Below are 70,543 nucleotides of genomic sequence, written 5' to 3' on the forward strand. Positions count from 1 at the left end.
TCCACCGGGTCAGGGTTTGCCCATTATTACAGGCTTTCATGACCAGCTCCCGGTGTGTTGACTAGCTAGTGGGGAAAGGCTCCTAGCTATCGAACCCGCAGCCGGTACGCTGTTCACATCTTCTCTCCCTCTGCCAAGGCTGCTTTTTAAATTACAGAAGCGGGGAAGGTTTCCTGCAAAGCATAAGCTAGACTTTGTATTTTCTGGTGCTCAAACAAGATTTCAGAATCAAATACATGTAGCCCTAGTTTCACCAAACTGAGCTTCAGAAACAAACAGCGGCTCTAACCGGCATCGGGCCGTTTATCTCGCACAAAGCGAGGACGTGTTTGTTTGGCTTAAGCATATACTCTGTCGAAGAGCAGAAAGGAACGATATCTTGTTATCACTCTTAGAAAGCCTTCCCTGTTTGCACAGCGCAGTGATACCGAGGCACCGGGCGCTGAGTCAACAAGGCAACATGGAGCTGTTAGACCCCTCACAATGGATAGTTCAACTCCTGCGCTGCCTGAGATCTGGAAGGTTTTTCCTGGAGCAAACTCCATTGAAACATTACTCTAAAAGTGGGGTGTGTGGGGGGTTGTGTGTGTTTATATTGCTCATTCCCTGTGCACTTCTCTTTATGAAGCACAAGAACGTGCCCCGAGGAGCTTAAAAAATGAACCCAAGAGAGACGACAAAGAGACATAGAAGGATGGAGAAGTCGGAATCCGCAAGGAAAAGGATATGCTTTTGTTCCCATGAATGATTGTTTGTTTGTTTAAGATTATGTATATACCCCACCTTTTCTCCTGAAATCAGGGCACCAAGACAGCTTAGAATATTGCAACAGCGTGAAAAGTAAAATAAACAACATCAACACCAACAGAGTAGCCGACCCGATCACCAAAGCTTAGAGCAAACTTAGTCGAAGGCTCTCTGAAATAGGATCTTTGCAGGATCTGTAAGATCAGGAGGGTACTCTCCTTACCTCCTATGGACTGACGGGACCGAAAAAGCCCCGTATATGAACGTAGAACAACCAAGAAGCACTGGTGCACGTGGTCCTAGCCCAGGCGAGATGGCCCTTTGGATGTGCCACGAAGGGCTCCAAAGGTAAGAGCCAGGCCCCTGACCCTAGGGGGCAAGATGTGGGAGTTAATGAGGTTTTATTGTACAGACTGTTTTAATTTAAAGTTGTGAAGCTGCCACAATGGAAAGGCAGGGTTGAAATATTTATAAATAAATAATGCTGGAAACAAACAGGCAACCGATGGAGTTGCTTTAGGATCAGGGTTATGTGATCAAATGTGTACACACTCTAATCGAAACATGAACCGCTGCATTTTGCGGGAACTGGAATGTCCAGGTTGTGTTTTAAGGGCAGCCCTACTTAGAATATGTTGCGGTAGTCTAACTTGAGGTTTCGGTGGCATGGATCGGCGAGAGATCGGCCAAATCTAGAAATGGGGAGGGGGTGTTTAATAAAAAGAAAGCACTCCTGGCAGTTGCCCTAACCTACTTCCGTCATAGCAGGTCAGGATCCAGGCGCACCCCGTAACCTTTAACACGTTAAATGAGTGCTAAACTCACCCCACCTAGGCTTGGCAGGGCAATCTTCGAACACAAGCGACAACATTACCCCTGCTTTGTGTAGATCCAGTGTGTGTGTTGTGTCTCAGCCGCTTGCCCATTTCACTTGAGCATGGACACGTGTTTAGCAGGGGATGGAGACTTAAGGAATTGGGCCGTGAGCTTTGTAGGAGGGGTGGGTTTTGAGGAGTACGGCTCCAAAGGGAGCGAATGGTGATGCTTAACAGTGAAATCCTGTGATGAACGGCTCCTGCCAAAGCACACTGTTTTTGAAGGGCTTAGACTGGAGTCGCTCTGCTTAGCCTTGCCCTGCAAGGACGCCTTTTGATCTGGAGTGAACCAGGTGTGAAAACATATCCGCATGGGACAGGTGGCGGGTGGCAGAGAAGCCAAAATCCATGCTGAGGACTCTTGCTATTTTCCCATTTTAGCAACACATTTCATATTTTTTTTTTGTTCAGGAGATCAGCCATTTTACACACGAGTTCCTTAAAGACTTTGGGGGTGTAGGCTGTCCATAACTGGGCAGTCACGTTGCTTTTAAATTTGTCAGGCTGCTACCAGGCAGGGGTGTGAAAACATGCCTTTGCCACAGCAGGAAGCAGCAGGAGAATGGGCAGGAACGTGGCCTTCACGCCCCATACCAGTGGCACTAGATTGCATATCTGTTGCAATCTCTGCCTCTTGGCCCTCCCCCCCAAAAAAACCTTTTCCCTTGCCATACTGTAGTGTTACTCGGTAAAGAAACAAGAAAAGCCCTTGAAAAGGCTGGGAAGATGGGGGTGGAGAACGTGGAGCTTAGGTCTGCCATTTTGAAGGAAGCTCTGCCCCATCTTCTCTGTATTTTGGGGAGGGGGGGATGAAGTTTGCGTCTTCTCCAGAGTAAAGGGGGGAAATCAGGAGTCAGACCAGCCATGCTCAGATTGCACGCAACGTCATTTGAACTCTCCCTTTCATTGCAGGAGCTTCCAGGTGTCATCTGGAAGGAAATCCCCATGCGGAAACGGCTTAGGTCTGTTTCTGGTGCTTGTTTTCTGAAAGGAAGGAAGGCTAGAATCCTAGAGCTTAGGGAGAGCTTGGGTTCAAGGGCCACAATCTGTTCCAAATTATATTCTGATTTATCCTTCGGCGATATCTCCGTTAACATACTCAGCGCAAAGAGACTTCCTCCATCTGCAAGGCACCTGGATCAATGTATGCAGGTAAGTCCCCTGTGAAAGGATCTGAGGCTGAGGAGGCGTTAACCGTTTTAAGAAAAAAGACAAATGCAGATAGCTGACTATAACTGGATTAATGGCTGTATAATGAAGCCTCATAATGATTGTTTGCATGCATAAATGCTTAGAAATTTCCTGTAATCATGGTAATAAAAGTGCACAGTGGGAGCTCTGGTTTGCATTCCCTTTAAAAATAATATCTTCGTCGAGGTATTCACTTGAGTGTTGACCAGCAGCATAAAGCAGCCATTTCTATTTCAAGTTTTCTAATGCACAAGCAGAGGAGGAAGATACGTTTGATAATATGCTTGTCAAAGTAACCTGTGAGAATAACAGTATAATTAGGTAATCCGAAGGCCATGAGCAAGGTTACTTGGAAGACGTACAAAACTTGAGCAGTTTTGTGGAACTGCATTCACTGTGTTTTGTTCTGATATATATCCTTCAAGAATGAAAGCAGGGGGAAAGTGATGCTGTCGCCAGCAGAAACCAGCTGTGCACAGCAGTGATTGGCTGACGTCTGTAACATCACCAATCCGCTTCCCCACCCTTTCTGTAATGATGTTTGATTTATGTCGGACACCACATAAACCTTTAATTGCAGAATCATACAAGCATCGCTTTAAGCCATTAAATTAAAAGGCAGGCGCTCCACTTGAAGCACGAGGTGGTGGTGGGGGGAGACACGCAAGATTAAATCGGAATTCCAATTGAAAGGGGAAGTTGGCCTCACCCCATCAAAGGGGGGGGGGAAAGGGCTGGAGTTTTTCTCCTGTATTTAACTATATGTCTCTCTGCATGATAAATGTCAGCCAGAACTTATTTCAGCCTTGAATCCTATGCAACGATAGGGTGCCTTTGGGCATATGCAGAATGCTTTCCTCCTCTTCACGGAGTAATCCCAACCAATCCTTACACAACCGGTTCAGCAAGAAGACCTTCCAGGTCAGGCAAAGGGTTCTTACGACATCCAACTGTGCCTGAGGTCACAAACGGAGGAGACATGGCAGATCACATCAGATCTCCAGACATTTTAATTTTCACTTACAGGAAGAGGGCCGCTCGCCTGATTGGGAAAGGTGGTTGCTACGTTTAATCCTGCCCTTCACACACGTAGTTTTCCCGGATCAAAATTTGGTGGCTGTTCATCCCCTTTTATTCCCACGTCCATCTGAAATAACGCCTAAGTTTGCAGATTTACTTGGGAATAAGTCCCTCTGAAAACAGTGGGATTTACCTGTGAAAAAGCATGAGTTGAATGAGGTTGCCTGAGCATATAACTGCATATGCATCCTAATTCCAGTGACGTTGGTGGGTTTACAATGATGTAACTGTGCTGAATTCACAGTCAAGCTCAAAACCAGCTGATGACAACCAAATTCCATTCTATTTGGCTCTGACCAAGTGAGTTTATACCCTGGAAAACGTTTGTTGGCTTCGGTTTTATTTATTTACGGTACATCATTTATAGTCCGCCTTTCCCACTGAAGATGCAAATTGGATTACGCCGTGTGAGTCAATGCAGTCAATAGGACGAGACATTGAATAAGCAACGTCGTAGGATTAGGATGTGGAAATCAAAACCAAGTAAAAAGTTGAAACAAAGCGTAGGTACGGTATTAACATGCATATTAAACCACGTAGAAATGACAAAACCAGAGAATACGTACAGCGACAGATAGTACATACTATATGGGGTAGTATAGTCCAGTCTCTTTCCTTTTATTAAAGCATTTTCCCTGAACAATTTTGTTATAATAAAGGCCTACTTTAAGGCGCTACTGAACTCGAATTTTCAGGTGGCTTCCACCTGAAACTGTCGAGAACACTGACAGCCATTTAAAATAGATTGAGCAACAAAAGCACAAACCCAATTCAGACACGACATGAAGCCATCACTTATTTTAATTAGCGAGTTTGTGGAATGTAGATTTGGCTTGCCGGTTCGAATCCCTCCGAATAAAGTTTACTCTGGGATTAAACCTGGTTAGTTTTCCGGCGGTGCATCTGAAGATGCCGGCAACCAGCTTTGCTGGAATAAAACACTGGGGACTAGAGCCCTGCTTTTCAGATTGCCACGGCTCTGGTCCACTGGAAGTCAATGTCGCTGCGAACAGTATTTTCACTCGCACTGATAATGCACGTTCATTCCGCTTTGCATCTGGATCTTACTGTGCGAAACAAAAATCCACTTGCAAACGATCGCTAAAGTGCACTGAAAGGAGACTGAAAGTGTATTATTCAGTGTGTGCGAAAGCACCTCGGGCAAGCTTTACAGGGCGACTGAAAGCTCCCTTTTTTATTTTTGTAGACTAGAATTGCCCCTGCCGTGAAAGGGTGTGTGTGCTGCACACCCACCCACACTCAATTACCCCCCTCCCCAATTTTTGCAACTGTAACCCAAGGGAGGAGTGAGCAAGTAGGGGAGGAGGCTGGCAGAGGGAGCCTGTTTGTGTATCCCCCCACCCTCGCTTCCTGCCACCTGGCTGGTTATGCATGACTCTTGAGGTGTGTTGTGTGTGTGTGTGTGTGTGTGTGTGCTGCACACCCCATTCTATTACCACCACCCCCATTTTTGCAATTGCAACCCAAGGAGTTTGTGAATCCCCCTTCACGTTATGCACCACGTGTTGTGTATGCGTGTGCTGCACACACCCCATCCCCCCCCAATGTTTGCAATTGCAACCCAAGGAGTTTATGAATCCCCATTATGCCCCACGTGTTGTGTATGCGTGTGCTGCACACCCTACCCTATCCCTCCCCAACAATTTTTGCAATCGCAAGTTTGTGGGGGAAAAACACCCTCGTTATGCACTACGTGTTGTGTACGTGTGCAAAACACCCCACTCTATCCCCCCAATGTTTGCAATCGCAACCCAGAGTTTGTGAATCCCCCCCTTGTTATGCACCACGTGTTGTGTATGCGTGTGCTGCACACCCCACCCTATCCCTCGCCCACAATGTTTGCAATTGCAAGGAGTTTGTGGGGGGGGGGAAACCCTCGTTATGCACCACGTGTTGTGTATGAGCGTGCTGCACACCGCACCCTACCCCGCCCCCCCCAACAATTTTTGCAATTGCAACCCAAGGAGTTTGTGGGAAACCCCTCCTCGTTATGCACCACGTGTCGCGCATGCGCGTGCTGCACACCCCACCCTACCCCCAACCCCAACGTTCGCAATCGCAACCCAAGGACGGGGGGGGGGGCTGCCTCCTGTTTGTTTGTGTACAACCCCCCACGCTACGCACGCACGCTACGCACGCCTCTTGCGGCGCGTCCCCCGCGCGCTCCGCGACGGTTGGAGGGCGGTTGGCCGGCGGGCGGGCGGGGCGGAGGAGGCGGGGCCTCTTCCTCCTCCTCCGGCCTCCGACGTGGAAGCCGGGGAAGGCGGCTGCCCGCCCGCCCGCCCGCCCGCGGCCCCGCCCCGGAGGCCGGCGGTGAGGCCTGGCCTGGCTGGCTGGCTGCGAACATGGCGGCGGTCGGGGCCGGGTCCGGGGCCTGGCCGGCGCCTCAGGCGGGGCCTGCGCCCGGCTCCGAGGCGGCCGGGGCCGGGGCCGAGGCGGGGGCCGAGGCCTGGCCGGCGGGCCCGCTGGCGCGGCTGCAGGGCCGCGACTGGGAGTTCGTGGTGCGTCGGGCGCCGGTGACGATCGGGCGCAACTCGTCGCGGGGCGCGGTGGACGTGGACATGGGCCGCTCGAGCTTCGTGTCGCGCCGCCACCTGGAGCTGCACTGCCGCCCGCCCCACTTCTACCTGCGCTGCCTCGGCAAGAACGGCGTCTTCGTCGACGGCGCCTTCCAGCGGCGCGGCGCCCCCGCCCTCCCCCTGCCCCCCCGGTGAGTGGGGGGTGGGACGAGAGTGGGGGGACGGGGGGAAAGAGTGGGGGGCCCCTCTTATGGAGCAGGGAATTAATGCGTGGGTTTTGGAGGGACGGGGGTGGGGAAAATAGTGGGGTGCCCCCTCTGAGGTTAGGAGAGACGCCCCCAAAGGGACCCCTCTTATGTACCAGGGAATTAATGTGTGGGTTTTGGGGGAACGGGGGCAAGGAGATTGTGGGGGTGGGGGAGATAGTTGTGGGGAATAACGGGGTGCCCCCTCGAAGTTTGGGGGCGGCGACCCCAAAGGGACCCCTCTTACATAGCAGGGAAATAAATGTGTGGGTTTTGGGGGGACGGGGGTGGGGAAAATAGTGGGGGGACGGGGGGAAATAGTGGGGTGCCCCTCTTACGTAGCAAGGAATTAATGCGTGGGTTTTGGAGGGACGGGGGTGGGGGAGATGGTGGGGGTGGGGACGAGGGGGAAAGTGGGGGACGACCCCAAAGGGACCCCTTATGTAGCAGGGGAGAAATGTGTGGATTTGGGGGGACAGGGGCGGGGGAGATAGTGGGGGTGGGAAAATAGTGGGGGGCCCTCTGAGGGGGCCCCTCACGCGTGGCTTAGGGGGTGCTGAAGGAGAGATGTGGATTTGGGGGGACGGGGGCAGGGAAATAGTGGGGGGGAATGGTGGGGTTCCCTCTCTGAGGTTAGGAGAGACGCCCCCAAAGGGACCCCTCTTATGTAGCAGGGAAATAAATGCATGGGTTTTGGGGGACAGGGGCAGGGAAATAGTGGGGTGGGGGAGATAGTGGAGGTGGGGATGAGGGAAAATAGTGGGGGGCCCTCTCGGAGGGGGGCGCTCACGCATGGCTTAGGGGGTGCTGAAGGAGAGACGCCCCCAAAGGGACCCCTTATGTAGCAGGGAAATAAATGCATGGGTTTTGGGGGATGGGGGCAGGGAAATAGTGGGGGGGAATAGTGGGGTGCCCTCTCTGAGGGGGGACTCTCACACCTGGGTTATGGGGTGTTTAAGAAGAGACTCCCACACTGAGAAAGGGACACTCATGTAGAAGGGAAATAAATGCATGGATTTGGGGGGACGGGGGGAGGGAAATAGTGGGGTGTCCGCTCTGAGGGGGACGTTCACGCCTGGGTTAGGGAAAGGGGTACTTATGCTGAATGCTTGCGTGGATTTTGGGGTAGGGAAATAATGGTTGCCCATTCTGAAGGGGAAATGCAATGCATTTGCGTGGAGTTAAACGGCCCCTGTGTTGACATTAAACAAGTGGTGGTGGCGAATAATGGCGCATCCACTCTGGAAGAGAGAATACACCCATGGGTTTGAGAGGGGAAGAGATGCCCACATTGAGAAGAAATGCATGCATATTTGGGGTGGGTGGGAGAAAGGATTCAATAAATGCATGGGTGGGAGAGGGAGTAATGGGGTGCCTCCTTTGAAGGAGAAAAGCCGTGTGGGGGGGGTTTGCAGGGAAAGAAAGGGTCTCTCAGTTGAGGGTTCTAGACTCGAGTCCATTAGCATCTTAGAGACCCAACAAGATTCTTGGGGTATAAGCTTGCGTCCTTCGTCAGGTACCCATGGTATCTCGAAAGCTCACATCCCAAAAATCTTGTTCTTTAAGGTGCTCTAATCTAGCTGAACAACAGGCCCCCTCCCCAAAACCATCCTCATTTGAGGGGGAAGTTATGAGTGGATTTTAGGGGAAGAAATTTGGGGGGTGTGCTTATTCTGAAGGGGGAAATCCAGATGTGGTTGGCACATGATATATGTACGGCGGGGGGGAATACCGCCACATAAATATTTGCATGGATTTTCTTCTCTGAGTGGAAAAAAATCACACATGAACTGGGGGGGGTGTTGGAAAATCCACATGTGGGTTGGACAGGAAAAAATGGGCATCCACTGAAGGTGAAATACATGCTCGGTTTTGAGGTGATTTGCAAGTCATGGAAAAGAGGCATCCCTCGGGGGATACACAGAAGCAGGAACACCCCCCCCCCATTTATGGGAAACCCACCTGTGTAATGTGGATGTTTTTGGGGATGTAAGAGAACAACCTCCATTCTCGAGGAATGCAAAATTAGTGGCTTAAGTTAGGGCCAGTGGCTGTATTTGGCTCATTTCTCTTTGATGGAATAAACTGGAGTCATGATGAATAAAATAGGTCCTGGGACTGACACCTGTCCCTTCCCCCATCCCAGGTGAGCAAATTATATTTGTGAACAGAGTAAATCGACGCTGGGATCGAACGCCTGCTTGGCTTACTGCCTTACTGTACAATTGGCAGGCGCTGTCTGTTTCTTAACAGAATGAATAGATGCTGGGGCTCACGCATGCCTACACCTTCTCCCCACCCACCGTCCCAGTTCAGACAACTAAGCGCTGTCTGCTTATTAATATAAATCGGTGCTTGCAAGCTCTTTTCACCAGTGCCAGAAATGCAGTCTACTCTGCATGTGTATCAGAGGCCCTGCGGTGCTTGGCTTGCTCTGACTCTCAGCTCCGACAAGTTTTGAGGTATAAAGAATAGCTCAGACATGTCAGAAATCAGGAGGGGGTGGAAAATAAGAACAAACGGGTAGTACTGGGGAGGGGGGAAATAATTGAATGGACTTCCAGCAAAAACAGTGTCAACCACATCCATCGCAAAATTTAAGAGTCTGGGGGCAAAACGTTTTATTGGATTTCCTCATTGGCTCCTTCCTTGAAATTCATACCAAAGGGGTTTTTTGTTTGTTTTTAAATGGGAAGTTCTTTTAAATAGGCAATTATTTGCTAGGTAAATGGGAGATTTCCCCTGTGGCAGCTATAGACAGTGGTTAACTTTCAGAGATGCTTAGGCTCAAGCTTCCCTTCGTTATTTATTTATTTTTATTATTTAGACTAATAAAAATATGCAGGTATCTTTTCTCTCCGCTTCCTGCTTTGAAGTGGTTGCATGCCCTTTTCAGTAGCGTTCAGGATCACCTGGGGCATTCCACCCCAGCAGCACGTAGCAGCGCTTTTCAAACTCTTTTTACAGAGGATCGGAGGGGGGGTGTTGAATTTCTGTAAGGGGTTCTTCATTGAGGAGGTATGTAATGGAAGGCAAGCTTGGTGCCGGCGTGGTGTAGTGGTTTAGAGCGGTGGGCTCTGATCTGGCGAACCGAGTTGGATCCCCCACTCCTACACATGAGCGGCGGAGGCCAACATGGTGAACTGGATTTGTTTCCCCACTCCTACACATGAAGCCAGCTGGGTGACCTTGGGCAAGTCACACTCTCTCAGCCCCACCTACCTCACAGGGTGTCAGTTGTGGGGAGGGGAAGGGTTGTAAGCCAGTTTGAGTCTCCCTTAAGTTGTAGAGAAAGTCGGCATATAACAACCAACTCTTCTTCTTCTACTTCCTCTTCCTTGAAAGAGAAGCTTCCAAAACATCACCTGTCTTCTCCAGCACCGCACAGCCACAAAAAAGCATCTGGTGTGTCCCAGCACATATGTTCATTTCACGCAGGGCTTGACAACGAAGTCCTACAGTCCTGAGTAGTTTTTTGTGTGTGCACCTAGAGCGTGTCCGGGAATCCACAGAGCCCTGGGGCCATACAGCCAACAAGCAGCGAGAGTTGGAAAACCATTGACAAATCGTTTTTTTGGGAGGGGAGGTCTTATCATATTGCTTTGGGATGTCTTTTGGCAGATGCAACATTGCTTGGGTGCATGACACACTTCTGTCAAAACATGGAAGGGGTGGGGAAGTGTACAGCTCAGTCTACCTTTGGCACCGGCACACCTCAGCCACATGACTCTTGCTGCTCTCCTGTTTAATAAATGTTCTTAAAGTAAGTGACTTTATCTGCAGGCTGTTTTCTTGAGTTTAGTAGTTTGGTTATAAATCCCCAGCTATCTGCTTCCTCGGAGGAATTAGGGCTTTGAAATATTTCTTTTTAGATGGCGATACCCTTGGACTGTGCCAGCTGTAATTAATTTCTCCTTGTAAAACAAGCATTCTTATTCCTCCCTTCTTGGAGCCAGGGGCCTGCTTGTAAGTCTTCCCTAAGCTCTTGATTTACTTGTATAAATTTCTCCTCTCCCTGGTTGCTTCTTTCACTAGATTGTAAGTATGCTGCCAGCGAAGCATGTCCCTTCAGCTGGTTTGTGATTTGTGAGAAACCCCTTTTTCCTTTCAAGCCCTTACAAGGGGACTGGTCCGTTTACTAATTTCTATGCAGCTCCAAGTCTTGAGCAATAAAATGCTTTCTCAGCCACTGTTTATGATCAGAGTAAATAAACTCCACGCCCCTCCCTTCCTGAGTTGTAAAACCTTCCCCCCCCCCCAATGGAATTTGCCCTCTGGTTTCTTGCAGGTAAACAATTCCAGTTTTTCCTGCATCGTCTAGGGCCTGCCCAGGTTCAGGCCTCAAACACAGAAATGCCTCTAGCTGGCTATTGTTATTCAACCGTGAATAGTGCATGAAGTGTGTATTTTTTTCCCCCGCTGGTGGAAAAAAAAAAAAACGGGAGAGGTTGATCTAGGATATTATTTCTTGTGCCTGTAGCAAACGGCAGTAAAAAAATAAAATAATAAACAGACAAAACAAATCAACGTATACTTTCCGAGTTACATAATTTTTTGTTTAAATATAATTCGTAATGAGATCTTTCGGTTTTGACAGAAGACAGATGGTAGAGAGCGCTGCAACCACTGTGGGAAACTGAACTCTCAAGTAGATGGACTCTAGTTTCCTGCCAGGTTGTGGTTGTGTTCTTCGAATCATGTTTGTTACCAAGAGAGCAGTGATTCACCCAGATGGTTGAAAATAAGGTTCTCTTCTAATGTGCAAAGTATTTTTTTTTACACTTTTCATGTTTATATAATGCTGCAAAGGAGATGTTTATTTATTTACCTTATTTATATCCTGCCTTTCACCCCAATGGATACCCAAAGTGGCTTACGTCGTTCTCCTCTCCTCCGTTTTGTCCTCACAACAATCCTGAGAGGTAGGCTAGGCTGAGAGTGTGTGACTGCCCTCCCCGTCACTCAGCCATGGCAGAGGGGGGATTTTAACTTGGGTTTCCCAGATCTTAGTCCAACACATTCATGTTTGCTCCCATGTTACAGATTGGGGCTGGAGCAGTGGCAAATTGCTTATCGAATTCATGGCTGAGGAGGGATTTCAATCCAAGTCTGGCGAATGATATTGTTTTTATTCCAATATTAACTAGTCTCTTCCATGTGAATGTTTAATTTGGCTTGCCAAAGAGTTGGCTGGTTATGTATCTCTGACTACCAGTGCAATTCTAAGGAGAGTTACTCTAGTCTAAGCCCATTCATTTCAATGGGCTTAGACTGGAGTAACTTTGCATAGGATTGTGCTATAAATCTTATCCCACCGGCTAAAAGGTATAGAAAATATGTTTTGATGCATTTTTTTAAATGTACTGCTATGAAATTGTACATACACTTGTAGACATGAGATGTGACAGTCAGACAATCTCTGGCTGTAATATGATTTGTACTTGGAGAATGCTGGTGTGGGATTATGATGATGATGCTGAACTACAGGAAATTCATGGCAGAATGAGAGCATTGTAGCAACCTCTCTTCCCTTCTAAACTGAGGCTATGGTATTTTGGTCACATTATGAGAAGGCAAGAGTCACTAGAAAAGACAGTCATGCTAGGAAAAGTTGAGGGCAGCTGGAAAAGAGGAAGACCCAACAAGACATGGATTGACTCAATAAAGGAAGCCACTGCCCTCAATTTGCAAGACCTGAGCAAGGCTGTCAAAAGACAGGACATTTTGGAGGACATTGATTCATAGGGTCGCCATGAGTCGGAACACACTTCCCTTCTGTGTTGGCTGGGTTAAGAAAATGACACGAGTTGGTATGTTTCTGTCATCCTTCCCAAGTCAAAACAGAGCATGTCTTTGGGTACTGAACCTTCCCAAAGGGATAATGCATAATGGGTTTAGGCTGCCTTGCTCGGACAGGCCGTGTGAATTTATGCTTAGCCTCAGTCAGAACGTCACCACTGATCAGCCGGGTCATCTTTCACGGCTGCTGTCGTTGCTGAATGTGTACATTTCACGAATGAGAGGACCTAACTGCAAAAAATAACTAAGGTCCGAGCACTAAAAAGGGAAGCTGCTTTCCTAGATGTCATTGACTAAGAAGAAGCTCAGCTGGAAGGCAGGCCTGGAAGTAAAAGTGTGAATGGATTATTTAGGAGGAAATTCCTCCCCAAACTGTAGGGCGCTGTTCATTCTAGACATAGATCTATTTGTAGTGTACACAGTGGGCGTGGAACGTTTTGTGTTGCGTTCCTTGCTGAGAATCTCAGCGTTGATTCTGGTCCTCCCACTAGAAAGAAAATATTCTGAAGGCTGTGAAGCCGGAGCTCAGAGCATGGTTTTCAAGCAGGAAAGATACGAACCGGGCAGGGCAGTTACTTCATCTTCCAAGTCCCTATTCTGAATCTGGGTCACAGTGGTCTTCCCTTTACCGACTTTTCACTGCTCTGGTGGTAGGGAAATCATTTTTAAAATGTGCAAATATTGCTTAATTTGCATGAATTCGAGTAACACTCTTTCCCACTCCTCCACATGAAGCCAGCTGGGTGACCTTGGTTGGGCAAGTCACACTCTTTCAGCCCCACCTACCTCCCAGGATGTCTATTGTGGGGAGGGGGAGGCGATTGTAAGCCAGTTGGATTCTCCCTTAAGTGGTAGGGAAAGTCGTTGGCATATAAAAACCAACTCTTCTTCCTCCTCCTCCTCCTCCACAGTGGCTTGATTTGTCTTCAGCGTGTAGGAATACAGCATTTGATCTCAGCTAGGGTTTCTTTGGTGGATTCTTGGATTGTAGATTGCTGTGTTCGTAATGCTGTACAATGAGCCAGCCACTCTTACCTGGAGCGATGCTTTGACCTGCATTTGCTTTTCCATATGCAGTGACCAGTGTTTTGGTTTTGTGTAGGGACTCTAGAGGATCCAGGCGGGAAAGTGGGCGTGTTTTGCAAGCCCAGACAGAAGTGGACTTCACTCTCTTGTGTTCCTTTTCTTTTCCACGTCGCTGTAAAAGAAACAGGCATTCAGAAAACTCAAAATGACCTCTGCACTTTGTAACTAGGATGGCCGAAGGCTTCTTGCTGAAACGCGCCACCTTTAATGATGTCAAGTCTCTGTTGTGTTTTGATGACCTCACAGACCGTGGGGACACTCCATTCGTGGGGTTAAAATGATGTTCTCAGGATGCAGCTCTGTATGCGCGTCCCGGGTAAGAAAAAACACTAAGCCCTGTTCTGTGAGGAACTGCGTTCACCACATAACCGGCAGTGTAAAACCAGAGCCGCCTCTGAAAGGCTGTCTGCATACCTGGTTTACATTTTCCTCTGGTGTTCTGTTTCCCATTGACTCCACTACTGAAACTCAACTAGAAAGATTTCCATCTGGCCTCCTTTTAAGATTATTCTGCGTTCAGTGCATGTTTATGAAAACACCATGGCCAAAATCCAGTGCAGTTCATTGGGGGTGAGGGGTGGGTTCTCAGCTTTGACCAGGTCATGCCCCATGTTGTTAAAGATTCAACTGTTTTAAGTGATTCTCTACTATGTATATTTTTGGTGCTTATTTCGTCAAAGCATTGTTGATTTGCAAGCCAGCTTTTGTAAGACAAGTCCCTGGTACAAGCTGTCATACAGTTTATATTTCTGCTAGAAAGTGGAGGCAAGGACAGTTATCTTGTTCCCTAATTGAAGAGAACTGCCTGTGCTGGGGGGAGAGAGCAGTTGGGTTGATTCTTCTGTCGATGAAAGCATGCAATTATTTTAATCCTACAGAACAGCTCTTTTTTTCAGGTAAAAAGTGATTCTGAATTATTCTAAATAGGAATAATAGTAGGCACACAGCTGTGCTTGTATTGCATAACGTGTTCTAGTCATTGTCTTTTCAATAGAGTTCAGCTTTTGTGCGTCTACACTTAAATAACTTTTAGGCTCTTCGTTGATCAAAGTCACTGTATTGTAGACCATAGCCTTTCATAATGCCTGAAGGTTTAGTGAGGATGGGTCTATTGACAGTTGTTGTTGGGTTGTTTTTTTTTTGTCGTCAAGTCACATCTGACTTACAGCGACCCCCTAGGGTTTTCAAGGCAGGAGTCGTTGGGAGGTGGTTTGCCATTGCTTGCCTCTGCATCATGACCCTGGTATTCCTTGGAGGTCTCCCATCCAAATACTTGCCAGGCTGAGAGGGTGTGACTGGCCCAGGGTCACCCAGCAAGCTTTGATGGCGCTAGTGGGGATTTGAACCTGGGTTTCCCAGGTCCTAGGAGCCCCGTGGCGCAGAGGGGTAAGTGGCAGTTCTGCAGTCCAAGCTCTGCTCACGACCTGAGTTCGATCCCGACAGAAGTTGGTTTCAGGCAGCTGGCTCAAGGTCGACTCAGCCTTCCATCCTTCTGAGGTCGGTAAAACGAGTACCCAGCTTGCTAGGGGTAAAGGGGAAGGCACTGGCAAACTACCCCGTAAAACAAAGTCTGCCTAGGAAACGTCGGGATGTGACGTCACCCCATGGGTCAGGAATGACCCGGTGCTTGCACAGGGGACCTTTACCTTTTCCCAGGTCCTAGTCTGACACCTTAACCACTACACCATGCTGGGTCTCCATTGACAGTTTTTAGTGATAGTTAAATGGAACCTTCAAGTTTGGATGCAGAATATTAGGGACAGAACATTTTGAGAAAACTTGCGTTCACGCCTGACTGTGAAGATTTCAGACAGTGACCGATTGGAGCCGCTGATGCAACTAGAAAGCTGGCTGTCCTTCGGTCCAAATTCAGTTGAGGTGATCTTCTTGTGTTCATAGTTGTTAGAAACCACCAGGATTATATGCGCAAAAATGGAAACATCCATATATACCTACAATAGAAGAATGGCTTGTCAAGATGTTAGAATTAGCAGAAATGGTCAAACTGACTGCTTTGATCAGAGAAAATAACTTACCTAAGTTTGTGGGAAATTGGAAACCATTTATGGACTTTTTGCGTAATACGGAAAAGAACGAATTGATGAGTTGTGGGTTTGAAGAGTAGAAGAATAAGAATATAGGTATGACAGAGAAAAGTTTGATTTTTTAGTTGTAAGAATAATTAATAAATAATTTTGAATATGTAGCTAGAGAACAGGTTGTAATTTCTTAATTAGGTTTATATTCAATACAAACGAAAATGGAAGTATCTTTTTGTCTCTGTGTTTGTTTTTCATTTTTCCCTTTTTCTTTATTTTGTTTACTGTAATTCTGTTAACAAAATTTTAATAAAATGATTTTTAAAAAGAAAGAAAGAAAGAAAGAAACCACCAGGATTGTGGATAAATTTGAGATACAGTTTAAAGGAAAAGAAAGACAAGAGTTATAGGCTCTTGGGTAGTGGCAAAGTCGTTCTGGAGAACTGCACAGCTGTCTCCGGCCGGCTTCTGTTTATTCTGGGATGGATCTCTCCAAACCACCTCATGGGCGCTGACTTCACTCTGGAGCGACTTCTGGCTCCAGCCTTCAGAGCCAGCAGTGCCTGTGTGTTCTATGTTTGTGGAGCCAACGGGGGCTGTATCCTGAAATTCATAACAGAGCCGATCCCTGTTTGGCTTCGAGCTGCACACATTGGAGGAGCCCGTTTCCTGTCTCCAGTTCCGAATGGAAATGTGGCCTCTGTGGTTGAGAATGCAGCTTGTGTGCTTTCTGGGTTTTCCCTACTGCTCCCTCCTTGCCCTGCTTTAGAATGGTTCCTTAATTCACACAGGGTTGACAGTAAATTAGAAGAGGTACGGCCAGTGTTGGATGGAAGAGGTTGTGGCTCAGTGGTAGAGCATCTGCTTTGTGTGCGTAAGGTCTCAGCACCTCCAGTTAAAAGTATCAGGTCTGGGGAAACCTCTACCTGAGACCCCGGAGATGTGTTGCCATTTAGAGCAGGCAATACCGACCTTGATAAAACCAACTCTGTATGAGGCAGCTTCCTAGCCTCCCTCCTAGGACTGGTCAATGTGGGCCCTCCTTACGGCCACAACCTTTTTAGGGCAGGCAGATCTAGCTGTGGTCATCCTATGCTTCTATGACTTCCAGGCTTGGCTACTGCTGTGTGTTGGGCCGCTCTTGGAGATGACTTGGAAGCTTCAACTGGTGTAGAGGACAGCTGCTTACCTCCTGTCAGGGGTTGGGAAACAACAAGAAGAAGAGGAGTTCGGTTTTATATGCTGACTTTCTCTGCCAGGGGAGAATCAAACCGGCTTACAATCACCTTCCCCTCCCCACAACAGACACCCTGTGAGGTAGGTGAGGCTGAGAGAGCTGTGAATAGCCCAAGGTCACCCAGACGGTTTTGTGTGTAGGAGCGGGGAAACAAATCCAGTTCACCAGATTAGCCTCCACCGCTCATGTGGAGGAGTGGGGAATCAAACCCAGTTCTCCAGATCAGAGTCCACCGCTCTTAACCACTGTTCCCACCATCCCAGAAAAAAAGGACAAAAAGAGTTTTAAGATACCCTTTTGACCACCCACATACTGCACATATGTCTTTGATTTTTGCCACACACATACACACCGCTTTTCAAAAATATGCACTAGGATTTACTCTGTGCGGGATGGAACCTGCCTGCCTTTATAGCCATAAGCTACTAACAACTTGGATATATAAAAACAACAAAACAACAATAAAACCTGAAAATCCCCAGGTACCGACACAGCAGTTCTAAGAGTTAGGTCTTCGAAAGGGGTAACTCCTGTTAGGATTATATATTGCATGATATAGGGTGGTCTTGTGCATTCTTCACACAAAATTTTGGAATAGATGGCACAAAAAAATAAAATATATGAAGATCTGTTTTAATCTGCATGATTTATTTGGGGTTCAGAATTTGGGTCAACCTGTTGCATCGTGGTTTATTTGTATTTTTTTTTTTACATTTAGCGCATGCAACTCTGTCATAAGTTGTTAACTAGCTTGTGGGCCCAGCTGCAAGTAACCTGTAGCGCATTTAAAGGTTAGTTTTGTTCCTGGCCGAAGCATTGAAACAGATTTAATATATTTCTGTGGTGCAGAGTGGTAAGCTGCAGTACTGCAGTCAAAAGCTCTGCTCACGACCTGAGTTCTATCCCGACACAAGTCGGGTTCAGGTAGCCGGCTCAAGGTTGACTCCGCCTTCCATCCTTCTGAGGTCGGTAAAATGAGTACCCAGCTTGCTGGGGGTAAAGCGTAGACGACTGGGGAAGGCAACGCCAAACCACCCCATAGCCAAACCACCCCATAAACAAAATCTGCCTAGTAAACATCGGGATGTGACGTCACCCCATGAGTCAGGAATGACCTGGTTGCACAGGGGACTTCCGTTACCTTTATGTTCACATTTCCCTTTTAGGATAATTCTGCATATTTTGGGATCGGAGGATGTTTGGGAAGACCTCTGTGGGAGAGCAGCTGGCTCCTTCAAAGAAAAGTTTGCAGTGATGAATGGCCCATTAAGAGAAAGTTGATGGCGTAGCACGCCTAATTTACATAACAATTAAATTAGCCTGGTGAGTCCAAGGAAGATGCTAACGCAATGCCTCTCCCTTGGAGATTTTGCTATTACGCTACTTTATGAACTGGTCTCTTTAAATGGTTGCATTTTGCTACTCCAGGGAGCAGTTTGAAATGGTTGAGGACCTGGGGATGCTGTATGGTAATGCGAAGCTCCCCACGCCACCCCCACCCCAGCACCACACTTTTATGAACAGATGTGTAGAAGTAATGTACTGCTTCCGAGCATATGATATGTCTCCTCTTTGGTATGCTTCTTCTCTGTGCGTGGGGATGAAGGGGTGGCTAGACGGGGGGTGGGGGGGCTCCCAGGATGGGGGTGGTGGTATAACCTGGTCACATTACTACAGGCACAGTGCAATCCTAAACAGAGTTACACCCTTCTAAATCGGTTGAGTGGTGTAGCAGTGCTTGATATTGCAATGTAACAGCTGGCTTGAATGGGGGGGGGTTTCCTCGTGTCCAGTAGGAAACCAGCCTGCCTGTCGAATGTTCAGGCCTCTTTCTGGGTTTGACAGATGAAAGATGATCCGTCACTACCTTTAGTATATTTGTGAGTGCCGGCCAAATTTGGAGCTGGGTCTTAGGAATCGACCAAAAGAATTGCATACTGACTAAAGCGAACTTGTCCAGTGGCCGTGTGCTGCCCGAAATGTCTGACTTGTGTGGCAGTGTAATTGACCGCCAAAGAGTCTGTTGAAAGGAAACTGGCTGGAGATGGCAGGGACCACCAGATTCTGAGAAGGGTTTCAGATAACAGGGGCTTCTGTTGTCTGTTTGGACCCAGTGTCCCCTTCCATAACCTCAGAATAGCTTTTACCTCCCTCCGGTTTCAAAACATGCCAACTGCTTGGATAGCTGGACGTTACTCCCGAACACCATGGGCCTCTCGCCTATGTATTTGTGGAGCCGCTCCAGAGGATCTAATCCGTTACACCTTATTCTGTCCTCTTTACATAGGTCCCAGACTTAAATTTCTGGGAGCGTTTCTAAAGGGCCTGAATCTTTCTCCAGATCCAGAGAAGCTGCTCTTTCTCCTATCGGACGCCAGTCCCGATGTTTTCTACAAAGTGTCTACTCTTTCCTTTAGCAGCTAAGAAAATCCGAGCAAAAGCTGTTTTTAATCAGGGAACTTAACATATTTAAATACTAGTTTCTTGTGGGTCAGACTGTTTTAAAGTTATTTAAATGTTATTTTACGTTATTCTAACGTTATTTTAATGTTTTGTATGGCGGATTGTGATGGCCTTCGGCCGCAGACAATAAACTTTATCACTGTCCCTGTCTGTTTGGACTCAAGTCCTGTTCTTGGTGTATTCCCCACACACAAACGCAGCTTTTTAAGGAGTGGCGAAATCCGTTCCTGTGGCAGTTGCGGGGTTGTGGACCATCGCTTTGAGCGGAGCCACGATCTCTCTCTCCATCTTCTTCTTGGGCTTGTCCAGATCTGTTTATTATTAAACATTGTTCAAACAGCAGTGTTAAGAGATATTGACACAGGAAAGCCGGGAGGCAGAGTACAGAAAGTGATCACCGAAGCCTTACACCATTGCTTGTTCCTAGGTAGTTGGATATTTGTTTTTTCAGTTTTGAGAGAGAGAGAGAGAGGGCTCGGCTCAGTGGTTAATCTGCTATTAACACTGAACGAAGCATCTGTGTGCATTTTTCCCGTTCAATCTTTAGAAATATGTAGTGTTACTGAGCACAAGGGTATAGAGAGAGTTCTCAGCACCCTCAACAAGCTGCAAGTCCCTGGTTTCATTGGGGGAACCATGACCGTTAACAGCATACAGAAGTTAACATCCAAAAGTTAACAGCATAAATGTGAGAGACAGACACAGTCTTTTCTGGGGAATGAAAGGCGGTATTCTTGGGAACCTGATGGGTGAATTGGGTTGACCAGAATCGACGGTTTGTGCCCAAACATTGACCACAAGGTAGTCTGGTGTGTCTGACCGTCGAGGAGCCCGGTAGTTCAAAATGGCGAAGAAGCTCTTTCTTGCCTGCAGGACAGAGCTCCAGATGTTCATCTTATGGACATTTATTCCACGAGGAGGGATTGGTGTAGTCACAGAAGAGAGTGTGTGTCCCCAGAGTGGCATTCCCTCCTTAGATGTTACATATTGCCTCCTGACCCCTGAAGCGCTATTGTGAAGTTTGAAAAGCAGGTGCTGGGGTGGGACCGAGAGGAATCGGTCAGTGTAGGAACTCCTCTTCTCTGGTATCTGAAATTGCTATACTTTATCATCCTCCAGGATATTCTTCATGCCTCATTTGCTGCCCTTAGCTGTGAGAAGTGGGGACTAGCCGCGTTGGAAATGCTGAAAATATTTAGTGTATATACGTCGATACTGTGCTGTGATGGATAGTCATTAAGAAGAAGAAGAGTTGGTTTTTATATGCCAACTTTCTCTACCACTTAAAGGAGAATCAAACCAGCTTACAATCACCTTTCCCTTCCTCTCCCCACAACAGACACCCTGTGAGGTAGGTGGGGCTGAGAGAGCTCTAAGAGAGCTGTGACTAGCCCAAGGTCACCCAGCTGGCTTCATGTGTAGGAGTGGGGAAACAAATCCAGTTCACCAGATTAGCCTCCGCCGCTCATGTGGAGGAGCTGGGAATCAAACCCGGCTCTCCAGTTCAAAACCACTGCTTTTAACCACTATACCACACTGGTATAAGGGTGTCTGTGTGTGAGAGAGAGGGAGGCACGCGTCACAGAAAGTGAAGGATAGGATCATTTTTTCATGTGGAATGTGGGTCTACTGTAATGCTAGATCCCATGAAGGCCAAATGGGTTACCAGATTTGTATGTACTGGATAGTGTGCCACCCTAGTGTACGCGGCCTTTATCTGTCCATTGCAAAGTTTTACACTGGTGTCCAGAAAATGTGCTTGTTGCATTGTATGGTCCATGCCGAGGTTGATGTTGGGGTGAAAGTGTGGGTGGAATCTCTCAAGAGCCTCTGTAGCATGCATCTGGAGGATGAAAATGTCATCAATAAATCTCGAGCACAGTAATGGGCAAGAGCTGAGGACGCATAAGTCAACCATGAAAATATTCTCATGCTGTGGCTATACCATTACTCTGAAAGTATAAAGTGTTATCAAATTCAGAGGGGTTGTGGATGAGGACAAAGAAGCAAAGGTCAATAGGCAGGTTTACTGTGGTTGCGTCTGCGGCCTTTGAGCATGCGCTGCTCATTTAAGCTTCAAACCCGACCGCCAAGATTCTGTGACCAGTCTCCTCCCAAGATGGGTATTCGCGAACGAGTAAATGTTAACGTCTTCATCACCATTACGGGCTGTTCTTGTCTATATCTGAGTGGCCAGGCTGTAAAACTAATTTTTAAGGATTGTCTTCAGTGGGATCAATAATAATAATTACCGAGAGGATACAGCACACATTCCGGGCTCGTCAGCATCTTTAAGTCTTTTGGTGACACTGTCCTGTTGTATAATGACAGCATTGATAGCCTTCTGATGATGCTTTATCGCACCTAAGAGCTCGGAAGGGCTGTTTAATCATCCTTCTAGCAGCCGCCTCCGTGGAAACCCGCTGCAAAGAGTTGTGGGGCGTAGGGGCTGCAGCCAGAAGGGGGGAATCAGACCCCCCCATCTCTTGGATGAGTAACGGTATTTATGAATTTATTTAAAACATGTGGAATACTTTGTGCCAAGAGATAGAGGTGGGAGGGATTTCAGCCGATTCTCCCTTTGAGAAGCAGCCTTCTGTATTCAGCGCTGTTCTTTGGGGAACATTTGATCTTTGGGTGCATCTTAGGCTCTGTGTGCGTGTGAAATTGTTGATAATGTAGGATAGCTCTAGGTCTGTCTGTCTAAAATTTATTGCGGTCTTTGACCAGTATAACAAAAGTTATAACAAGATTTAACAAAAGTTCCAGCTTTAAAACAATACGGAAGAATAAAAGTCTACAACTTTACAACAGCTTTACTATCGTTTCCCAAGTCTTACATATCCCGAGGCAAAATTTAGCAACTTGTCTGGATACCCAGTGATTTTTATCGGACGATAGGTTTTCCAGTTTAATTTCATCGGGTTCGCCCAGAAAGCCATCAAGCGCAGGCTGAAGCTATTTTAATCTGGCCTCCTTGTGATGTGGACATCTCAGAATAATGTGCTCTAAATTCACAGTGTTTGGCTCTCTCCTCAACACTGTCTTCTTGTCTTTATCACTTGACACGGAATTCTTACCAAGGCTTTTTAAAAAATCTCTTGTGGCTGCCTCGTCCAATTCTGAATGAATGGGATATTTTTGAAACAGGCTCTGGTCTTTGAAACGAGAAGACACCTTGTGATGCAATCGCCGCGCTTCCTCTTTGTTTTCCCTGCACTGCCGCCACCGACAGACAACCCCCAGAAGCGGAGAAGTTGGCATGACGCTCGTGTTTCGAAGGGTGGGTTCCTGTAACCGTCTTCGCTGAGTCATTGCCCCGCAGTGCCAATGTTCCATCTCGAAAACTGCTGAAATCGGAACGAATGTCCATAAATCCAGTTGCTGCTGGTGGGAACTAAGATTATGTTGAAAACTGGATCTGTATGTGGCTTTGCTTGGTTCCCTGAAAACTTTTAAAACTCAGGTGTGCAGCGTACAAGGGAGAGATAACCTTTCAGGATTTCACCTGTTTAGTCAAATTGATAAAGGTGGGGTTTCAAAGTCAGCAAAAGAACGACGGCTTCAACTAAACTGTGGGCCTTTTTTTTTTTTAATTTACAGTATGCATATGCCACCTTCCCATAAAGACTCCCCAGGATAAGTTGCAATACAACAAAAGCCTATCCAGCAAGCAACAGAACGAATAAAGGGGCCACCGAGTTTAACAATGTTTGTTTTTGACAATGGGTAACCCAGCGTGATTTAGTTGTATCTGAACTTCACTGCATGCTATTGGGGTGTGGGTTTCACTCTTTTTAAAGTGGTTTTCTAGTGTTTCCTTCACACGAACTATCGAGGAGGCAGGCAGGAAATCTGTGTGCTTCTTTGTACTCTGTTCTATGAAGGCGGGTACTGCTTAAAGAATCCTTAATGTAAAATTAAGTAAAACGTTCATTACCAGTCCACACTTGCAATGCCGGGACTTTGCTGAGACTTTGCAGTTTACAAAATAAGGGTTGCTGTTTAAGAGGAAAAGTATCGGGCCCCGGGCTTGGAAAAGAAGCATTTGCAGGTCATCAACAGTTGTAATGGATTGTGTATGTGGGGTGGATCACATGCGCCGAATAGAATAAAACAAATTCACTTGAAAAGTCAAGACTAGGTGGAGACACAACTGCTCCGACCCTTAGGCGGCTGCAGGGCTTGGACTTTGAGATGATTGCCTTGAAGAGGATGTCCTCAATGGATCTTGGTAGTGAGCAGAGAGGAGGATGTCCTCTGCTTTTGAATGCTGTTGCCAGAATGTTTGTTTCAGGGAGACCAGGCTGCTGGTTTTGGTATTTTGTCCGTCTGTCTAGGCCTACTCCCGAGGCAGACGTAGGAAATTCACTCGCTGTATTCCCCCAGTAATATCTACTGACGTTTGCGGACCTCTCCGTAAGAGTCCAGCAAGCCGCCGTTCTCTGAGGGTCGCCGATATCAAATTGCTTCCAAAGCTGTCAGCTTTGCTAAAAATGCCTTTTCCCCAGCAGGCTTGTGGAAAGTGTTTCAACAGTGAAATAGCGCAAGTACCCCACTGACCCCTTTTCTGACAGATCCAAATGGAAGTGTTCATTGCCTCTGATTTTAATTGGTGTTCATAAAAGAGAAGTCGCGGTGTGTAATTGGGGCTTTTTAAAGATAATATTTTAGAGTTGGATCCTCTTGGCCTAAATGTGTGTGTTGCTATACTGAAGACATCTCCCCATCAGTTTTACAATAGCATGCTATGCTGTGCAGTTTTTTCAGATTTCTTTTGTGGAGAGTGGGGAGCAGAGAGGATGGGGGGTTATGTGCGTGCGCACGCGTGATTGTGTGTGCTCGTCCCCTATGGTGAGATGTGTCAACAAAATGTGTCTTAGTGAAAACAATTAATAGTACTTGGCGGATGCTTCCAGATTTGTCCTCGATTTTCTCTCTCACCCTCTCTTTCCCCCACCATCCAAGACTTGTTAGCAAAGAAACATAAGGGGTTGGAAATGCTTGTAGCTTGCAGGATCAGCGGTTCCCAATTGGAGCTGCTCCCCACGGCACGACATTCCTCGCAAACACAATCTGCGGGTTGCTATGGCAGGATTACCAAAGGGACAAGGCCCTTTGGAAACACTCAATGGAATGCAGGAAATACTTTTGAGCTTGGTCCTCTTTCGCTGGTGGGGCAGAGGTGGGGGGGGGGTAGAGTAAAGGCAAAGGGGGAACCCAAGCAGGCACACAGCAAATTTGCGTTCCCGTAAGGAACCTGAGGCAGGTCACAGTGAAACTTAAAGTACATAGTAGAGGTAATATCCTCTATTCCCTGAAATGAAATCAGGTAGACAATATTTGTGAGTGTGTGTGTGTGCGCGCGTGCGCCACGAACACAGGAAGTTATACTGAATCAGACCCTTGGTCTATCAAAGTCGGTATTGTCTACTCAGACTGACAGCAGCTCTCCAGGGTCTCAGGCAGAGGTCTTTCACATCACCTACTTGCCTAGTACATTTAAGTGGAGATGCCGGGGATTGAACCTGGGACCTTCTGCAAACCAAGCAGATGCTCTCCCACTGAGCCATGGGCCCTCCTCACCCATGGTACATCAAAGTCAGTATTGTCTACAAGTAGGAATGTAGCTAACGAAGGTGGTTTTCAGATCCGATTGCCTGAAACGAATGAGTAAACCCCAGATGATTCATTGCTGCCTGATGCCACACATTCATGCTAACGGTTGTTTCGGGATTGTGCATTCTAGTCGCATTTCTGTATTTATGGATCCAAGCCTAAATTATCCATTAGGCAGCGTAATGCTTTTTCAAGCATGTTTTCCTTGATTCCCCGGGCTAACTTTGATGTGCTTAGTAGTTTTAGCAGCTGCTTCATGTGTCTGGGGGAGCCATTCTCTGTCGCTTGGTTGTATTGTATCTCCAGCTTTTGATAATGACAGCCACAGAACACAAATGGCCCTGGTAGCGCGTGCCCTCCTCGGGCGAAGATCCTGTGTGCCTATCTAGCGAGAAGAGGTGAGGCTATTCCATATCCTTGCCCCCCAAAATGACCTCATTGTATCCTACCCTCCCACCCAGGCAGGGGGTTCAGGAGGGTGTAGGAAAGCAAACAGCTTGCTAGAGTGGGAAAACTTTGGTATCGTTCGGCAGGGTGGTCTTAAGTAAGATTCTGCTTGCTTTGCTGTTATGGAGGGATTGTTACAGCACCTCTTGCGTGAAAAGGCTAATATGTATGACAGTCGTCTTGTTCTTTGTCCTCCCGGTTTATGAATCCAGTAAATTCTGTTCCTTTTGTCCTGTTTTACTGACAGAATCGACTTGGCGAGAATAAAAATTAAATGCAAATAATTCAAATTCAGTACTGCGGATCATGAGTGTCCCGTAATAAGTGTGAGAGTTGGAAGTGAAAGAATTAGTTACTGTGTGGATCACTATTTATTGTCATCATTTATTTACTTTTTTCATCATTTGTATCACGGCATTTATACTTCTCAACAATCGGGATCTGTTATGGGGGTTTGACATTAGGTTAAAACTTTTGCTTTGGTATAGAACAGAGAGAAGTCCGAAGTTGCAGCAGCTGCCTTAAAGACCGCCAGGATTATCTAGGGCAGCCATTACAGACCAGACATATTTGAGTGTACGTTATGCCTGTAGTGTATTTGGGTGAATTTGGAGATGTCTCCAGCTTTCCCCCTCCAGCACAGCTGACAAATTCTGTCTTTTGAATAACAAGCAAAATGTGGAGCGGGAGAGATTCTCGCCGCCAGCAAGGAACTCTGGAAGAACCATTATCGCTGAATTTATTTCTTCAAAATATTTATACCCGACCTCTCTGCAGTGCATTCAAGGCAGATGACAATAAAATCAAAACAGTAGAACTCTGGCGATGAAACCCCAGTCCCCAGCACAAGAGCACAGACCCCAGCAAACACTCGCCGCGGCACACGCCAAACCCAAAGAGAAACCCAGCGGCTCGGCCAAGAATCTTGTCCATGTAGATGTCCATATAGATGTCCAGAGCTGTAGCTGCTGGCAAAAGGAGGCCAAGGAGGTTTTTAAGCAGAGGCTAGCTGGCCATCTGTCAGCAATGCTGATTCTATGACCTTAGGGAGTTCATGAGAGGGAGGGCATCTTGGCCATCCTCTGGGCATGGAGTAGGGGTCACTGGGGGTGTGGGGGGGAGGTAGTTGTGAATTTCCTGCGTTGTGCAGGGGGTTGGACTAGAAGACCCTGGTGGTCCCTTCTAACTGTGATTCTATGAGTGTGTGTGTGCAGACTTCCAATAGGAGGGCATTCCATATACTGAAAAGGCTCTCCCTTGTGGCTGCCCTCCTCGCCCCCCCCTTGGAGGAGGGACACGGAGGAGAGGCAGCAGTGGTGACTGCGGCGTGCAGGTAGGACGAAACGGAGGAGGCGATGAAGGAAAGCGGAGACAGAGGGTGATTCCAGGCAGGAAACAGAAAGTGGGGTGAACGTTTTCTGCTTCCTGCCTACCTTAGCACCAGGAATGGAATCACCCATCTGTCTCCAAGATGCCCTTCCTACCTCAGAAGAGAAGGAACCTTCACGGTAGGTAATCAAGGTCCCGTTCTCCATGCAAAGGAGCCCTGCAGTCTAAACCCGGGCAGGCAGAGGGAGAGGCCCGGGCTCAGATGGCGGACTTTAATCATGTCAAGTTCCCTGCTTGAGTCGGTGGAGGAAGCTCTGAGGAAGTAAAGGCGAAGGTTTCAGGGGGGGAAGGTGGGTTTTGAGGCGGGATTGTCCGGAGCAGCGGCATCGTGTGTCCGAGAGCTCTTGAAACGTACGGAAATACTTGGCATCTGTCTCCCAGTTGCTGCTATGCTGAAGGCCATTGTAATGTTCAGCCTCAGACACTTCCTTGCAGACTGGAGAAAGGCTTTGCGGTCTAGGATGCTGGGAATTTGCCCGAAATAATCCTTTCAGACAGGGCGCGTTCCAGGCTTTACTCTCCAGCCCCACAGCAAATGGTGGGGTTTTTTTGTTTGTTTTGTTCTTTGCCTGACTGGTCAAAACGTTGTAACTGGAATGCAAAACGCAAAACAGCTTCGAGCTGTGTCTGTTTCCCCCTTCCCCCCCAGGCTCGGAGGAAACAAAACCAGCTCCATGTCATTGAAGGGTGGATGTCTTGTTCCCTGATCAAGGCCACATATATTTTTGCATGGTTCATAATAGTAAGAGGGGCAGTGGTTGACCCATCTGCTGAGGCGCAGAGGATGTGGAACTTTCTTCTATATTATCCCCCACAAAAAAAAATTGACTTAAAATTTGACTCTGTTCCAAGCAGAAGGGAATTGGCTGATGATGAAGAAGAGGAGTTGGTTTTTATATGCCGACTTTCTCTACCCGTTGAGGGAGACTCAAACCGGCTTACATCTCCTTCCCCTCCCCACACCAGACACCATGTGAGGTAGGTGGGGCTGAGAGAGTGTGACTGGCCCAAAGTGTCCCGCTGGCTTCATGTGGAGGAGTGGGGGAAACAAACCCGGTTCAGCAGATCAGAGCCCACCGCTCATGTGGAGGCGTGGGGAATCAAACCCGGTTCTCCAGATCAGAGCCCACCGCTCCAAACCACCGCTCTTAACCATTACACCACGCTGGCTCTCTGATGGGCAGCTTGTTCAGTTTGGGGACCACATTTTTCTAACTTTCTCGGGCAACCAGCATGAGGTCCTGTTGGTGCACCAGGGAAGTCCAGGGTTGTTCTACAGAGCCAGGAAATGGCAAACCACCCCTGAATACTAATGCCAATAAAGGCTTCGTATTCAAATGTCTCTTGATGTGAAAACCCTACAGGGACACCGTAAGTCAGATGCAACTTGCTGACAAAAGAAAAGGAAGGAAGGAAGGAGTTTAAAGATTATAGAATCATAGAGTTGGAAGGGACCACCAGGGTCCAACCCCCTGCACAATGCAGGAAATTCACAACTACCTCCCCCCCACACACCCCTAGTGACCAGCTGTGCACCGGCCTTCCATCATTCTGCAAGATGAGATCTGTGCTCAAAAGAAGAAAAAATAGTGGATTGACAACCAACGGGGAAGTGGTATCTAGTGCAGCCCCACCATGGTCATTCTCTAGACACCTTGGGGTACAATCCTAAACTGAGGGTCACCCGTCGTCAGGGAAGGTTGCAACTCTGTTTGAGGACTGGGCTGTCAAGTAAGGATTTGGCTGTGAAGGGACCGGTTGCATTCCGAACCGGTTCATGGGCTGACCAAACCGGGAAATCGGTGGCTGATGGTGTGACCGCCCAGGCAAGCCAGCCAGCCAGTTGGCTCGAGCTCCCCAGAGCATATTGTCTTGTGTGGACAGCAAGGATTAGCGGCTCAGATAATACCGCTGAGTGAAATTCTGGCCGGAAAAGAAAACCCCTCTTGATTCTCGCATAGCCCTTGCTGAGCAAATACTTTTCGGAGTTTGACGAACTTAAAGACGTCTGTAGAATTTACAGTTCTGTAGTGATTTGTGGAAACCTTCCTGTTTATACAGTCTCGTTTTATAGTTCTTCAGGACCTGTGAACTGTAAAAAAGGTGTGTTGTGTGTGTGTTTTAAAGGAGGGGGAAGAAATCACAGTTCTTTTTGATTTGATGTGCTTTTTCCCCCCTTCCTTGCTATCTTGGGTTTTGTTTTGTTTTTAAATATAAAAATACTTTTTTTCATCTTTGGCTTTCAAATACTACCCTTTTCTCCTTGAAACCGTTCCCAGTTTCTATTATGCATGCGATCCTTGCAGGAACTGCGTGGATTTTGAATGTCATGCAGGAGGGCTTCACACACACACACACACACACACACACAAACACTACTTTGGTATTCTCTTTTGTGTTCTGTAGTTCGGAGCAGTGGGTTTTCCAGCATAACAGTTGAGAGCGGGAAATGTCGAAACGTTGGGTTGGAAAGACGTTGCTCTTGAAATTACCTTTGTTTTAAAATGAGCTTTCTTTTAAAAACAAGCAAAAAAACACTTGGTCTCACTTCTGGTGGTGCTTCGCCTATCACTTGTGGATTTTGAATTTCAGACGTTGTGGGTGAAACCTTTAGCGCTTTCCCAGCGTTGGGCTGCCGCGGAGAGAGGGCCTGTGCCATTCTCTTATGCAAAGGGTTGGGGAAAAAATGCCACGCTGCTTGTGTATACCTCTGCCAAGTAGGAAACAGTGAAGGAGGCCGACAGACTCGGAAAGAGTCTTCAGTCTTGACGCCAATACCGCAGCGTGGCAGACCTTATTTGTAGCTCTCCACTGTGATGTGCGGTTCATTTGCATCGCCTAGCATCGGTGGGATTTGCTGGCTGAACTGAGCGGTTGTATATTGTATTGCTGTGGTGGCGGCGAAATCTCTGATGCCGCTGAGCTGTTGCGGCACACTGAACATTTCTTTGTGCGGCCTTTTCCCCTCCTACAGCACGGCTCAGAGCGTGAGCTGCAGGCACAGATTCGTTACGAGACTGCTGTAAGAGAGATGTGGCGTGGTGGCAATAACCTCACCCAGAGAGTGTTCCCGGTCCCAGCAAAAAAGATGGGCAACCGGGAACTGACTTGTACGCGGTCACGTCCATCATAGCTGTCTGTGCCAACGGCGGGTTTGATGCCTGTGCGCCTAGTCACGGCCGGCCGTATCCGCCGGTGGCGAAAACGTCAAGTAAAAATGGGGCAGGCCTGAGCCATCCCCCAAATAAAACAGCACAATTTTGGGCTGGTAGAAATGTACATTGCAAGGTTGCCTGGATTTGCTGGGGGCAGTGATTGGTGTCTCCCAGCATGCTCACAGGTGTGTGTCATGATGCTGTTGCGAGCCAGCGTGGTGTAGTGGTTAAGAGCGGTGGTTTGGAGCGGTGGACTCTGATCTGGAGAACCGGGTTTGATTCCCCACTCCTCCACATGAGCGGCGGAGGCTAATCTGGTGAACTGGATTTGTTTCCCCTCTCCTCCACACGAAGCCAGCTGGGTTACCTCGGGCTAGTCACAGCTCTCTCAGCCCCACCTACAGGGTGTCTGTTGTGGAGAGGGGAAGGGAAGGGGATTGTAAGCCAGTGTGATTCTTCCTTAAGTGGTAGAGAAAGTCGGCATATAAAAAAAAACCAACAACTCACTGCAGGTTGGAAAGTTGCTTAGCCCAGTCTTCCTCTGCCTCTGGAAAAGGTCTACAAATGCTCACCAGAAACACTAACCTGGACTTCTTTAAGTTCTTCTTGAAGTGGGAGGCAGGTTTTTGCTTCTATTGGGCTGGGGGGGCGGCGGGGGAACGACGCACGGACCGTGCTTGCAGTTGCTTGTAACTTTGTGAGCCAGTGTGGCTGGAAGAGGGCTCAATATCGCGTAAACAACCGTTTGTGTTTAGTGGTTTAGAACCTTGAGTCCGCGACACTCAGAGCAGATTATAAAGCTTTTGCTGTCTGGGCGGGAAGCTTGTGGAGCGTGCGAAAAGCTTAAAACCTCGAGTGTCAATTCAACAGAAGCCTGTAGGTCAAACCACTCCAGTCGCTCACCGGCTTTTCGGCTCCCTGCTTCCTTTTGCAAGGGGGTCGATCCCCGGGGCTGTCTGTTATGCCCATGGCGCACTGAGTGGCACAAATAATATTCTGTGCCCGAGTTTGAAAGCAGTCGGCGAAATCCGCCTGGGGAGCATGTCTTGGAAGGTTAGACAATAAAAGCAGCCGGGGGCAGCAACACCGAGGCTTTCCACTTAAACGCTTTGCTGGATGAGGTTGACGGGTATTTTCCCGAAGTGGTCTCGGTTTCCCTGGCGCTGAGCAGAACGCGGAAAGAGAGTCGGGGGTCAGAGGGGAACAGTCCCTTTGCTAATTGCTGCAAAGTACTAGTGAAGACGCTCGAAGCAGCCTCAGACCGAATCAGACCTTTGGCCCCACGAGGTCAGTATTGTCTAAGGCTGTCAGCGGCTCTCCAGGGCAGAGGTCTTGCACATCTCCTACCGCCTGGTTTTTTGAACTGGAGACGCCTGGGATTGAACCTGGGACCTTCTGCATGCAAAGCGGAGGCTCTTCCACGGAGCCGGAGCCCCTCCCCTGGTGGAGGTGGGGAGTGCCAGTCCCTTGATACAGATTGGGGGAGGCGGCTCAATATTTTCCTCCCCAGCATGAGCCGTGGAAAGCACAGGCTTCTCCCGGGCTGACGTGCGGACAAAACTGGGCCAGTTGGAAGCTTGAGCAATCGTTTGCAAAAGGGCACAGGTGTGTGTCAGGATGCAGATGTAGGCATATTGTGTAACTGCAAAAGGTAAGGCATTGGTGGCACAGGTAAAGCTGTGCCCTGTAGCTCAGCAGACTCATAAGTGCTTTTCACACATGCCGAATAATGCCCTGTCAATCCACTTTGCAGCTGGAGTTTACCGTGGCCATTTACGCACAGGAGGTTTTGCCTTGGATATGCCGCTCTCTAGATGCACGTCCCCCCCCCCATCCAAATTCTCAAAACTCTGAATGGGGGCTTATTGTTGAGTTTTGAGAATTCGGATGGGGGAAATGTGCATCTAGAGAGCAGGAGATCCAAGGCAGAACCTCCCGTGCATAAGCTCTCTGTGTGAAATTGCAAAATCCACTTGGAAACTATCATTAAAGTGGATTGAGAGTGGATTGAAAGTGCATTATTCAGCATGTGTGAAAATGCCCATAGAGTCACTGCGGGCCAAGCCCTGTACAGGAAAATGAGAAGAAAAATCCTCCCCTTCTCCTCCCCCCCACCCCACCCCTTGGTCTAGGTTCTTTAAGGAGGTGTTGCAGAACGGCAAGCAGAAAGTAAATACGGCCAGACTGGTATCGGGCTTTCATAACTTTAGTAGAATTAGATCAAGGTTGGGCTGTGTGATGTTGGAGCTATGTAGATCAGGGGTGTCGAACTCATTTGTTACGAGGGCCGGATATGACATAAATGTCACTTAGTTGGGCCGGGCCATGCCTCGCCAGTTCAGATCGGGACTGGGGGTATGTGGCTGCCTTGGCGGGCTTGAGGGCCAGATATGAGCTCTCAAGGGGCTGGATCTGTCCCGTGGGCTTTATGTTTGACACCCCTGATGTAGATGGTAGGGGAAAGGCGTGCGTCGAGGGCAGATAAGAGGTATGCAGTGTAACAGTTTCCTTGGGGAGAGGCTGGTGGCTCAGTGGTAGAGCACCTGCTTGGCATGCAGAAGGTCCCAGGTTCACTCCCCGGCATCTCCAGTTAAAGGGACTAGGCAAGTAGGGGATGTGAAAGACCTCAGCCTGAGACCTGGAGAGCCGCTGCCGGTCGGTGTAGACCAGACAGACAACGGACCAATAGCCTGATCTAGTATAAAGTACCTTTGTGTGTGGTTTGTGAAAGAAGTGCAAAAAAAAGGTGTTCTCAAGGCCCGTCGGGTCAATGGAACCCGTGCGCTCAAATCTACCAAGCTGGCCTGTTCTTTGTTTCAAACATCCTGTGGGGTTGGAAAAATTGGGCCTCCCACACGGAAAGTTTCCTCTCCATGGGTTCCGATCGTTTGGTTCGACTTCCATGGGGGCCTTCATCCCTCTTTTCCTCTTTCTCTCCCCAGGTGCACCTTCCGATTCCCAAGCACCGTCATCAAGATCCAGTTCACGTCGTTCTACCACAAAGAGGAAGTAAAGGAAGACGCCTCGTCACCGCCCCTTCGACCGCTCTACCCGCAGATATCGCCTCTTAAGATCCACATCCCGGAGCCGGACCTCCGGAGTTTGGTCAGCCCGCTGCCCTCCCCTACTGGCACAATCAGGTAAGGGGCTTTATTCCATTGTACATTGGTGTCGAGGTTTGCATTGTGGCCTGCTTGTAAGTTGCCAGTATGTTGCTCATACATTGTTCTCCAGAACAAGGTAAAATGTCTCTCTTCAGGCATTTATCTCGTATGGTACCCATCATAATGCTGGGAAAGGAGAGAAAGGTCATGTATTGTGGGATCAGCGTGGTGTAGTGGCTAAGAGCAGTGGTTTGGAGCGGTGGAGTCTGATCTGGAGAACCAGGTTTGATTCCCCACTCCTCCACCTGAGCGGCGGAGGCTAATCTGGTGAACTGGATTTGTTTCCTCACTCCTACACTAGAAGCCAGCTGGGTGGCCTTGGGCTAATCACACTCTCTCGGCCCCACCTACCTCACAGGGTGTTGTGGGGAGGGGATTGTAATCCGGTTTGATTCTGCCTTAAGTGGTGGAGAAAGTCGGCATATAAAAACCAACTCCTCCTCTTCCTCTTCTTCTTCTTCTTCTCCCCCCCTCTTCAAAGGTACCCACATGTACACAACATCAAGATTTCATAACGGTGGGTAGGGGCAAAGGAGAGAGGGGTCATGTATTGTGGGATCAGACCTAATGTAGGAAGGGCAGTAGCTGCCCTGTAGTATCTGGTGTAGCATCTTAATAGGCGAGGCTTGCATGATCTCATCAGAACTTGGAAGGAAGTGAAGCAGGGTCAGTACTTGCAGGGGATAGCACCAAGGAAGAGCAGGGTTGCTCTGCAGAGGAAGGCAGTGGCAAACCCCCCTGTGCTCAACTGTTGCCTCGAAAATCCCATGTGGTTGAACCTCATGGGGGTCGCCGTAAGTCAGTTGCGACTTCACGGAACGCTGGACCTGTGAGGGTTCCCAACCTCCCTGTGCAAACTCCATAAAATCACTTGCTCAGACGGTCATGCAGAAACAAGGAACTTTATTGGAAGCTTCAGGTTAGTATAGGCCTTACACTGGTAAAGTTGCAAGTGCTCACGATTTCACAAAGACAGAATTATAACCCCTACAGGGAAGCAGATGTCAAACGTATGTTATGGGAATCTGCGAGATAATTGTGCATGGTACAGGAACATCAAAGACCTCAGGGAGCTCGTTATTGCTATCTACCCACCAAGGCCATAGCTGGTGGTAGGGAGTCGGAGAGAGCAAGGGAGGTGGACGTGGGAAGAGACATTCCAACCTGGGGCCTGCTAGACGCAGCGCCTGAACCAAGGAAAGGCAAAAGGCCTGGACTGCTTTTACGAGTCCAGGGGGGGAGGGAACACACAAGGCAAAGGCGTACAGATCCTCACAGGACCTTAGCATCTTGGATTCACAGGCGTACAATCTCTGAACACGGAGGTTCCCTTCAGCCCTCGTGGCTAGTAACAGCCTTTGGTATCTACCATGAATATCTTAACCTTTCCAACAGCAGTGTGAGGTTGCAGCTGCTACCTTGGTGGCAACAAATTCTGTACGATCTGTATCTGAAGAGGTCCCTGTCCTTTATGACGTCCTGAACATCCTTCCGCTCCATTTCTTTGTGGACGTGGGTTCAAGATCCTTTTTGAAGCCCTGAATCTGACTTGAGTCGTTTCGGGCAGGGCTGTTTTTCTGTTGGCTAAGAACGGAATCGCCCCACGTGTGCGAAATGTCATAAATGGCCGTAGGAGAAACGGCTTCTTCTGGTCACCCTCCCCTCCTCATAACAAAAAAGGAGCCCTTTTCAACCTGGGCAATCCCATGCTTGGCAAAAACTGGTTCCCGCTACAAAGAGCAGAGGGGCTGCAGCGTGGTGCCTGAGCTAGGTCATGGATCCGGATTTCCGCCCGAGATCTTGGGAGAGCAGCGTAATGGTTTGTTTTGTCACGGGTTCCTGGTTTTGAGCCTGCAAGTGAAATGCGATGCCAAACGGAGGAAGCGAAAGAGCCTTTTGTTGACCGGTTTGCTCTGCCCTACACGGAAAACAGGGAGCGCGCTGGCGGCCGAGCTAAAGACGTTGTGGGACGTCATACTGCGAGCGTGTTTACTGACTGTGCAAAAAAAATGCAGTCCTGCACATGATTCAGTGTTGACAACTGCAGGCCTGCGCTCGCCACCCTAAACCACCTTGGTGTGGGGAGGGCTCCCTGCCGGCCCCCTTTGCTGCTGCCTCGGCCAACAGGTGTGGAGTGCAGGGAGACTAAGAAGCTCTAGAGAGGACACTAGCTCAGCTAAATGGCCTTTTCCTCCTCAAGAGCCCCAGGGGTGCTTCGTAGAAACAGGAGGGGAAAGGGGGGCAAGTTCTCTTTTCAGTCTTTCATCGAGGCGGCAGTTGTAATTTTCAATTTCTCACATCCTCCTTTTGATGAGAAGAGTCGCAGCAAGGAGGCGAGCGCAGCGGGGAGGGGTCAGCGGGTGGTGTTTGGCATGCGCGTGTTTGTGGGACTGGGTGGGGCAAAGATGGCCGCCGGCCTAGCGAAGTCGCCTTGCGGCTTCTACTGAGATCGGTTGCAACTTGCAGCACGAAGAGGAAGTGGGGGACAACTGCGTTGACTTCTTCTTGCCCGGTCCTGCGGCTGTATTGTTGACAAGACGTCTGACGCTTAGAACATCCGTTTGGGGCTTAGCAGCAGCAGATCTCGCCAAGTTTCTTGGAAAACCTCAAAAGTCTTTTTGAGGCTTGTGTTTTTTTTGTGTGTGTGTTTGTTTTTTTGGCCAACCTTTTCATTCTCAGTTCCTCATCGGCTGTGTTTGTCAACTAGTCCCTTCCTCACCACCCAGCTCACAGGCTCACCTCTGCCCTCGGAAAACAGATGAATTGTGCCGCCTTCCAGAGATTTTCAGGAAGGTACTGGCTACACAGCACTCTTTAACATGCAAAGCAGTTACATGGGGGAAGCAAAAGAAGGATATGATAACCATCTTCAAGTACTTGAAGGGCTGTCATATAGAGGATGGTGCCGAGTTGTTTTCTGTCGGACCAGAAACAACTGGTTGAAATTAAATCAAAAGAGTTTCCGTCTAGACATTAGGAAGAATTTTCTAACAGTGAGAGCGGTTCCTCAGTGGAACGGGCTTCCTCAGGAGGTGGTAAGCTCTTCCTCCCTGGAGGTTTTTAAGAAGAGGCTAGATGGCCATCTGTCAACAATGCTGATTCTATAACCTTAAGCAGATGATGAGAGGGAGGGCACCTTGGCCATCTTCTGGGCATGGAGTACGGGTCGCTGGGGGTGTGGGGGGGAGGTAGTTGTGTATTTTCTGCATTGTGCAGGGGGTTGGACTAGATGACCCTGGTGGTCCCTTCCAACTCTATGAATCTATGAAGGGTGGATGGCTGCTCCATTACGCTGGCCCAGTGGGACTGGAGTTGAACAGCCAACTTACGGCGACCCTGTGGGGTTTTCAAGGCAAGAGACCATTCAGAGGTGGTTTGCCACTCCCTGCCTCTGCATGGGCTGAGAGAGCTTTAGTTGACTTTAAAAAAATGACACTCTGGGGGGGGGGTGTCACATTGTTGGTCCATTCCTATGGGTGTTAATCCTGGTGGTTTTTTCACACAACACATAGTTAAATTGTGGAACTCCCTGCCCCAAGATGTGATGGCTGCCAACTTGGAAGGCTTGAAGAGGGGAGTGGACATGTTCATGGAGGAGAGGGGTATTCATGGCTACTAGTTAAAATGGATACTAGTCATGATGCATACCTATTCTCTCCAGGATCAGAGGAGCATGCCTATTATTTTGGGTGCGGTGGAACACAGGCAGGATGGTGTTGCTGCAGTTGTCTTGTTTGTGGCTTCCTAGAGGCACCTGGTTGGCCACTGTGGGAACAGGCTGCTGGACTTGATGGGCCTTGGTCAGGTCTGGTCCAGCAGGGCTTTTGTTATGTTCTCATGGTTAAACAGATCCTCTGTGCTCAGAAGCAGTATATCCTTGTGTAGCGAACGCTGGGCTGGGGGCCCCAAGGGAAAGGCCCATCTTAAAACCCCACTTGCTTGGAAGTCCCCCCCCCCCAGACACGCGTGAAGCGTGTTGCTGGGCACAGAACAGTGGACAAAATGGACCTGTGGCGTGGGCCAGCCGGGGCGGCCAATGTGCGCTGAATCACCCCAGCTAGATTTTTCCCGTTGCAGCGTCTCTTTGGGGCAGACGGTTGGCGAGGTTTGCCTCCTCCAAGAAGGGTTTTTTTTTTTTATTGGCGACGTCTTCATGCTTCCTTCAGGAATGTCAATAATCCTTGCAAGAAGAAAAGGAGAGGGGGCCCCTGCTTGTAACCCTGCCCCTTCTCTCCCTCCCTGGGTGTGCTGGGAGGCTGTTCTCATTTTGTCTCTCCCCCCCCCCCCCCGCTCCCTCGAGCAATGCTCGCTTGCCTAATTTGGTGCGCCTTTGCCTTGCTCTCGCCTGATTGGCTGCGGGGAAATTTACTTTAGCTCAGAGATCCTTAGTCGGGATAGTTTCCTTTTTGGAAACCAGAGCTGCCCGTCCCTTCCTCCCTCCCTCCGCAGCTTCCAGACCTTCTGCATAAAGGGGCAGATTTTACTGTAGGAACAGGAAGTCTCTCCTCTCTCTCTCTCTCTCTCTCTCTCTCTCTCTCTCTCTCTCTCTCTCTCTCTCTCACTCACTCACTCACTCACCGAAAACAGACAGTTCCTGCCCTGCCCTGCCGACCCGTGGACCTCTTCCAGGCGGCCTCTGTGTTTACTTTCCAGCATGTTTTCTACATGATGCTCCCTCTGCTGGAAAACCTGGCTCTTCTTTCCTTTCTCCCTCTCCCCCATGTCGATTTGTTTTCTCTCAGGGAAGTCCATAGGCTAGAGAAGGACTCGGCTGTAACTCAGCCCAACGAAAGAAGAAGAAGAGTTGGTTTTTAGGTGCCGACTTTCTCTCCCACTTAAGGCAGAATCAAACCGGCTTACAGTAACCTTCCCCTCCCCACCACAGACACCCTGTGAGGTTGGTGGGGCTGAGAGAGCTCTAAGAGAGCTGTGACTAGCCCAAGGTCACCCAGCCGGCTTCATGTAGGAGAGGGGAAACAACTCCAGTTCACAAGATTAGCCTCCGTCGCTCATGTGGAGGAGTGGGGGAATCAAACCCGGTTCTCCAGATCAGACTCCACCGCTCCAAACCACTGCTCTTAACCACGACACTACGCAGGCTGCTAGCCGTGGTGAAAAAAGGCAGCAAACCTCCGAAAGCCTGCAGCCGAAGGGGAAGTCAGGGGGGAAGGCCTCGGCCTACATCTTCTGTTTGTTGGCCCTCCAGAGCAACCGGCAGGCCACCATGTGAAACAGGAGGCTGGACTAGATGGACCCTGCGGGACACCTCTGGTGTTCTGATCCTTCAACAACAACCCCCAAAAAAATAACTTTTGCTATTCAAATCTGGAAGATATTTGTTTTCCCACCCCATGCTGGACTAGATGGATCACAGGTCTGATCCAGCAGAAGGTGCTGATGTTTTGATGTAGGGTCAGGAAGTCAAGATCTTTTGCAGGGTAGAGGGCAAAGGATGCTACTGTAAGCCCTGTATTTCTTCCCTCCCCCAATTTAATTTATATTGGTAGTCAAGGAATTCGGCGAGGAGGGCGGGATGGAGTTTGGAATTGGCATGAGGCCAGCACAGAAGGGTATGTAGTCAATGGGAAGGTTTGGGGCTGGGGGTTGGGCCTTCTGACCCATTTCAGCTGCAGCAGAGAGGGTGTCCCTGGCTCCAGGGACTTATACAACGTCATTAATCATAGCCAGTATAGTTCTTCAAACAGAGATAGGGCACAGACCGACAGCTCAAGCCTGCCGTAAGTTTTACTGCTCTGTTTGGAACTCATTTGCAGCTTCCAAATAGAAGTGATAGACACTGTACTGACTTGAAGCAGCAAGTATAGGTGTGTTTGCTTCTTAGGAGGCAGAAGAACCCCAAAACCAAGTGTCAAGTGATTTTTTAAAAGGACGAATTAAAACATTGGGGAAGTAAGCTTTCCATTGGCCCAGAACTCTGGGGCCATTTATGCATGGTCTATTTTGATGCTCGTTCAAAGCTCTTTCTTTAAATGGGACTTTAAAAATGCCTATTCACGGTCCCGACGCAAAAGAAGAAATTCCACCCCCACACACACTCGCCTGCTCCTTCGTTCCTGTTTGCATAGCGATTAGCATGAGCATTGCTAATGCACAGCTGTTATTTTGCATTATTCCTTCAGGGGATTCTTCGCAGTGGGGGCAGAGCAAACACCAAAGGGGCTCTTAAGTAATGCAAAGCAGGTATGTGCCGGCTTCACCATCACTTCCGGAATGACGGTTCAGCGTGAAAAATTTAAAAAAATATGGGGGGCAATTGAGCCTGGAACTCGCTGCTAATTACCAAGCATAAATGGCCTTAATGAGGCTGGATGATCGGAACAAAAATGGAGTTGTGGTCAAGGGAGGGGGGATGTTGGGCATGAAAGACCCAACATCCTGCATAACCAGGCCGGCTCTGAAGAGGAGACGTCGGCATAAACCACAGCCCGGCATCCACAGAAGGTGCTTTGCCCATATTACAGCGGCAGCTGTGCAGAACATCTGGTTGTTTCCTTAGAGGACCGTAGGACAACTGCGTTGGTTATGCACGAGAAATATAAAAAGGAGGCTGTTCCAAAGCTTACGATCAATAGGGGAAGGAAACCAGGGACTTTGAGACACAAAGAATAAAAGATAGAAGGGAGTTAAATCTCAGCTTGCGTGTTGGGTTTGAATAGCAAAGCCGATTATAAATGTTCCGTGGGTTATCTCTCGCGAAAGAATACGTCGTTGATCATTTGCTTCACCTTCAGAGATGCGCAGGCTTTCCTGTTGGTTTGTGCCAATGCTGTTTGCAGTCTCGGATGTACGCATTTCTGTTTTTCATAATCCACGTCTCAATCAAATGCCTCCCTAATTGGAAAACGGCGTGTTTTTATGGGGAAGAAGCACGAGACTGGAATTGCTTGGAATTATCCTTCCTGTCTTTTTATTTGCATAGCACAGGCAGAGGCTCCAAAGAGACCCGTTTGCCTTGTGGATGCATTGCGATCTCTATACTGGCAGACGTGGTGCCAAGTAATTCTGTGGAACGAGCGAGGTACACCCTTCCATGCGGTGCCTTGGGCCCCTCTTTGCTGGGCCCTCCCCCCAAGTAGTCACTTGGTTGGGTGTCTCTGTCTAGGCCTCAACCCCACTTAGACTTGGTGACATCTTTGAGCAAGGTACTGGCCAGGAGCTCGTGGAGAATATGACGCTCTGAAATCCGTAGGTTTCCTAAAACGTCAGTAAGTCTGTGTTGGCTTTGTGTCTGTCTCCCTCAGTTTTGCATCAGTGAAATGGGAGTAAGAGGTTCTCTCCCAGGGTTCATTGGGAGAAAGATGATGAAGAAGAAGAGTTGGTTTTTATATGCCGACTTTCTCTACCACTGAAGGCAGGATCAAACCGGCTCACAATCACCTTCCCTTCCCCTCCCCCCAACAGACACCCTGTGAGGTAGGTGGGGCTGAGAGAGCTGTGACTAGCCCAAGGTCACCCACCTGGCTTCGTGTGTAGGAGTGAAGAAACAAATCCAATTCACCAGATTAGCCTCCGCCGCTCATGTGGAGGAGTGGGGAATCAAACCCGGTTCTCCAGTTCAGACTCCACCACTCCAAACCACCGCTCTTAACCACTACACCGTGACACTGGCTCCCAGACTTCACATGGTAAAAGCAGCAGGCAACTTTTAAGACTTTTACCTCAGGGTTGTTATTTGTGTGTGTGTGTGTGTTCCAGTACCCTAGAATAATGTTAATGGTTTTATGACCTTTGAAACAGGTAACGTATTGCCTAGAAATCTGATGTATATAAAAACTGCATCGATATATTTGCATGTCCTCAGTGGACCTAGGTCCGATTGAAAGTTGTTAAGATTGCCTGGATGCCTTTTCCTAGTCAAGGTGTGATGGGGCTTTTGTCTAGTTTGAGATATAACGTTAAGACAGTAATGAGAAAGAAGCTGAATCATTCCCAGGGTTATGGGGAGACACATCTACACCCTGGGAAGGCTTTTAATAAGTGTATTTGTACATATATACCTTCTTAACATTAGAGAAAATTGTAATTCGCATTTTTTTGACTGATTTTGTGAATTCTGAACTTCTTACTCTTTTGGTGATGGATGCGGAGACAGTACACACATTTATCTGCCTTCTACTGAATCAGACCCTTGGTCCATCAAAGTCAGTATTTGACTACTCAGACCGGCAGCGGCTCTCCAGGGTCTCAGGCAGGGGTCTTTCACATCACCTCCTTGCCTAGTCCCTTTAAGTGGAGATGCCGGGGACTGAACCTGGGACCTTCTGCGTCCCAAGCAGATGCTCTGCCACTGAGCCACAGCCCTTCCCACAGTCAAGCAGTAAATCGGCAAGGGCAGTTTCCCTCCCTGTAAAAAAGTCACAAAGCATTTTTCGAGTCCCGATACAAATTAGAATGCGTCAGTGACCCCCCCCCCCACTACATGCCCAGAAGATGACCAAGATTAGAAGTTGTGTAATTGTGCTGGAATTAACCATTCTTGTAACACGAACATATGAGTTCATTCTTTGATGTGAAACCTGCAAGATTGCGGTTCAATTATATTCCTAGCCACTCTGCAGCCTTGTCGACTGAAGAAGACATAGCGAAATGGGAACCATTACCAGCATCCTGCCTGGATTTAAGTGGCTGCCAGGACTTAAGTGGCTCCTTTTGGCCTCTAGATTGTACATGGACAGAGTTGTTTGAATGTATTTATTTTCGGACTAACTGAACTCTGTCAGCAGACATCTATCTCACAGCCTTGTTGGTTATGATATGGATTGTTATGATTGATTGCCATCTTGTGGTTTGAGATGCTACTACACTGGTTAATTTAGGCACAATTAGACGTGTATTAATTGTTTATTCGAGCCCCGTGGTGCAGAGTGGCAAGCTGCAGTACTGCAGTCCAAGCTCTGCTCACGACCTGAGTTTGAGCCCGACGGAAGTTGGTTTCAGGTAGCCAGCTCAAGGTCAACTCAGCCTTCCATCCTTCTGAGGTCAGTAAAACGAGGACCCAGCTTGCTGGGGGTAAAGGGAGGATGACTGGGGAAGGCACCGGCAAACCACCCCGTAAACAAAGTCTGCCTAGGAAACGTCAGGATATGACGTCACCCCATGAGTCAGGAATGACCGGTGCTTGCACAGGGAACCTTTCCTTTTTTAAAATTGTTTATTCATGCTTAGGTTTTGGTGGCCAATGCACAACTTTTGGTACAGCACATAGTTTCTCTTTTGATTGGCTTCTTGATCAGGGCATTTTGTGAGCCGAGGAGACCCCTTTTTGGATGATGGATGTAGTATCCCAACCTTTTCGAGCCTGTGAGCACCTTTGGGATTCTGATACAGCACGATGGGTGCGGCCCCAAAGGGACTGTTGCAGGAGGCAGCGCCAGCCACAAAAAGAGCTGGTGTAGCTGACCTTCGGCCACGCAGTGAAGCTGTGCTGTGGTGGCATCTGCTGGCAAAGCAACACTTTGTCCAAAATTGGCAGGGCCAATCGAAATCTCCAGCGGCCAATCGGAACTCTTTGTGGGCACCAGAAAAGGTGTCGGTGGGCACCATGGCGAAATGCGGCAGCCGTAGAAAAGTGCGGAGCTGCTCTTGGTTCCTTGTATGTTTTTATTTGGTATGTGCCTGTTGAGAGCGGTGGACAGCTTAACAAATAACTCTTTCTGCTTTCTCCCTCAGTGTTCCCAATTCATGCCCCGCCAGTCCCCGGGGCGCTGGTTCCTCAGGATATCGCTTCGTTCAGAATATTACCTCGGACCTCCAGCTGGTCGCAGAATATGCCGCGAAGGCCACGTCGGAACAGCAAGCGGACACTTCCGGCGGGGACAGCCCAAAGGTGCGAGCATCTTGGCCCCTCGATCCAGTCTTGTGCAAAGGGAAATGTCGAGTGTTACTGCAGTTGAATGTATGCCGGTGGCAGAGTCTCTGCTGGATTATCATGGGTGGGCATTGCTGGGATGTAAGAAGAACCCTGCTGGATCAGAGCAGTGGCTACGTAGTCATAGAATCATAGAGTTGGAATGGGCCATGCAGCCCGTCAAGTCAAGGTAAAGGTCCCCTGTGCAAGCACCAGGTCATTCCTGACCCATGGGGTGACCAGAGCCTTGGTGGAGACAGGTGGAGAAGAGAAGGGATAAGGGGACATTGAACCTGAGGCCTTGTTATTGGGTCAAACAGCAAGAAAGCACAACTTGATCCCCCCCCCCCGTGCCTGCCTGTCGCTGCAGAGACAGATGGGATGCTGGAGAAGCAGACGGGGGGGGGGCTTCAGAGCCCCCCGCGCCTCCTTTCTGGAAAAGGAGGGAAAGAAGCAGCAGGGGTGTGGCAACCACAGGGATGACGGGTCAAAATGTATGGCCTGAGGCCCCCCGTACAGCCACGGCAAAGAGACTGCTCACAGCAGCGCCAGAGTGGTTGGGGAGGAAATTCCTTTTCTGTTTTTAAGAACCTGAGCCGGGTTGGCGGTTTGAGGAACTTAATTATCATCTGTGAGGGTGTTACCTGCCGCGTTGTCCATCTGTGAAAGTGTTGATATGATGTCTTTGTTTAAAAACACACACACACACCCCCAAAAAAAACCTCCACCTGTGGCTATTTGGTCATGCCTTAATCGCTGAAGGGAAATAAGTAACAGGATGTGGTCTTAGACACCGGCCTGACTGGGGGCTTTGCACAGAAAATGCCACTTACGTAAACCTTGTACTTTGAAAAGCATCTAGCCGGCTGATTCCTGCCTTGCTAGACTAGCTCCAGCCTCCCTTATTAATGGACTGTGAAACTGCTAAAAACTCCCTTGTGTGAATCTGCTGTTTGTGTTGCTTGTGTGCAGGACGAGTCGAAGCCCCCCTATTCGTACGCCCAGCTAATTGTTCAAGCTATCTCCTCGGCCCAGGACAGGCAGTTAACACTAAGTGGGATCTACGCCCATATCACCAAGCATTATCCCTACTACAGGACAGCTGATAAAGGTTGGCAGGTGAGTGGCGGAGGCCGGGGTGGAGATAGGGCTGGTCCGTCGGCTGTTGAAGCCTCTGCTTTGGGATATAACAACCTCTGTTCTTCTGCTCCCTGCAGAACTCCATTCGGCACAACCTCTCCCTGAACCGTTACTTCATTAAAGTCCCACGTTCTCAGGAGGAGCCTGGGAAGGGCTCTTTTTGGAGGATAGATCCCGCTTCGGAAGCCAAGCTGGTGGAGCAGGCCTTCCGGAAACGGAGGCAGCGGGGGGTGTCCTGCTTCCGAACACCCTTCGGGCCTCTCTCTTCCCGGTAAGTGTAGCCGGATGGTGGGCTGGTGACAGGGCGCACATGCTGACTCGACACGTGCCTCAACATGCTTTACACCTGGACCAGCTAGAAACCACAGTTGACCTTAACTGCTGGTTGGCCTTGAACCAGGTTTGCAGAACCCGCTCGCTGGGGAAACCAGGTTAGCACTGAGGGTGGATCTGCAGCCATGCAGAACCGTGACTGAGCCAGCCCAGAGTTTCTTTTGTGTCCCAATGCTCGGACCATTTCTGTAGTCTGAGGTTGATTGTCTACAGCCTCTGATGCCGCAGTGTTAAATCATCTTACTCATAATAAAGCAGTAGACCTGTTGGTGTAGAAAGTTTAATAAGTTGTCCTACACCACCAGCATGGTGTAGTGGTTAAGAGCGGCGGTTTGGAGCGGTGGACTCTGATCTGGAGAACCGGGTTTGATTCCCCACTCCTCCACATGAGCGGTGGAGGCTAATCTGGTGAACTGGATTTGTTTCCCCCACTCCTCCACATGAAGCCAGCTGGTTGCCCTTGGGCTAGTCACAGTTCTCTTAGAGCTCTCTCAGCCCAACCCACCTCACAGGGTGTCTGTTGTGGAGAGGAGGGTGATTGAGTCTCCCTTAAGTGGTAGAGAAAGTAGGCATATAAAAACCAACTCTTCTTCTTTCACCTTCTTTATTGTAGAGGTTACAAAAATGTAGGTAACTGAAATAAATCAACCCCCAAAATGATTTCTTAAAGCAGGGGCAAATACTGGCTGGACTCCATGTTTTGGGCATTATTGTCATAGAGGTTGTTGGAAAAAGAGGATAGTTTTAAAGGTTCCTCCGTCTTTCTCCTGCTCTGCTGCTTGTAGTGAGCGCTGGGAACGCTACCTTTGTAAAACAGAAGTTGGAGCTTGGTGGTAAGCAGCAGGTTGCACGGTGAAATCCCGATGACCCGATTTGCAACCCCCATCTGACCCGCACCCGTTTTGCTGCCGTGCGTCTTCCTCATCCGCGAACTAACGCCGCTCTTGACGTGTCGCTGTTCTCTTGCTTCCAGGAGCGCCCCCGCCTCCCCCACCCATCCTGGCCTGCTCTCCCCTCACTCGAGCGGCTTGCAGACTCCAGAGTGCCTGTCCAGGGAGGGCTCGCCCATTCCACACGACCATGACTTTGCCTCAAAGCTGGCCTCCGTTCCTGAGTATCGGTATTCGCAGAGCGCACCTGGTAAGTAACTGACAGAGCCTCGGAAGCGGGGAGAAGGTGTGCCAATGGAAGCCATCAGTGGGCTTCTACCAAGGCTGGATGTTGTTAGGCCTGTGGCCTCTGAAAAGGGGCTAAGTTTTTGTTTTGTTTTTAAAAATAGCTCCTGCTCGTTTTGTATATTGTAAAGATGGGAAATGTGAAAAGTGCTGTCAAACTGCAACTGACTGATGGCTACCCTGGAGCGTTTTCAGGCCAAGAGAGGTTGAACACATGAACACGTGAAGCTGCCTTCTACTGAATCAGACCCTTGGTCCATCAGAGTCAGTGTTGCCTACTCGTACCGGCAGCGGCTCTCCAGGGTCTCAGGCAGAAATCTTTCACATCACCTACCCGCCTACTTCCTTTAACTGGCGATGCCGGGGATTGGTGGTCTCCCATCCAAAGACTAACCAGGGCTGACCCTGTCTAGCCTCCCAGATCTGACGAGATTGGGCTGGCCTGGGCCATCTAGGACAGGGTGTTTTAAACTGTACAGCTTTTAATACAAGAAGGTACCCAAATAGGCGGCGGAGAACAGGGAAATAGATGTTTAAAAAAAGTCTTGGTCACTTTTCCCAAGGTAGCTTCCATACACATAACCGGTAGAGAGAATCCCATCCGCAACGGTCCTTTGTGTCCCTTCTATGTGCGCATGATGCTCAAGATTGTAAAGGTGTGGTTTTTAAGTCTTTCTCTGCCTTGTGAATGCTGAGATGTTTTGACAAACGGAAGCCTTTCTTCCAAGGGACATTACATGCCTTTCTTCTTGCAGGTTCGCCTGTCAGTGCCCAGCCGGTGATCATGGCCGTCCCTCCTCGGCCGTCGGCCCTGGTCACCAAGCCGGTGGCCTACATGCCGGCCTCCATCGTGACTTCCCAGCAGCCTTCCGGCCATGCCATCCATGTCGTGCAGCAAGCCCCCACGGTCACGATGGTCCGGGTGGTGACCTCCTCCGCAAGCTCGGCCAATGGATACATCCTGACCAATCAGGGGGCAGCGGGGGGCACCCACGACGCGGGAGGAGCGGTCTTGGACTTGCCCGGTGAGCCTCGAGGTAACGTGCCAGGCCTGGAAGGGCGAGCTTCCCTTCGCAGCTCTTAATCAGATGTATTTTCACGGAATGCAGAGCGTCTGTTTGCAGCAGGGGTTATCTGTGGTGAAGACGATCCCCTCGCCTTCTGGAAAGTCTCTGTATTTGCGAGATTTGTGGCTGTTAATTATGTGTTTGTGACAATATCTGTGATTGGGTGGTGTGATGGATATGTAGTCTGAGCATCGTGGATGGAGAGTGCACAGAATCATAGAGTTGGAAGGGACCACCAGGGTCATCTAATCCAATGCAGGAAATTCACAATTACCTCCCCCACACACACACACACCCAGTGACCCCTACTCAATGCCCAGAAGATGGCCAAGATGCCCTCCCTCTCATCATCTGCCTAAGGTCATAGAATCAGCATTGTTGACAGATGGCCCTCTAGCCTCTGCTTAAAAACCTCCAGGGAAGGAGAGCTCATCGTCTCCCGAGGAAGCCTGTTCTGCTGAGGAACTGCTCTGATGGTTAGAAAAATCTTCCTAATGTCTAGATGGAAACTCTTTTGATTTAATTTCAACTCATTGGTTCTGGTCCGACCTTCTGAGGCAACAGAAAACAACTCAGCACCATCCTCTATATGACAGCCCTTCAAGTATTTGAAGATGGTTATCATATCCCCTCTCAGTCTTCTCCTCTTCAGGCTAAACATACCCAGCTCCTTCAACCTTTCCTCATAGGACTTGGTCTCCAGACCCCTCACTATCTTTGTGGCCCTCCTCTGGACACGTTCCAGCTTGTCTACATCCTTCTTAAGTTGTGGTGCCCAAAACTGAACACAATGCTCTAGGTGAGGTGTAACCAGAGCAATCCGGACACTATACTTCTATTGATACGGCCCAAGATCGCATTTTCCTTTTTAGCTACCGTATCACACTGCTGACTCATGTTCAGTGTTTGGTCTACTAAGACCCCAAGATCCTTTTCGCACACACTACTGCTGAGACAAGTCTCCCCCATCCTGTAATTAAACCACCTGCGTTCCCTTCACATGCTGGGGGGGTGGGGGGGAAGGAATGTATGTAGGTGCCCCTGTGGAGGGGGAAGTGAGGAAAGTCTTGCTAGACACTTCCGTTGGCTGCGGAGGCCAGCCAGAAATGTGCAGGGCCCTGTCATAGAACAAAGGGCGGAAGGAATGAAGAAGAGAGAGAAAGAAATCACTGTCTACATGAAATGTCATTGTTTGTGTGCTAGAACAATAATGGGGTCAGAGTTTATTTCCATCCTTGCGTAGAACGAGCAGAAAAGAAATGGGGCTTGCAAACTGGCCAGCCCCCCGGGTGATGCTCACTTTTGTTTCTGTAGGGATGGACGAGAAGCCAACCATCGCATTTGCGGCGATACCCACCGCCAGCCGAATTATCCAAACGGTTGCCAGTCAGATGGCTCAGGGCATCCCGGGACAAACGGTCACCATCCTCCAGCAGGGGGCACCTGTCACCCTCGGGCAGCACCACCTGCCTGTCCGGGCCGTGACCCAAAACGGGAAGCACGCCGTCCCTTCCCACGGCATAGCTGGCGGCGCTTACGGTATGTGCAGCTCTCCTCTTGACATATTTATTTGATGTGGACTTTATTTATATCCCACCTTTCTCTCCAGTGGGGAGCCACAGTGGGTGACACGAATCTCCTCTGCTTCCTTTTTTCTTCACGACAACCCTGTGAGGGAGGTGAGGCTGAGAGTGTGTGACTGGCCCAGGGTCACCCAGTAATCTGACATGGTAGAGCGGAGGTGTGAGCCTGGGTTTCCCAGATCCTCGTCTAATGGGTTTACACCTCGCTCGTTGATTTTGCCTTGGTACCTTCCGAAATTAGCCTTGAAGACACAGTTTGTGACAAAGACAGAAGTCCCAGGATGTTCAGTTGTCCACTGCCGCTCACTGCGGCTCGTGACTTTTGTTCCTGCTGCATTCAGCAGCCGCAGAGGTGTGGGTAGCTTTCCGTTCTGTGGCATGGAAACGTGGCAAAGGACCTAATTGAGCAAAATGGCACCCTGCGACCTGTGTAAATTGATGTGTATGTGTGGTTTGTGTCTGGAGACAATAGAGAAAACAGCCAGGAGTGGCCCGTGTGCTCTGTATTTTGCAGAGTCTGTAATACCCTGAAGCCCCTGATGCCGAAGAGAATTACCAGACATAAGAGAGGAGGGAAAGGGACAGGTCCAATTTGGTGGGGGAGCACACGGCGTAAGGTCCCCACTTCAGTCCCTGCTTTTTTCCAAAGCTGGGGAAGAGGTGAAGGAGTGCTTGGGCTTAGGATCGGAAGCTGCCTGAGCACTGCGCAGTCTAACAGGACCTGCTAATACATTGGTCATGCCTATTGTTTTGACCGATCCAAGGCGGAAGACGGCTCTTTTGACTGGTGGCCATTTTCGCTTTATGAAACTCCTGTAATGCAGAGAGGGTCTGCTCCGGTATTGAACACAGGAAGCTGCCTTATACTGAATCAGACCCTTGGTCCATCAAAGTCAGTATTGTCTACTCAGACTGGCAGCGGCACTCCAGGGTCTCAGGCAGGGAGGGGTCTTTCACATCACCCACCTGCCAAGTCCCTTTAACTGTAGATGCTGGGGATTGAACCTGGGACCTTCTGCATGCCAAGCAGATGCTCTACCACTGAGCCACAGCCCCTCCCCTCCTTTTCCATAAGGAAATGAGGTCTGTAAGAAGAGGCCAGGGCAGAGTCTTGAGAAGTATATCCTCCGATGGCAGGTTTACCACGCCGCAGCGTTGACTTGCAATTGGTGGTTACGGGGAAAGGTTCAGATCATATACCGACCTTAATAAAACAGGTCACCCTTTGGATACAACTATGGCTCATATTTTTTGAGCTGCCAATACCAGCAATGATGCTCTGAATAAGGAGGGCAGGACAGACTGTAATGGGGTAGATCCTCTGGAACCGGATCACTGTGAATAGAAAAGAGTGAAAGAAGTGGTTTTGGGGAATGAGCAGCAATAAGTAAGAAGAGTGGAGAATCTGTTCATGTGAGAAGTTCTCCTGTTCCTCACTGTGGCCCACAGATATCCAAGATGTACACGAGAGCTGATGTCCAGACTGGGGGCTGTCTGAGAGTTGACAGATAATGCACATTCTCCGTGTGAAGCTTGTACAAATATGTGTTTGAAATTCTCATGCTCTCTTCCGCAGCCCTCACCAATCCGTTGCAGCTCCTCGCCCAAGCGAGCTCCTCCGTGCCTGTGGTCGTCAGCCAGGGGGGCGAGGCCGGGACTAAAGGTGCGTCCGAGCCTGCGAACGAGCCGGACGTCAAAAGACCCCGGATCGAAGAGTCCCAAGGAGGAGGGGCTCCGCTGCAGACCACCGGCGGCGTCATCACTTCGACAGCCCCGCAGGGACAGGCTGCTGGGGAATGAGGAGGGGGAATGCCCTGAAAGGCAGCAGCCGGGTCAGAAGGGGTGGGGAGGGGAAAGTGAGAGAGGAAGAAACTGCAGTTGTAACGCCTTGGCCTTTAAGAGAAAAGGTTTTGAAAGCTCTTTGTCATCTAAGAGTGTAAAGGACAGACCAGCTCTTAGGATCTCAAGGTGCCAAAACAAAGGGGGGAACCTTCAGCAATCTGTACCTGGGACATCTGTCGTGTCTTTCACTGTGGAGATCTTTCCCCACCCCTCTTTTAGATTAAAGGAAATACAGACAATTTTGATTGTATGACTGCTGGGATGGTGTTGGTTTTTTCATTTCTTCCCTCCTCTCCCTTTTTCACAAACACACTGGGTGCTTTTGGTGGGAATGTGGGAAATGGTTTCTGACCTTAAAGGACTTTTCTCTGGTGCATCTTTCTAGTAACTCGTAGAGTGTTGAAACCCAAAGGTCTTTGGGAGGGGGGAATGAGGGTAGAACTAACTAATAAATTTTGGGAAGGTTGGGTTCCGTAGACACATCTGCCAGTTGTTAGTATCAGTGAGAGCATCTGTGTCCCACCCTCAGAGAGGTGTTGTGTCTCCTGGTTACCCACTTGGTCATAGTGGTGGGGAGCATCGGGTGGAATCGCACATCACAATACAGGTAAGTTGTATACGTCTTGGAAAGGGAGTGGGGGAGCTGAGAGTGTCATTGTATTGGTATGGACCATAATGTCTAGTTCCAGCCACAGAGGGCAGTTGCTGAGTGCTAAATTGGCACTCAGCGCAATACAAGGGGGAAAGCAGTTTCTGAGCCTTCACTGAACCTGTCTTGTATAAGTATGTATTAACACGGGGCCAAGTAGCAGTGATCTTCAAAGTAGTTCCTTTTGATCTGAGTGTGGTAGACAGAGAAAATGGGACGAATCGGAAAACGGGGGGGTTGGTGCAGATGTCCTGTGGAGACATTTATAGTGGAATATATTCCTTCTCCAATCCAAACTGGTCTCCCTGTATGAACCTCAACCAAGCTGAGAATCCAGCTTCATAGTTTTAATAGGTGCTGCCTTGGTGGAGGAGTTTCAACCACTCTCAAATCTCATTCTCCCCCCCATGAAAATCTGTATAACTTCTTAGGTTTTTAAGACTCTTCTCCCAAGCTAGTACATCAATGCAGTACTGCAACTGAGATTATAAACAATGGCCATTTATGCACAGAAGGTTTTGCCCTGGATTTGCCGCTCTCTAGCTTCTCAAAAATCAACAAGAAGCCCCCATGCAGAGTTTTGAGAACTCAGATGGGGGAAAGGTGCATCTAGAGAGCAGCAAATCCAAGGCAAAACCTCCCATGCATAAATGGCCAATGTCTTTTTGTAATTGAAATAAACATTTGGGGTTGTCCTCCATGTATTTAATGACACCCCCAATTCAAACCAGGCTGTAAATGCTCAATCTCATCAGCTGTGATGGACAGCTGCACCGGTAGAGGGACATTTGTGCATAATGGAACATTTACGGCCAGTTAAAATTTCTGTCATCTAAGAGCCAGGACAGATAGACCCGAAGGCAAAAACGGCAGATTTAGAACTTGCTTGGACAGGCAAATTCTCTCGCAATTTCCATATCAGAAACGTTAACATTTTAATAACATTGGGACATAAATGTAAGAGGCAAGAACTGGGAGGCCTCAGTTTGCGTGGAAGAAAATGCACGAGTTGACCACAGGTTAGTGCTGAGTGGAATGTGATTATGCTTGTCTGCAGCCTGTGGGTTGAACAGAAACATGGATTACAGCACATGCTGGTGGGAGGGTGTGTGTGAGCCTGTTGATAAGAATAAGAAGTCAAATGGGGGGAAATTGTGTGGAAATGTGTCCGTAAACAAGGAATTTGAAGAAGGGGGTGGGAAGAGAGCCTGCGTGTTCCTTCGTGGATTGGGGCCAGTTGACAGGGAAGCCAGGCTGTTGGAGTGAGTGGTTATTATTAGCTGGAGATGGTAAAAAATAATCGACAGGCCATCTGTGCTGGCTACGAGCCGGACTTGGTGTTAGGGTTGCCAGGTCCCTCTTCGCCATCAGCGGGAGGTTTTTAGGGTGGAGCCTGAGGAGGGTGGGGTTTGGGGAGGGGGGGAGTTCAATGCCAATGAGTCCAATGGACTAAGCGGCCATTTTCTCCAGGTGGACTGGAGATCAGCTGGAATAGCAGGCGTGCTCTGGAGGTTGGCGACCCTACTCAGTGTCCTGGGGAAAGACGGAGTGGTGGTGGGTTCCTCTGTCCCACTTCAGAGTTGTGTTTGTTTCTGCACAGACCCCCCTCCCGGGGAGAGGGGCTTTTTGACCCACCTTTGTGTACTTCCATAGTTGGGAGCCTGAGCTGTAGCTGAGTGGGTTTGTGAATGGGGAGCCCCCCCCCCCCACCGCCGAAGTGGAGGTCGCGGCCGCTTCCCCCGGGGGGGGAGGGGGGGCTCAGAGGCGGCGGCGCTTTTAACACGGAATCGCGGCCCCCGCTCTGTAGTTTCGCCCCCCCCCGGGAGAGAAAAGAGACCGCAAATGTTCTATGAGATTGTTGCCCCCGTTCTGGAGTCTTTCCCACCCCGGCTCGGCGTCCAGAAGCGTAACAACACCGGGCGGGGAAGACTACAGAACGAGGAAAGGAATCTGCACAGGACTTCCGGGCATGGTCTTTGGGGACCGTATAGGCTGTAACACTTTCCGGTCGCCGCCTCCCAAGGGCGATTTTAGGCCAAAGAGAAGCAGTACGTGATTGCAACCTTAACTTCCGGTCCCCGTCGACGCCTCCCGCCCCCCCAAGTTCCATTATAGGCCAAAGAGGCACAAAAAGTGATTGCAACCCTAACTTCCGGTCCCCGTCGACGCCTCCCGCCCCCCCCAAGTTCCATTATAGGCCAAAGAGGCACAAAAAGTGATTGCAACCTTAACTTCCGGTCTCCGTCGACGCCTCCCGCCCCCCCCCCCAAGTTCCACTATAGGCCAAAGAGGCACAAAAAGTGATTGCAACCTTAACTTCCGGTCCCCGTCGACGCCTCCCGCCCCCCCCCTCAAGTTCCACTATAGGCCAAAGAGGCACAAAAAGTGATTGCAACCTTAACTTCCGGTCCCCGTCGACGCCTCCCGCCCCCCCCAAGTTCCATTATAGGCCAAAGAGGCACAAAAAGTGATTGCAACCCTAACTTCCGGTCCCCGTCGACGCCTCCCGCCCCCCCCTCAAGTTCCATTATAGGCCAAAGAGGCACAAAAAGTGATTGCAACCCTAACTTCCGGTCCCCGTCGACGCCTCCCGCCCCCCCCAAGTTCCACTATAGGCCAAAGAGGCACAAAAAGTGATTGCAACCTTAACTTCCGGTCCCCGTCGACGCCTCCCGCCCCCCCTCAAGTTCCACTATAGGCCAAAGAGGCACAAAAAGTGATTGCAACCTTAACTTCCGGTCCCCGTCGACGCCTCCCGCCCCCCCCAAGTTCCATTATAGGCCAAAGAGGCACAAAAAGTGATTGCAACCTTAACTTCCGGTCTCCGTCGACGCCTCCCGCCCCCCCCAAGTTCCACTATAGGCCAAAGAGGCACAAAAAGTGATTGCAACCTTAACTTCCGGTCCCCGTCGACGCCTCCCGCCCCCCCCCCCAAGTTCCACTATAGGCCAAAGAGGCACAAAAAGTGATTGCAACCTTAACTTCCGGTCCCCGTCGACGCCTCCCGCCCCCCCCTCAAGTTCCACTATAGGCCAAAGAGGCACAAAAAGTGATTGCAACCTTAACTTCCGGTCCCCGTCGACGCCTCCCGCCCCCCCCCCAAGTTCCACTATAGGCCAAAGAGGCACAAAAAGTGATTGCAACCTTAACTTCCGGGCGGCGGAGCCGTCGACGGAGACCGGAAGTCAGGGTTGCAATCACCTTCTGCTTCTCTTTGGCCCAAAATCGCCCTTGGGAGGCGGCGACCGGAAAGTGTTACAGCCTATACGGTCCCCAAAGACCATGCCCGGAAGTCCTGTGCAGATTCCTTTCCCCGTTCTGTAGTCTTCCCCGGCCCGGTGTTGTTACGCTTCTGGACACCGAGCCGGGGTGGGAAAGACTCCAGAACGGGGGCAACAATCTCATAGAACATTTGCGGTCTCTTTTCTCTCCCGGGGGGGGAGGGGAGACTACAGAGCGGGGGCCGCGATTCCGTGTTAAAAGCGCCGCCGCCTCTGAGCCCCCCCTCCCCCCCGGGGGAAGCGGCCGCGACCTCCACTTCGGCCCTGGGGCGGTGGGAGGGGGGCTCCCCATTCACAAACCCACTCAGCTACAGCTCAGGCTCCCAACTATGGAAGTACACAAAGGTGGGTCAAAAAGGCCCCCTCCCCCGGGGGGGGGTCTGTGCAGAAACAAACACAACTCTGAAGTGGGACAGAGGAACCCACCACCACTCTTTCCCCAGGACACTGAGTAGGGTCGCCAACCTCCAGAGCACTCCTGCTATTCCAACTGATCTCCAGTCCACCTGGAGAAAATGGCCGCTTAGTCCATTGGACTCTATGGCATTGAACTCCCCCCCCCTCCTCAGGCTCCGCCCCAAAAACCTCCCGCTGATGGCGAAGAGGGACCTGGCAACCCTAACACCAAGTCAGGCTCGTAGCCAGCACAGATGGCCGGTCGATTATTTTTTACCATCTCCAGCTAATAATAACCACTCACTCCAACAGCCTGGCTTCCCTGTCAACTGGCCCCAATCCATGAAGGAACACGCAGGCTCTCTTCCCACCCCCTTCTTCAAATTCCTTGTTTACGGACACATTTCCACACAATTTCCCCCCATTTGACTTCTTATTCTTATCAACACGCTCCCCCACTCCCTTTCCAAGACATAAACAACTTACCTGTATTGTGATGTGCGATTCCACCCGATGCTCCCCACCACTATGACCAAGTGGGTAACCAGGAGAGACAACACCTCTCTGAGGGTGGGACACAGATGCTCTCACTGATACTAACAACTGGCAGATGTGTCTGCGGAACCCAACCTTCCCAAAATTTATTAGTTAGTTCTACCCTCATTCCCCCCTCCCAAAGACCTTTGGGTTTTAACACTCTGTGAGTTACTAGAAAGATGCACCAGAGAAGTCTTTTAAGGTCAGAAACCATTTCCCACATCCCCACAAAAAGCACCCAGTGAGTTTGTGAAAAAGGGAGAGAAGAGGGAAGAAATGAAAAAACCAACACCATCCCAGCAGTCATACAATCCAAATTGTCTGTATTTCTTTTAATCTAAAAGAGGGGTGGGGAAAGATCTCCAGTGAAAGACACGCCAGATGTCCCAGGTACAGATTGCTGAAGGTTCCCCCCTTTGTTTTGGTACCTTGAGATCCTAAGAGCGGCTGGTCTGTCCTTTATACTCTTAGATGACAAAGAGCTTTCAAAACCTTTTCTCTGAAAGGCAGAGGCATTAACAACTGCGGAGTTTTCCTCTCTCACTTTCCCCTCCCCACCCCTTCTGACCCAGCTGCTGCCTTTCAGGGCATTCCCCCTCTTCATTCCCCTGCAGCCTGTCCCTGCGGGGCTGTCGAAGTGATGATGCCGCCGGTGGTCTGCAGCGGAGCCCCTCCTCCTTGGGACTCTTCGATCCGGGAGTCTTTTGACGTCCGGCTCGTTCGCAGGCTCGGACGCACCTTTAGTCCCGGCCTCGCCCCCCTGGCTGACGACCACAGGCACGGAGGAGCTCGCTTGGGCGAGGAGCTGCAACGGATTGGTGAGGGCTGCGGAAGAGAGCATGAGAATTTCAAACACATATTTGTACAAGTTTCACACAGAGAATGTGCATTAACTCTCAGACAGCCCCCAGTCTGGACATCAGCTCTCATGTGCATCTTGGATATCTGTGGGCCACAGCGAGGAACAGAATTTCTCACGTGAACAGATTCTCCACTCTTCCTTCTTATTGCTGCTCATTCCCCAAAACCACTTCTTTTCCCCTTTTCTATTCACAGTGATCCAGTTCCAGAGGATTTACCCCATTATGGTCTGCCCTGCCCTCCTTATTCAGAGCATCATTGCTGGTATTGGCAGCTCAAAAAATATGAGCCACAGTTGTATCCAAAGGGTGACCTGTTTTATTAAGGTCGGTATATGGTCTGAAGGGAAACCAGAGTATATATTATGGTCATTGGTATTTCCACACAACTACTCACATGCGTGGGGCCGGGGGGGGGGGTCCAGGCACCAACCCTTTCCTGTAGCCTTCCTAGTTTCCCTGAGGGAGGTCTGGGGGTCACAGTAAGAGGCGGCGAGGCCAAGCTCTAAGCCTCCTCATCCCAGGCTTCTTTGGGAGAAGGGCTACCTACGTTTTAAGACCCACCCGAAAACCCTCTCACCACTTCGCCTGAGCTCGTCTCTTTTATAGTGATTATATACACAACATTTTAGGTGCAATGGGGAACAAGGAAAGATTCATCCATGCAGGCCGTGCATACTAGTTTAAAGCACGCAGGATTTTTTTAAAATAAGAGAATGCTGGGCAGCGGCCATTTCGCCAGCGGGTTCTAGCCCTTTCCAAGGGGGACTGAGAGTTCCCACCATCCCTTGCCTGGAAGCAGTGACAGAAACAAAAAAAAATTGAAACTCAGAAGAATTTGAATTGGAAACATTTGGGTGCACAGCTGTTTCCGGGGCATTCAGACCAAAGCTCTGGATTCCAGTAAACACCAAGCCTTTGCCTCTGGATTTCCACACAGGCTAGCCAGGGCACCTCTGCATGTAGGAGCGGTACCCCCACCCTTCGCTAGAAGCCAGATTCTATCTTTTCTCCCAAGTACTCAAGGAAGCTGGTGTGGTTCTGCTTCCATCAGCCCTTCAAAGGCTCCAACAAAGCTGGTAGGATCTGTACAGCTCTACGTTACCAACTAAGAAATGCTATTTTGGTAGTTTCCAAGGAGGGAGCCAATGAGTGTTTGCATGCTCAAGATATCAGGTGTGTTCATTCAAGGACTCGGGGGGGGGGTAGTCCGAGCAGCTTTCACTACAAAGCCACAAAGATTTCCACACACACACACCCAAAAAACCCTGGAGTCGCTGCAGCAGGAATACACACGCCAAAAGTTATACAGCCAAGGACGGCACTATAAGGGACCACGTCAGAAGGGTTTGTGCCATGCCACACAGGTGTTGGGCTTTCTTGCAAAGAAAGAAAGAAACAAGAAAAGAAAGCCTAGAGCTGCATTCTGCATTCAATAAAAAAGGCAAAATCCACCAAACCTGAGTCAATCCAAATTTTGCCCCACTACAGAACATCAGTTGCTCTGGCCCCCATCCAGAATTCATCCGTGCTTTTAAAAGGGATGGGGAAAACCACACAAAGTCTTGGCTACACACCGGTTGAAATCCCAGGGACAGAAGATTAGTCAGATTTCAACATCTTTTAAACAACTGATAGAACACCTCCAACCACCACAAAGTGCCTTGAGTGTTTTCCCTTTTAAAGACAAAATTTAAGTATTTCCTAAACGTCAATTATTTTAAACGGAACACAGAAATTGACCTCCCATAACTAAATTGATATATGTATTATTTTTCCAGAGCTGCAGTGGGGGTGGGGGGTGAATTCACCCTTTGGGCACTCGGAAGCCGTCTTTCTCTTTCCGGATCACTCCCGTCACCCGGACGGGGTCCGTTTCCCGGGCGCACTGCTGCACCGTTGCCTCTCTGGAAGGAGAGGAAGGGAAAACAAAGACCAATCGCAGGGGTCACTGAAACTCAAGCAGTGAAGGCAACTGCATTCTGAGTGCTTTCCATCGTCATGTCTCCGGACAAGGTTGTACCAGAGACGAAGCATGCTTGGGCACCCACCCAACCACCCCCCAAAATTTACACCATTAAGACTGTTGTATATTACAAGCAAGCACAGAGAAGATAGACAGATGACGATCCGCCACCATAACATTCATTTTGGCTTGTCGTCTCACTGCCTTTATAGTTACAAAAATTTGTGGAAAGGGAGATGTCTGTCAATGGCTGTTTGCTGCAGAAGTCTCTTTGTCCCAAAATTTCTGATCGCCTCATACTGGAAAAAAGCAAAGATGCTTTCTTCTGGGCAGTGGTATGAGAAGGTATGGAACCTTTTAATTTTAGATAAGGTACCTTCGCAACTCAATAAATAGCTTCTCTCACTCCACAAACTTTTTAAATAGATGGTTGCCTTTCTAGAATATGTGGGGAAGGGGGCATCACGAAGGAAGTGATGTCCATGAAACTATCGCATGATTTGCATTCATTAAGTTCTGCTAATACAACAAATGGCACGATTTCTATAAAAAGTACTGGAACATATATTCGAGTATTGAAACATATCTCGATTGGTTCTTGTAGGTTATCCGGGCTGTGTAACCGTGGTCTTGGTATTTTCTTTCCTGACGTTTCGCCAGCAGCTGTACAATGTTTAACATACTGCTGTATTTTTATTTTTAAAAATAAAGAGTTTTTTTAAAAAAGAAGTCTCTTTGTCCAGAGGTTGGGGGGGAGGTAAGCCAGCACCTCTTTGTTGGCTTTCCTGAAGCATCTGCCTGGCTGCAGTGGGAAATGACCATTCTGGGTTAACTAGACCTTGCCTCTGGCTCAGCAAGGCTTTCCTTTCCACTGAACCCCCAGGCCTTTCCTGGCGAACCAGGACAGAGAAAAGAGCACCGTCCTTTCCAGAGTGATACGATTTCCCACCCTGGGCGGGACACAGCAGACGGATGGGTGAAGGCCGCCCCTTCCGCCTTCTGTTTGGGGAGTGGGAGGACGCGCTCGAGAGCTTCCCCAATCTCCAGCTGAATTATTACCTGCCAGGTTGAAGCTGCAAAGCCCCCCATCACTCTCTGCCTGGATCCACCCATGTGCACGCAAAACACACACGGAGGGAGGCAGGGAGAGATGCACGCCTACACTCTCCTGCCCACACAAAACACACAACTCCCGCTAGGAGCGACCCACAGGAGAGCTTTCTGTCTGGGAGTCATCGTTCGCAGCAACAACAAAAACTGACCCTGCGTGCCTCCAGTCCGAAACCCTCCAAACGCTGTACTGTTATTTGCAGACACAGCTCTTCATCGCAAGAGGAGAGGGTTGCTCCTAAAATTCTGGGACCTCTAGGCTGCATTGCGCGGGATCCCAACCATCGGCTTTCACAGAAAAATCCACATTTTCAGTCTTTCCTAGGCAGCAAACGCAATGACTGTACCTGAAATCAAGGCTCCGTTTTCAGTGTCCTGCCAAAGCCGTCCGTCTCCTCTCGATGAGTGCTTCTCTCGTGTTCCACATCGGCTCTCAGCGGTCTGGTCTAGGTGGAAATGCTTCCCTGTAAGGCAGAGCTCTTCGTATGCCACAATCCCCACAAGCCACACCCCACACCTTCAGGAAAACTTTATCTAGATCACTACAGCCAGCAAGCTGTACAAGGAATTAGGTCCATAAGAAACGGCCTGTAACAGAAGTAGGGACGCTCCAATCCGGACACATTTCTAGTCCTGCAAATGTCTCCCCTTTTCCTCCCCATGGTGGACAAGCATCCCAAAAAAGAGGCCAACCATTTCCTCTCTTGGAAGCGACAGAGTTTCCCGGCTGAAATTAAATCCAGTCACACCATTCCCACCCACCCGTCCCCTGCACGGTCCCATCCAGGGGGGGCTCTGCCTTCTGCTTTCTCAGCCCTGTCCACGAGAATGGAACGAGCGTCAGAAAAGTCAAGATAACTGAACTGAAGGAAGAAAGGACAGAGAAGAAGGCAGGGCCGGATAAACGTGGCCAGAGGCAAAACCGGATTTCACTTCCACGTATTTTGTCAGAGGGTGTACGAAGCGAAGAGAGGCATTTGTTTTTAACAGGGTGGCTGTGTGGGTCTGAAGTAGAAGAGCTGGATTCGAGTCCAGCAGCACCTTAAAGGCCAACAAGATTTTGAGAAACAAAGGTCCCTTTGTCCAATGTGTATTGGACGAAGGGAGCTTTGACTCTTGAATGCTTATACCCTGAAAACCTTGCTGGTCTTTCAGGTGCCACTGGGCTCAAATGGAGGAACTGGAATGTGGATAACGGTGGTGTTTCGGGTCCACCTTTGCCCCTAGATCTCCATTACCGTCTTAAGGGTCTAGGATGGGGGAAAGCAACAGTGCAGGCAGCTGGAAACTTTCCAGAGCGACCTGGAAGCCCTCTGACAGTTGCTGCCAAAGATAAATGCCTGCACCACCCATGGGGCGGAGGTGAGCCGGCCCTGGAAGAATGGGAAAGACAGAAGATGCAGAAAAAGAGCCATAGTGTGCAAAATATTTATTCATACTTCTCTCCCCCCTCCGCCGCCATTACAATTTCAGATCCCGACGGAGCATTGGCTTTAAGAACTCTCCCTCTCCCCCCCCCCGCCAACATCCTACAGCATGCTGACCCTTGGCAGTATGATTCATCTCTCCCGAGCAGATGGACCATCAGAACCTCAGGGCCCCACTATTACACAGCCCCTGGGTGTTCTTGAGCGGCGCGCCTGAACTCACCCACTGGCAAAGGGGCCGTGGCTCAGTGGTAGAGCGTCTGCTTGGCATGCAGAAGGTCCCAGGTTCAATCCCCGGCATCTCCAGTTCAAGGATCTGGTAGCAGGTGGTGGGAAAGACCTCCGCCTGAGACCCCAGAGAGCCGCTGCCAGTCTGAGTAGGCAGTACTGGCCTCAATGGACCTCAAGCTTGATATGTTCACGGCAGAACCAAGCCCCCTGCTCCACGTCACTCTGTGGGCCCCAAGACAACCCTGCTGCCCCTTCCTCCCAAACTGACCTCCCCTCTCCGTGCCCGCAGGCCTTCTTCAAAGCCAGCTTGGAGATCGATCCCCGCCAACGGCAGCTAACTGCAGGCTGAGTCCAGTCCCTTTGGGCAAAGCGTCCTGCTTGCAGTTTTGGGCTTTACTGATTAGGCAAAGACTGAAACAGGGTGGGGGGGCTTTCTTTCAAATGTTAAATTGTGGCCACCGCGTCCTCTATTTCCACTGGGTCTCTCTCCTACAGCCAAGCACTGATATGCCAACTCCACTCCCGACTCTAAATTCAAAACAGGTTTTAGGGCCGCACACCGTAACATAATGCTGCCCCCTCGCGGCAATCGAGACGATGGGTCATCTCTGATCTAGGCTACATCTCTGATCGAAGAAACAGGCTTTCGAACTGCGCAACTTTGCACCTACGCCATACAGACTCAAGCACTGGGTGTTCCAAAAGAGGGAGAGAACAGAGACAGGGCACTGGGGGGGGGGGAAGCTAAGGAAGAGGAACAGCTCGGACGCCACAGAGTTTGCACTCAGGCTTCACAGGGGGGACGCACTTGGGTGTACAGCACATAATTTGCACTGCGTCACTAAAGCATGCCTTGGGAACCACCGGCATGCTGGCCTTTCCCTCCTATCTCGGGCGTAACCCCCTGATGCACCTCGGCGATCAGACAGAAAGATTTCTGGGGCGAAAGAGAAGGCGTCCGCCTGGGATGGATCCCACACGGCTTCTCCGTTGACTGTTCAGAAAGCCGACTGCTGGCCGCGACCCTCCTTCTGTCAGAGGCTTCCCAGGGCCCACAGAAGAGCGGGGAACTGAACATGGGTGGTTAGGAGCCAAAGGGTTTCAAATGTCAGCACCAGAGGGGGTTCCCTGTACAGAGGCTAGAGAGCAGTCTGCAAGCACCCAATACAGCTCCATCACTGAAACAAAGCAGGTCCACATCCGGCTCCTACTCGGGTAGAGCGGCCCGTCGTGGACTGCAGCTCACAGCCTCCAACAGAAGGAGGGATAACACCAATACTGAAGAGAAAACCAGAACCCTCATGCCAATAGGAAAATATAACCGCGCACGAACTCGCTAGAGAATCTTTTCCGGGGGGAAGCCGAGCATCCGTTCTGCAGATGCCGGTGAAGACGGGAGTATGGGGAAGAGGGGAAGGGGGGGAGCGGGCCGCTGTTTGGATCAGAGTCGGCGAGCATCCACACTGCCGTTGTGCTTCTCGGCGAGAGCTTCACACGGTCCGCTTTCCGGCGTCCGGCCGCCAGGATAGGAGATGCGGCGTTGGCGTTTCTTCTGGGCTCCCGCGCTCGCGGCGCCAGGCTGACCCCCCCGAGACATCTGCAGGGGGGGTGTTTTTTGGCACTTCTGGGGTGGGGGCTGCAGAGAGGGCCGGGGACGGTGTCTAAGGGGGAGGCGGGATCTGGGCCCCGAGAAGGTCGTAGGCGAAGATGTTCCAGAAGATGGCGAAGACCAGGAAGGTGGCGTAGGAGAGGAGGACCACCCACCAACTGCACTGGTCCTGCAGGTTCTCCTCGTAGCTGCGGAGGATGGTCAGGCCCATGCTGATGCCCACGATAGCCCCCGCCAAGTGAGCCATGAAGCTGGGCTGGGGGCCCGAAGAGGGCAACGGCGGCGAGAAGCGCAGCCAGACGGCCCGACCCACCTCGGAGCTCACTGCGGAGCGACAGAGAGAGAGAGAGAGAGAGAAGATGGAGCACGATCCCCCCCCAGATTTCCAAGGCTAAAAAAAAAAAACCAAAACTGAAAACCCTGCATACTTACTACACACCAATGCCAAGACCATGCGGAGCAATTTGTATGGGCACCGCATTCCCGCCCAGTTCTGCAGATACAGAGAGAGGAAAGAAAGAATTCGCCTGCATCTATAGAGCTGCCGCCCCACCCTGCAGCTTACAATCCTCCCCCCCACCCCGGCCCCGAATCTCTCTTTCAACCTTTGGGCCCTCTCGAAACAAGAAACAGGAGCCTCCTGTTCGCTCCTTCAAGGCACAAAGCTTTGGCTGCTGCATACAACATGATGCTGGATAAAGCAATCAGAGACAGCCTGGTATAGTGGTTAGTGTCAAGACTAGGATCAGGGAGATCCAGGCTCGAATCCCTGCTCTGCCATGGAAGCTCGCTGGGTGACCTCGGGCTGGTTACACGCTCTTGGCCTAATCTACCTCACAGGGTTGTTCTGAGGATAAGGCAGAGAAAAGGAGAATGACGTGAACCAGTTTGGGTACCCATTGGGAAGAAAAGCAGGGTATCGATGGAGTTCGTCAAGAAATAAGTACGTTATTTTGGGCTGGCAGGACTTTCTCTTTGGGACATTTGAACACAGGCGATGGCCTGTCCTACTTAAGGTGTTTCTGGGCTATCGCTGATTATTATTGAGGGGCTGTAGTTCAGTGGAAGACTCTCTCCTTGGCATGCAGTAGGCCCCAGGTTCGATCCCTGGTGGCACCTCCTGTTAAAAGGACCAGGCAAGTAGGTGATGTGAAAGACCTCTGCCTGAGACCTTGGAGAGCTGCTGCCAGTAAGAGTAGACGATATTGATCTTGATGGACTGGTGGTTGATTCAGTAAAAGGGAATCCCTTTGGGATTCTTCTGCTACATTCAAATACCACACTGTAGATGATCAGCGGCCTCTGCCGTTGGGCCTGATTTACCGACCAGCATTATCATGCACGGTTAGGGAGGCGGCGTCTCAAAGACCCAATCCACTGTGAACCTGCCTGGGTGACTATCGGCCCGTCTCTCTCAGCATAGCCAACTTTACAGGGGTGTTGTGAAGACGGAGATGGAGATGGAAAGAAGTCTGGCTGCCACTCTGAGCTCCGTAGAGGAATCATAGAGTTGGAAGGGACTACGAGGATCATCTAGTCCAACCCCCTGCACAATGCAGGAAACTCACAACTACCTCCCCCCTACAACCCCAGTGACCCCCACTCCATGCCCAGAAGATGGCCAAGATGCCCTCCCTCTCATCATCTGCCTAAGGTCATAGAATCAGCATTGCTGACAGATGACCATCTAGCCTCTGCTTAAAAACCTCCAGGGAAGGAGAACTTACCACCTCCCGAGGAAGCCTGTTCCACCGAGGAACCGCTCTGTTAGAAAATTCTTCCTAATGTCTAGATGGAAACTCTTTTGATTTAATTTCTACCCGTTGGTTCTGGTCCGACCTTCTGGGGCAACAGAAAACAACTCGGCACCCTCCTCCATATGACAGCCCTTCAAGTACTTGAAGATGGTGATCATGTCCCCTCTCAGCCTGGACGATGGAATAGATAAGCCACCCTGCCTTCATCCACCCTGCCAAGTCCCTGACAGTCCTCACCATGACAACATTAGCCAGGTGGGCAGAGCAGAGCGCGTAGACGCCTCCCGAGCCTCCGACCAAAGGGGCCCTCATGTCCGTAATGGAGACAGTCAAGGAACCTGCAGATGGAGAAAGCGAGAGAAAATAAGAGCCCTACCAAAGCCCTTCAGCCAGCCTCCAGACACCCAAGCGCACCACGGCAAAAACGGCTTTTGGTGGGAAAGCTGGGCATGCAAGATTAGCGTTTGCAAAGCTCACAAATGCGAAATGTGACACCAAGGATGATAACCATGTCCAGTTGCACTTTCCAAAGGTATTCATAACCACTTGCGTCGGGGTGGGGGGTCAGGACACACATTTGCCCAGCAACTCAACCCCGACGGCCAAGAGGAAAATCCTGACCAGAGAGCTGAGGCTGGGAAGACTTGTGAATCTCCCTTCACAGCCAAGTGAACACATAAATGTTCACCTCTCTCCCAGGACCATCTCCCTCATGGTCACCAAAATCTGGCCCTTTCCTCTCTCCAATACCAGCCCCCTCGCCAGGGGGCCAAAGGAAAGACCTTCCTTTCAAGAAGGGACTTTAAGAGGTGGGGGTCACCAGCACTCTCCTTTTAACACATGATAAACTGCCGAGCTTGTACTGAAAAGTTGCTTTTTTATTGTATGGGTTTTATGGCCCGCTGGGACTTCTTTGGCCAACAACTCTGTGTGTGTGTTAAGTGCCGTCAAGTCGCTTCCGACTTCTTTGGCCAACAACTCTGTGTGTGTGTGTGTGTGTGTGTGTGTGTGTGGTAAGTGCCGTCAAGTCGCTTCTGACTCCTGGCGACCCTATGAATGAAAGTCCTCCAAAATGTCCTGTCTTTGACAGCCTTGCTCAGATCTTGCAAATTGAAGGCTGTGGCTTCCTTTATTGAGTCAATGCATCTCTTGTTGGGTCTTCCTCTTTTCCTGCTGCCCTCAACTTTTCCTAGCATGACTGTCTTTTCCAGCGACTCTTGCCTTCTCATAATGTGACCAAACTACAATAGCCTCAGTTTAGTCATTTCAGCTTCTAGGGTCAGTTCAGGCTTGATTTGATCTAGAACACACTGATTTGTTTTTTTGGCCATCCACGGTATCCGTAAAACTGTCCTCCAACACCACATTTCCAAGGAATCTCCTTTCTTCCTATCAGCTTTCTTCATTGTCCAGCTTTCACACCCATCCATAGTAATAGGGAATACGATGGCATGAATTAACCTATTCTTGGTGGCCAGTGACACATCCTTACATTTCAAAATCTTTTCTAGCTCCTTCATGGCTGCCCTTCCCAGCCAACAGCTAGCCTCTGAATTTAACACATGCGCCTGTACACACGCACATGAGTTGAGGCATTGCCCCAATACCATTTTTACCTGCTGCCTTGCCCCGGGGAACGAAACCAAAACCCAAGACAAGGACATTTCCCCTGGTTGTACTCCGCTTGGTTTCAAAGGCCGTTTCCCCAAATCCTGTTTTGTTGGGAGCATGCAAAGGGACAGCAGGAGAAAAACCACCACGGGGGTGAAAGAATAACTGTGGGTTTCACACTGGGAATTGGTGCAGTGCAGGCATGGAAAGCACCCTACGCTAGTTTCAGAGGGTAGCCGTGTGGGTCTGCAGAAGAACAGTTGGATTCGAGCGTGGTCACACCTTAGAGGCCGACAAGAGTTTTCGGGGATAAGCTTTGACTCTCAAAAGCCCTTAAACTCTTGCTGATCTCTAGGGTGCTGTGGGACTCTAATCTAGCTAACCTGTGCTAGGTCACCAAGTTGGGCTCTGACCTAGCAACACCTTGATTTCTGGGAGTTTCCCTAGTTCATATTTTATCTTCGATAGCCTCGAGCACATCTTTTCACCGTCTTGTCCTGGGTCTTCGAAGGGCTACACAGGTCACTCGCAATATACCTGTTGGAGACCCCAGGAAGAGCTTAGCCACCATTCTGGGAGTCCACGGATTAGATCAACGGATCAACTTGGAAGGCCTGAAGAAGGGAGTGGACATGTTCATGGCTACTAGTTAAAATGGATACTAGTCATGATGCATACCTATTCTCTCCAGGATCAGAGGAGCATGCCGGATATATTGGGTGCGGTGGAACACAGGCAGGATGGTGCTGCTGCAGTCGTCTTGTTTGTGGGCTTCCTAGAGGCACCTGGTTGGCCACTGTGGGAACAGACTGCTGGACTTGATGGGCCTTGGTCTGATCCAGCAGGGCTTTTCTTATGTTCTTATGTCTTCTTAGTCACAAACTTACCAGGAAGTTTTAAGCTCTGCTCCTTTAGCGCCCACCCCCATCTGCTGTCAAAGCTGGGCCTACCTTGCAGGGGCATTGTGAAGACCCCCAACAAAATGACCTCTGAGAGCAGCATCTCAATGCCATCTCTCTCTCTCTCGTAGGTGGCAGTTGGGTCAAGGTGGGCCCTGCTCCCACCATCGCCTGCTCTTCCTAAGGGCCGTGACAGGCGCAGGCTGGCGGATCTGAGCCGATTCTCTCCTCCGCCTGCTCTGCTGAGCCAGCGACTCATTAGAGGGGAGGAGGCAGCTGCCTGATGAGGAATTGTTCGCCCTCCATCCCAGGCTCTCTGCCTCTCTAAAGACACTGAAGGGTGAGTAATCCCAGCAGCTGTTCTAATTGCCGGGGGCTTGGCAAAAACTGCAGCCTCCGCCACAGTCCGCAAGTCAGCTCCAAAAGCACGTCGTTTAGAGTCTGTTGTGTCTGGGCTGGACCCACGTGGGACGCCGCAGTCACGCTGGGCTTTGTGGTGGAGACTATGAGCCCAGCGGGAGAGCAGGCAGGAGAAGAAGTAGGAAGAATCTTCGCCAGGGGAGACGGAGAAAGCAGAGAGCTGAAAGCCCCCGGGATCGCGCTCTTTCCGACGAGCAGCTTTTCCAAACCGCAGGGCTGCCTGATCTGCAAGTTATCAAAACCGAAGGGACCAACAGACCTAATAACAATTTATCACACTCCCTTTAATCCTGGGGAGCATTTTAAAGCCTCTTTTGCAAGTCGCGACAAACAGCCAAACAAGGCCTGGCTCACACCAGCTACAGAAGGAGGTGAAAGAATCTGCCCCCACCCCCAGTTTCTTCACACAGAACAACTCCCCACAGACTGAAAACTAGCACGGCACGGAATCGGCCTCGACTCCCTCCCTTGATTTCCTTGGCTGCTCTCCTGTCTGCAGGGAGTTGTTCACACAAGTGAGTCTCCATCTATGGTCTGAAGTGGCACGCTTCTACTGCCTCCTCTGCGCCACGTGTGAACCGGGCCGTTCCCAAGCCTGGGGCCATCCCATCCACGCGCATGGGTGGGAGGCGCCGTGCGGACGCTTCACTCTCTGTCTCTCTCTCTCTCACACACACACACACACTCTCGTGCTTATCACTGGGCACTGGTCAAATGGCAGCGCAAACTCCCACTGGCTTCCGTCAGCTGCACGGGAGAAGGGGGAGCAAAATTTGGGTCAGGGTGCTCTGCCCATCTGGAAGGATCCCTGGCGCCACATGAACTGGCTGCCCTCTGATACTTCTCCCCACCACCACCTCAAAATAATACACAGCATAAACCACAAAGCACCCGGTGGCCTCAGAAAGGCTGGCGCATCACCTCCCGATGAGGATAAAGAGCAGGGTTTGTAAAACGGAGCTTTTCCTCCAGGCCTACAACTGAGGGCAGCCGCGCATGTCATCTATGCTGGCCTCCCCACCTTCTTCCCCCCTTGAATCATAGAGTTGGAAGGGACCACCAGGGTCATCTAGTCCAACCCCCTGCACAATGCAGGAAATTCACAACTACCTCCCACACACAACCCCAGTGACCCTTAGATGTCCAAGATGCCCTCCCTCCCATGAACTGCCGGAGGTCATAGAATCAGCGTTGCTGACAGATGGCCATCTAGCCTCTGCTTAAAAACCTCCAGGGAAGGAGAACTCACCACCTCTCAAGGAAGTCTGTTCCACTGAGGAACCGCTCTGTTAGGAAATTCTTCCTAATGTCAAGACAGAAACTCTTGATTTAATTTCAACCTGTTGGTTCTGGTCCAATCTTCTGGGGCAACAGAAAACAACTCGGCACCCTCCTCCATAGGACAGCCCTTCAAGTACTTGAAGATGGCTATCATATCCCCTCTCAGTCTTCTCCTCTTCAGGCTAAACATACCCGGTTCCTTCAACCTTTCCTCATAGGACTTGGTCTCCAGACCCCTCACCATCTTTGTTGCCCTCCTCTGGACACGTTCCATTTTTAGTTAAGTTATGATCTATGGGGGAATATCTGGCTGCAAGATTCCCCAGCATAAACTACTTTTATTGCGCCATGAGTCGTTTTTAGCACTTGTGATTGTTTTTATTGTTTTAATGGAATGAATCGTTACAATGCCTGTAGGCTGGCTTTAAATGTTGTTACCCGCCCTGAACCTGGCTTCGGCTGGGGAGAGCAGGATATATAAATCTAAGAGTATAATAAAATAAGTGGGAATGCCTCGGTAAGGCTTACCGGCCAGGACTCCCGCCAGGTAGAGAAAGCTGATGCGGAGAATGCCATGAACCATCTCGAGGGGGATGCCGATCATGAGCTGCAGGAGGGCGTTGAACCCCAACTGTTCCAATCTAGGAGGAAGGAAGAGACGTTCACATTCAAGAGTCCCCACGAAAGGACAGGCATCATGCAATTCACTTTGCCTACAAACCGTGAGGGCCAGAAACCTGATTTTGCCTGTTAAAAAAAACCCAAAAAAACCCATCTCCCCAAAACATGAGCCTCAGCAGTTTGCGGGTCTCCTCCAAGCGCAAACTTCACCGTGCCTCACCTTGGTTTTAAATCCCTCTCTCTCTCAAACCAAAGCAGTCTTTGCCAAAAATGCAATTAGCTTCCTCCTGGTACCTCCAGGATCGCCAAAAGTTTTATTCCTGCTCCCCCTATCCACATGCCTGCTGCAAAAACAAAGTAGTTCCCTGCTTGCTCCCAACGCGTCAGCCTTTAAAGATTCCCAGGATATTCAATCAATCAATCAATCAATACCTTTATTGGCATAATTGTAACAAATTCTACTTAAAATTTACCAATCAAAAGACCATGATATCTACAGTATCAGAAATTGTCGCATCGTCAAGTAAAGCACGCTGGTGGGTAAGCCCATTCAGTGCGATGTTCCTAATGAAACTTCAAGAAATCTAGCTGCCGACCAAGTTACATGAGTATTACACTCATTCAGCAAATAGCATACAAGCCTCGCATCAGTTTGAGCTCAACTGTCTTTTAGAAGGGGTTTTATATATTTCTCTCTTGCCAAAGTATGTAATTTGCAGTGCAAAAGGACGTGGGCTACCGATTCAGGTTGTTTAGCAGGAGCAGAATCTCTTCTCCTAAGGGGTATTGGTATATCTGCCTCTTGTTACTGCCGACAGTAGAAGATTTAAACGCGCCAGCGTAAACTGGGGCCTTTGAGTTGGAAGAATGAGGGAGGAGAAGTACTTCTGACAGTCCGCCTCTTCCTGGATCCCAGGATATTGTTTTAATAACAACTTTCTAGGCCTCATGGCTGCAAAAGAGATGTTCAGAAGCCTGTGGCCTTGCCAATTCCTTTTTTTTGTGGGACAAGTTGAGAAGACTGCAAGACCTCTGAGGAGGCCACCGTCCATGCTTTGTCATAGAAAAAAAACTCCGTCAGAGGGAATAAAGATTAATTCCGCCAGTCAGTGGAAGATCCTGCCTAAGAATCACAGTCCACGGTCAATATTCCTGCATGATCCGTTCTCTCCGCTTTTAACACCAGTTTCTCAACTTACCTTCACCCCGATTAAAAATTAATATTAAAAGCAGTCACAAGCTTCTTTGCAGACTGGGAAGGGTGGGCCGCGGTGACGGCATCGGCGCTAGCCAATCGCCGCCACCCACGGCTAGCCTTTCACGGCAGACTTGTAGAGCTGTTCCCCTCCCCCAGCCAGAGCACGCCTACCGATTACTGTATTGCCTGTAGGAGCCAAGTCACAAACAACGCTCCCGACCCTCCTGTTCATTTGTTTTCCCATCTGGCCTCCCGTTCCTCTACTATAAGCGGGCGGGGGGTGGGGGAACCACAGCGGGTACTTACCCCACATGCATAAACATGTAGGTGAGAAACCTCCAGGCACGGGCTCGGTGCCCCGGATGATATACCAGGGGGCTCTTCATGTACTCCGGATGGTATGTTTGCAAAACCCATTTGTTCAGGCGGGCTCCATAGCAGAGGAAAACGATGATCTAAAGCAAGGAGAACGAGGAAAGAAAAGATACAGGTAAGCAGTGCCTGCAGACATCTTAAGCACCTAAAGGACAACTGGATCTGTTTACCAGGGCCTGGAAGGTGCTGAACCCCCACTCCTAAAGCGCCTTGTTCCTTCCCATTAACAGC

The 70,543-nt window shown here is 49.7% G+C and overlaps 2 protein-coding genes across 3 annotated transcripts in view; one reads left to right on the forward strand and one right to left on the reverse strand.

Annotated features, from left to right (window-relative positions):
- Positions 1 to 6,413: 6,413 nt before the first annotated feature.
- On the forward strand, positions 6,414 to 50,042 carry FOXK1 (forkhead box K1). The gene is made up of 9 exons (XM_056866587.1): positions 6,414 to 6,624; positions 32,855 to 33,052; positions 42,767 to 42,923; positions 43,917 to 44,063; positions 44,162 to 44,355; positions 45,391 to 45,557; positions 46,348 to 46,629; positions 47,974 to 48,198; positions 49,819 to 50,042. Exons 1-9 carry the CDS (start codon positions 6,476 to 6,478, stop codon positions 50,040 to 50,042), a joined length of 1,743 nt encoding a protein of 580 aa, XP_056722565.1. The 5' UTR covers positions 6,414 to 6,475.
- Positions 50,043 to 62,056: 12,014 nt separating this feature from the next.
- The window catches only part of RHBDL1 (rhomboid like 1), an 18,056-nt gene continuing 9,569 nt past the window's right edge, over positions 62,057 to 70,543 (reverse strand). For both annotated transcript variants that reach the window (XM_056866170.1, XM_056866169.1), the window contains exons 4-8: positions 70,244 to 70,392; positions 68,647 to 68,759; positions 64,145 to 64,245; positions 62,583 to 62,643; positions 62,057 to 62,474 (exon numbers count right to left, since the gene is read on the reverse strand). In XM_056866170.1, coding sequence (XP_056722148.1) covers positions 62,203 to 62,474; positions 62,583 to 62,643; positions 64,145 to 64,245; positions 68,647 to 68,759; positions 70,244 to 70,392 — 696 coding nt within the window. In that variant the 3' untranslated portion in view covers positions 62,057 to 62,202. The remainder of the gene's footprint in view (positions 62,475 to 62,582; positions 62,644 to 64,144; positions 64,246 to 68,646; positions 68,760 to 70,243; positions 70,393 to 70,543) is intronic.

Source organism: Euleptes europaea, chromosome 21 (assembly GCF_029931775.1).
Source record: "Euleptes europaea isolate rEulEur1 chromosome 21, rEulEur1.hap1, whole genome shotgun sequence".
Classification (NCBI taxonomy): Eukaryota; Metazoa; Chordata; class Lepidosauria; order Squamata; family Sphaerodactylidae; genus Euleptes; species Euleptes europaea.

Excerpts from the sequence above, each read along its gene's own strand:
- FOXK1 (XM_056866587.1), top strand. The coding sequence starts at position 6,476 with ATGGGCCGCTCGAGCTTCGTGTCGCGCCGCCACCTGGAGCTGCACTGC. Across the intron at positions 44,064-44,161 it reads CAGCTGATAAAGGTTGGCAG|AACTCCATTCGGCACAACCT; the intron begins GTGAGTGGCGGA and ends TGCTCCCTGCAG. Across the intron at positions 48,199-49,818 it reads CATAGCTGGCGGCGCTTACG|CCCTCACCAATCCGTTGCAG; the intron begins GTATGTGCAGCT and ends TCTCTTCCGCAG.